The 72089-nt window shown below is 49.6% G+C and overlaps 1 protein-coding gene across 1 annotated transcript; it reads left to right on the forward strand.

Annotated features, from left to right (window-relative positions):
* Positions 1–13385: 13385 nt before the first annotated feature.
* LOC140720099 (NACHT, LRR and PYD domains-containing protein 3-like) lies at positions 13386–49401 on the forward strand. Its single transcript, XM_073034996.1, has 14 exons — positions 13386–13644; positions 14395–14598; positions 15576–15807; positions 17062–17515; positions 21397–21493; positions 23395–23754; positions 24319–24485; positions 26416–26587; positions 26682–26747; positions 28327–30064; positions 48329–48415; positions 48573–48743; positions 48899–49069; positions 49227–49401. Exons 5-14 carry the CDS (start codon positions 21484–21486, stop codon positions 49399–49401), a joined length of 3117 nt encoding a protein of 1038 aa, XP_072891097.1. The 5' UTR covers positions 13386–13644; positions 14395–14598; positions 15576–15807; positions 17062–17515; positions 21397–21483.
* The last annotated feature ends 22688 nt before the right edge of the window (positions 49402–72089 follow it).

Raw genomic sequence — 72089 nt, forward strand, 5'->3', positions numbered from 1 at the left:
TCAGTGGTGGGTAAATTAATGGAAAGTATTCTTAGAGATAGTATTTATAATTATCTGGATAGACAGGATCTGATTAGGAGTAGCCAGCATGGATTTGTGCGTGGAAGGTCATGTTTGACAAACCTTATTGAATTTTTTGAAGTAGTTACGAGGAATGTTGACGAGGGTAAGGCAGTGGATGTAGTCTATATGGACTTCAGCAAGGCCTTTGACAAAGTTCCACATGGAAGGTTAGTTAAGAAGGTTCAGTCGTTAGGTATTAGTGCTGGAGTAATAAAATGGATTCAACAGTGGCTAGATGGGAGATGCCAGAGAGTAGTGGTGGATAATTGTTTATCGGGATGGAGGCCGGTGACTAGCGGGGTGCCTCAGGGATCTGTTTTGGGCCCAATGTTGTTTGTAATATACATAAATGATCTGGATGATGGGGTGGTAAATTGGATTAGTAAGTATGCTGATGATACTAAGGTAGGAGGTGTTGTGGATAATGAGGTGGGTTTTCAAAGCTTGCAGGGAGATTTATGCCGGTTAGAAGAATGGGCTGAACGTTGGCAGATGGAGTTTAATGCTGAGAAGTGTGAGGTTCTACATTTTGGCAGGAATAATCCAAATAGAACATACAGGGTAAATGGTAGGGCATTGAGGAATGCAGTGGAACAGAGAGATCTAGGAATAACAGTGCATAGTTCCCTGAAGGTGGAGTCTCATGTAGATAGGGTGGTGAAGAAGGCTTTTGGAACGCTGGCCTTTATAAATCAGAGCATTGAGTACAGAAGTTGGGATGTAATGTTAAAATTGTACAAGGCATTGGTAAGGCCAAATTTGGAATATTGTGTACAGTTCTGGTCACCGAATTATAGGAAAGATATCAATAAATTAGAGAGAGTGCAGAGACGATTTACTAGGATGTTACCAGGGTTTCAGCACTTAAGTTACAGAGAAAGGTTGAACAAGTTAGGTCTCTATTCATTGGAGCGTAGAAGGTTGAGGGGGGATTTGATCGAGGTATTTAAAATGTTGAGAGGGATAGATAGAGTTGACGTGAATAGGCTGTTTCCATTGAGAGTAGGGGAGATTCAAACGAGAGGACATGATTTGAGAGTTAGGGGGCAAAAGTTTAAGGGAAACACGAGGGGGTATTTCTTTACTCAGAGAGTGATAGCTGTGTGGAATGAGCTTCCTGTAGAAGTAGTAGAGGCCAGATCAGTTGTGTCATTTAAGGTAAAATTGGATAGGTATATGGATAGGAAAGGAGTGGAGGGTTATGGGCTGAGTGCGGGTAGGTGGGACTAGGTGAGATTAAGAGTTCGGCACGGACTAGGAGGGCCGGAATGGCCTGTTTCCGTGCTGTGATTGTTATATGGTTATATGGTTATATTGCCCAGGGACAGGATGCCCGTGTCTACTGGAGTGCCACAGGAATAAGTGCTGGGTCTATTGACCATTTATCAACGGAACTAGGTTATGGAATTCACTACACAACTTGTAATTAATCGAAGCTCGCATATTGCCTCTGCAGAAACAACAACGAAACTCTGTTGAAACCGGGCCAACAGCTTAGAACTTGAATACTATTATCCCCACGTAAAAATACTCTGTGAGACAACTTGTCTAGTTTACAACGCTGGAATACGGGATATACATCTGTCAGTAAAACATAGAAAACCTACAGAACAATACAGGCCTTCGGACCACAACGCTCCGCCGAACATGTACTCCCTTTAAAAATTACCAAGTGATACACATAGCCCTCTATTTTTCTGTGCTCCATGTACCTATCTAGGAGTAGCTTGAATAAACCCTATCATATCTGCCTCCAGAACCATTGCAGACAACCTATTCCATGCACACACACTCTCTGTGAGTAAAAAGAAAACACACCCCTGACCTCTCCTCAATACATACTCCCCAGCACCATAAAACCGTGCCCTTCAAGTCTTCGATTATTTTTTTTTTCGTCCAGATTATGGCTTGGAGGTTCATCAACAGCAATCGTTCTCAACCGCAATTAGGTGGGCTGAAAAGCCTCATTCTGCTCATTATGACTCTAACGATATGGATCAGATGAGGAATGAGGCTCTGTAAACGGACTTCAGTGAGTCAGATGCTGCAGAGCAGGACTACCAGAGTTGCAATCTCGGGATTGATCGCTGTGCCCCGAAGTAATGAGTGCAGAATTTGGAAGATTATTCAGTTTCAACGTTGCTGAGCAGTTAGTGTGGGATGAAGGAATAAGGCTATTTGGATCAATGGGTAGGTGCAATCAATACTAAAGGGACAGTTTGAACCTTCTCTGGAAGTGGACTAATATCCTGGAGGGATAGATTGTTAATGTCGCATAGTGATGTTTAAACGATTGTTGCAGTTTGATAGGAACCAGAGTGCCGGAGCAGTTAGTGGAGAAGTTGTGAAACAGATGCTGATGACCTCAAGCAAGGTCAGGAATCAAACGGTTAAGCATGGTATAAATAGTGTCCTGACCTTCAGAATGGTCGTCGGAAAGCTGAGATACCTGATCAACTTTGTTAGTGACAAATTTTGTCCACTGGAATATAAGAAAGCTAATGCATTTGGAGAGTCAAAATAAATGGTGGATGACCCTAAATATTTTCTTCTTCTATATTTACTCAACAGATAGGTCAGTTTTCGGAGTTTCTGTTGTTTTTGATGTGACAGACCGTGAGGGACTAAAGGGGGATGTGTGGCATTGCTAATCAGGGATATTGTGATGGCAGTGCTCCATCAGGACAGACTGAAGAGCTCTTCTAGTGTGTTGATATGGGTGCAAGTGAGAAATAAGAAAGGTTTTAATGGGGCCAAGTTACTGACCACACAATATTCCAAGAGATTTGGAGGAGTAAATTTGCCAAGAGGTCAAAATTTATACAAACATAACGTCTTTATAGTAGGATTTTAAACTTTCAATATATTCAATCGGAGTTCCCTCCCGAAACAGGACTAGATGAGACATTGTTTGCAAATGTGTTGAAAAAGGTTTAACACATCACAATTTTGAAATCCCGATTAGAGTGCCGATCTGCTATCAGGGAATGAGACTGCAAAATGACAGAATTTTGAGTAGGGGAACACTTGACACCCACTGTCCACAGTGCCATTCCTTTGATTGTCCTCATGCAAAATGATCGATGAGAAACTTGCCGATGCGTGAAATCCACGCTTAAGGCCAAAGGAGGCAATTACTCCAACTACAGAAATCAAAGATCAAATACAAACGTGACAACAGAGATACCTCGAACTTCCGGTAATAATTCCCACTTTAAAATTAGCATTTCCCCCTCTCATCAATTCTGTGACCCTGACCATCACATAAACATGGGGTCCACCCACTTCCCCATGTTCCATGCTCTTCAGCCCTGTCTATCAGATAGCCCCATCTGCTGCACTTCAACACTTACATCTAGCATCTTCCATCTTTTTAATACACCTATCCTCATCTCCTTGTGTTCCCTATCACCCACCGCTTTGCTCATCTTGCACCCCTCTCTCATTGTCTCGCTCTAAATTTTCATATTATTTGTTCCAGTCATGATGACGGATCTTGGCCCGAAACCTCCGCTGCTGGCTACTTGGCAAAGATCCTGCCCGGGCATGCTGAGCTGCGCCAGCATTTCATGCAAATAAACCAGTTCGAGTCCGTGGGTGGAGATTCTAAGTTGGAAAGGTTCCAATTTTTATGTTATGGAAACATAGAAAACCTTCAGCACTATACTGGCACCTCGTCCCACAAAGCTGTGCCAAGCATGTACCTACCTTAGAACTACAGAGGCTTTTCCCATACCCTCTAAATTTCTGAGATCCATGTAGCCATCCAGTACTTTATTAAAATCACCTATCTTTTCCGGCTCCAACATTATCACCTGCAGGTCATTCCACACACTCAACAGTATCTGATAAAAATACTTTCTACTGACATGTCCTCTGTATACGCTAATGCTGCAATCATATTTGTCCTACCAAAATGAACCACCTCAGACTTATCTGGCTTGAACTCAATCTGCCATTTCTCAGCCCAGTTCTGCATACTATCAACGGCCCGTTGTAACCCCTGACAGTCCTCCACACTGTCCAACAACACAGACCACCTTTGTGTCATTAGCAAATGTCCTAACCCATCGCTCCACTTCCTCATCCACGCCATTAACAAAATCCATAAAAAAAAACAGCGGTCCCAGAACTGATCCCTGAGGCACACCACACGGCACAGGTCTCCTCCATTCAGAATATGACCCTTTTAGAGCCACTCGTTGCCTTCTCTGATCAAGCCAGTAAGCTAGTTCTGAATGCACAAAGCACTACCCCCTTGGTTCCGAAGCCTCCTTACTCTCTCAATAAGCCTTGCATGGACATACTAAATGCCTTGCTGAAAACCATACGCACTGCATCGACCGCTGTACCTACGTCAATATGTTTAGTCACACACTTAAATTTTCAAATCAGGCTCGAAACGGACAACCTGCCTTTGCCAAAGCCATCCTGACTTTTCCTAATAATTTTATACCTCCCCTAATGTTCATAAAATCTACATTTCTGCATCTTCTCCATCAACTTACCAACCACTGAGGTAAGACACACTGGCCTATCACATCCTGGGCTCTCCCAACTACCTTTCCTGAATAAGGGAACATCAGAAAAATTTACACTGGTGAATCTGACATCGGTTGTGGGAATGTGATTGTAAGATATTCTAAGTGACAGGACATAAAGCATTTGCATAGTCATGTAATGATTATTGATGGTCAAATGTAAGGAATTTGGCAATGAACATACCCGGAAAGTGAATGAAGGCAAGGTTGTGCTCGTAGTGTACATAGACTTCAGTAATCTCTTTCACAAACTCCCCTTGTAGGCTCCTCGAGAAGATTCAGACACTCAGTGTTCAGAATGAGATAGCTAATTAGATTAGAACGAATTCTAATTTGATTAGAATTTCATAAGCAAAAGTTTAGGTGATAAATCCCCACAGCCTGACAAGTTGTTTTCTCGGAGCCTGCATGATGTAAGTTCAGAAATTACCAGGGCCCTAGCAGAGATAATTAGATCATCCTTAGGGACCGTAAAGATGCCACAGTTTCGGAGAGTACCTAATGTTGCCCCACTGTTTAAAAATGCCTCTAAACATAAACCAGGGAATTGTACAGCAGTCAGACAGACATCAGTTGTGTGAAAGTTATTTGAGGAAATTCTAAGTGACCGGACGTAATGTATATGCATAGACATGTAATGATGAAGGGCTGCTCACTGATTATGGATGGAGTTTTTCACTGAATTTACCAGGAAAGTGAATGAAGGCGAAGTTGTGGATGTTGCCTACACGGACCTCAGTAAGGCTTTTCACAAAGTCCCCTGGGAGGCTGCTCAGAAAGATTCAGTCACTCAGTATTCAGGATGAGATAGTTAATTAGATTAGACATTGGTTTCTGAGAGAATCCAGATTGCATTAGTAGATGATTGCCCAGGGACAGGATGCCCGTGTCTACTGGAGTGCCACAGGAATAGGTGCTGGGTCTATTCACCATTTATCAACGGAACTAGGTTATGAAATTCACTACACAACTTGTAATTAATCGAAGCTCGCATATTGCCTCTGCAGAAACAACAAATAAACTCTGTTGAAACCGGGCCAACAGCTTAGAACTTGAATACTATTATCCCCACGTACCAATACTCTGTGAGACAACTTGTCTAGTTTACAACACTGAAATACGGGATATACATCTGTCAGTAAAACATAGAAAACCTACAGAACAATACAGGCCTTCGGACCACAACGCTCCGCCGAACATGTACTCCCTTTAAAAATTACCAAGTGATACACATAGCCCTCTATTTTTTCTGTGCTCCATGTACCTATCTAGGAGTAGCTTGAAAAAACCCTATCATTTCTGCCTCCAGAACCATTGCAGACAACCTATTCCATGCACACACACTCTCTGTGAGTAAAAAGAAAACACACCCCTGACCTCTCCTCAATACATACTCCCCAGCACCATAAAACCGTGCCCTTCAATTCTTCGATTATTTTTTTTTTGTCCATTTTATGGCTTGGAGGTTCATCAACAGCAATTGTTCTCTACCGCAATTAGGTGGGCTGAAAAGCCTCATTCTGTTCATTATGACTCTAATGATATGGATCAGATGAGGAATGAGGCTCTGTAAACGGACTTCAGTGAGTCAGATGCTGAAGAGCAGGACTACCAGAGTTGCAATCTCCGGAATCATCGCTCTGCCCCGAAGTAATGAGTGCAGAATTTGGAAGATTATTCAGTTTCAACGTGGCTGAGCAGTTAGTGTGGGCTGAAGGAATAAGGCTATTTGGATCAATGGGTAGGTGCAATCAATACGAAAGGGACAGTTTGAACCTTCTCTGGAAGTGGACTAATATCCTGGAGGGATAGATTGTTAATGTCGCATAGTGATGTTTAAACGGTTGTTGCAGTTTGATAGGAACCAGCGTGCCGGAGCAGTTATTGTAGAGGTTGTGAAACAGATGTTGATGAGCTCAAGCAACGTCAGTAATCAAACGGTTAAGCATGGTGTAAACAGTGTCCTGACCTTCAGAATTGTCGTCGGAAAGCTGAGATACCTGATCAACTTTGTTAGTGACAAATTTTGTCCTCTGGAATATAAGAAAGCTAATGCATTTGGAGAGTCAAAATAAATGGTGGAAGACCCTAAATATTTTCTTCTTCTGTATTTACTCACCAGATAGGTCAGTTTTCGGGGTTTCTGTTGTTTTTGATGTGACAGACCGTGAGGGACTAAAGGGGGATGTGTGGCGTTGCTAATCAGGGATATTGTGATGGCAGTGCTCCATCAGGACAGACTGAAGAGCTCTTCTAGTGTGTTGATATGGGTGCAAGTGAGAAATAAGAAACGTTTTAATGGGGCCCAGTTACTGACCACACAATATTCCAAGAGATTTGGAGGAGTAAATTTGCCAAGAGGTCAAAGTTTTTACAAACATAACGTCTTTATAGTAGGATTTTAAACTTTCAATATATTCACTCGGAGTTCCCTCCCGAAACAGGACTAGATGAGACATTGTTTGCAAATGTGTTGAAAAAGGTTTAACACATCACAATTTTGAAATCCCGATTAGAGTGCCGATCTGCTTTCAGGGAATGAGACTGCAAAATGACAGAATTTTGTGTAGGGGAACACTATGCACCCACTGGCCACAGTGCCATTCCTTTGATTGTTCTCATGCAAAATGATCGATGTGAAACCTGCCGATGCGTGAAATCCACGCTTAAGGCCAAAGGAGGCAATTACTCCAACGACAGAAATCAACCATCAAATACAAACATGACAACAGAGATACCTCGAACTTCCGGTAATAATTCCCACTTTAAAATTAGCATTTCCCCCTCTTATCAATTCTGTGACCCTGACCATCACATAACCCTGGGGTCCACCCACTTCCCCATGTTCCATGCTCTTCAGCCCTGTCTATCAGATAGACCCCTCTGCTGCACTTCAACACTTACATCTAGCATCTTGCATCTTTTTAATACACCTACCCTCATCTGCTTGTGTTCCCTATCACCCACCGCTTTGCTCATCTTGCACCCCTCTCTCATTGTCTTGCTCTAAATTTTCATATTATCTGTTCCAGTCATGATGACGGATCTTGGCCCGAAACCTCCGCTGCTGGCTACTTGGCAAAGATCCTGCCCGGGCATGCTGAGCTGCGCCAGCATTTCATGCAAATAAACCAGTTCGAGTCCGTGGGTGGAGATTCTAAGTTGGAAAGGTTCCAATTTTAATGTTATGGAAACATAGAAAACCTTCAGCACTATACTGGCACCTCGTCCCACAAAGCTGTGCCAAGCATGTACCTACCTTAGAATTACAGAGGCTTTTCCCATACCCTCTAAATTTCTGAGATCCATGTAGCCATCCAGTACTTTATTAAAATCACCTATCTTTTCCGGCTCCAACATTATCTCCTGCAGGTCATTCCACACACTCAACAGTATCTGATTAAAATACTTTCTACTGACATGTCCTCTGTATACGCTAATGCTGCGATCATATTTGTCCTACCAAAATGAACCACCTCAGACTTATCTGGCTTGAACTAATTCTGCCATTTCTCAGCCCAGTTCTGCATACTATCAACGGCCCGTTGTAACCCCTGACAGTCCTCCACACTGTCCAACAAGACAGACCACCTTTCTGTCATTAGCAAATGTCCTAACCCATCGCTCCACTTCCTCATCCACGCCATTAACAAAATCCATTAAAAAAAACAGCGGTCCCAGAACTGATCCCTGAGGCACACCACACGGCACAGGTCTCCTCCATTCAGAATATGACCCTTTTAGAGCCACTCGTTGCCTTCTCTGATCAAGCCAGTAAGCTAGTTCTGGATGCACAAAGCACTACCCCCTTGGTTCCGAAGCCTCCTTACTCTCTCAATAAGCCTTGCATGGACATACTAAATGCCTTGCTGAAAACCATACGCACTGCATCGACCGCTGTACCTACGTCAATATGTTTAGTCACACACTTAAATTTTCAAATCAGGCTCGAAAGGGACAACCTGCCTTTGCCAAAGCCATCCTGACTTTTCCTAATAATTTTATACCTCCCCTAATGTTCATAAAATCTACATTTCTGCATTTTCTCCATCAACTTACCAAACGCTGAGGAAAGACACACTGGCCTATCACATCCTGGGCTCTCCCTACTACCTTTCTTGAATAAGGGAACATCAGAAAAATTTACACTGGTGAATCTGACATCGGTTGTGGGAATGTGATTGTAAGATATTCTAAGTGACAGGGCATAAAGCATTTGCATAGTCATGTAATGATTATTGATGGTCAAATGTAAGGAATTTGGCAATGAACTTACCCGGAAAGTGAATGAAGACATGGTTGTGCTCGTAGTGTACATGGACTTCAGTAATCTCTTTCACAAACTCCCCTTGTAGGCTCCTCGAGAAGATTCAGACACTCAGTGTTCAGAATGAGATAGCTAATTAGATTAGAACGAATTCTAATTTGATTAGAATTTCATAAGCAAAAGTTTAGGTGATAAATCCCCACAGCCTGACAAGTTGTTTTCTCGGAGCCTGCACGATGTAAGTTCAGAAATTACCAGGGCCCTAGCAGAGATAATTAGATCATCCTTAGGGAAAGTAAAGATGCCACAGTTTCGGAGAGTACCTAATGTTGCCCCACTCTTTGAAAATGCCTCTAAACATAAACCAGGGAATTGTACAGCAGTCAGACAGACATCAGTTGTGGGAAAGTTATTTGAGGAAATTCTAAGTGACCGGACGTAATGTATCTGCATAGACATGTAATGATGAAGGGCTGTCACTGATTATGGATGGAGTTTTTCTCTGAACATACCAGGAAAGTGAATGAAGGCGAAGTTGTGGATGTTGCCTACATGAACCTCAGTAAGGCTTTTCACAAAGTCCCCAGCGAGGCTGCTCAGGAAGATTCAGTCACTAAGTATTCAGGATGAGATAGTTAATTAGATTAGACATCGGTTTCTGAGAGTTTCCAGAGTGCATTAGTAGATGATTGCCCAGGGACTGGAAGCCTCTTGTCTACTGGCGTGCCACAGGAATAAGTGCTGGGTCTATTGACCATTTATCAACGGAACTAGGTTATGAAATTCACTACACAACTTGTAATTAATCGAACCTCGCATATTGCCTCTGCAGAAACAACAACGTAAGTCTGTTGAAACCGGGCCCACAGCTTAGAACTTGAATACTACTATCCCCACGTACCAATACTCTGTGAGACAACTTGTCTAGTTTACAACACCGAAATATGGGACATACATCTGTCAGAAAAAAACACAGAAAACCTACAGGACAATACAGGCCTTCGGACCACAACGCTCTGCCGAACATGTACTTCCTTTAACGATTACCAAGTGATGCCCTTAGCCCTCTATTTTTCTAAGCTCCATGTACCTATCTAGGAGTCCCTTAATGACTCTAACGATGTGGATCAGATGATGGATGAGGTTCTGTAAACAGACCTCCGTGAGTCAAATGCTGAATAGCAGGACCTCCAGGGATGTGATCACGGGAATGATTATTCAGTTTCTACGTGGCTGAGCAGTTTGTATGGAATGAGGGAATAAGGCTCTTTGGATCATTGGGGAGGTGGAATTTCTACAGAGAGACAGTTTGAACCTTCCCAGGAAGGGGACTAATATCCTGGAGGGATAGTTTGTTAATGCTGCATGGTTTGGTTTAGAACTACATAGGAGTTTCCCATTGCCCACTAAATTTCTTAGATCCATGCAGCATCTTCGGGGCTTCCATGCAGAATAAATAATTTTTCTCTGATTGTCTTGCTCGAACTTTTGATCTTTTTTTTCCAGTCATGCTGATTGTTCTTGCACGAAACTTCAGCTGCTTACTACGTTACATAAATCCTGACCGGTCCTGTTGTGCGGCCCCAGCATTGTTTGCAAAAATATAACCGGTCTAGTCAGTGGGTTGAGATTCTAATTTGGAGAAAGGCCAATTTTAATGTGACAGAAACATAGAGAACCTGCAGCACAATACAGGCCCTTCGGCCCACTAATCTGTGTCAAACATGTCCCTAACTTAGAACTGGCAAAAAAAGCCCAGATAAGCAAAGGTCGAGTGAGAAGCAGTAAGTTAAACCCAAGATGGAGCCACAGAAAACAAGTCTCAACTGAGCTCAGGTGCAGTGATACTGAATTCCCACTAAACACTGTCAATTTAACCCATGCAATCCCAAAAATAAGGACGCCAGGTAATGATGCTTAAAAATATATTACACTCAGAATTACATGCCTCTCATTATACTGGTCCACGGGAAAAACACAAGCCTGGTCTGTTCAGCCCGGTCTGGGCCACCTTGGGAAGATCTCTAATGACTAAAGACACGAAACAGTCAATGATCCGGGGATGCATTACTGATGATGTGTCCCACTGCACACCCGGTTCATTGAACCAACTGGTGTCGGACCACGTTAGTGAAAGGCATGGGCCAGATTAATCTGGCTTCACCATACGAGCGTATCCGCCATAGCACCTCATACCTCACCACCTGAAACTCCGCAGCCTTACCTCTCCCAGCCACTCTGTGAAGTTTGGCCAGGTGGATTCAGAATTGGCTTGCCTGCAGAAGGCAGAGGGTTGTGATGGAGGGAGTACATTCAGATTGGAGGGTTGTGACTAATGGTGTCCCACAAGGATCTGTTCTGGGACCTCTACTTTTTCTGATTTTTATTAACGACCTGGATGTGGGGGTAGAAGTGTGGGTTGGCAAGTTTGCAGAGGACATAAAGGTTGGTGATGTTGTAGATAGTGTAGCGGATTGTCGAAGATTACAGCGAGACATTGATAGGATGAAGAAGTGGGCTGAGAAGTGGCAGATGGAGTTCAACCCGGAGAAGTGTGAGGTGGGACACTTTGGAAGGACAAACTCCAAAGCAGAGTACAAGGTAAATGGCAGGATACTTGGTAGTGTGGAGGAGCAGAGAGTCCTGGGGGTACATGTCCACAGATCCCTGAAAGTTGCTTCACAGGGAGATAGGGTAGTTAAGAAAGCTTATGGGGTGTTAGCTTTCATAAGTCAAGGAATAGTGTTCAATAGACGAGATGTATTGATGCAACTCTTTAAAACTCTAGTTAGGCCACACTTGGAGTACTGTATCCAGTTCTGGTCGCCTCGCTATAGGGAGGATGTGGAAGCATTAGAAAGGGTACAGAGGAGATTTACCAGGATGCTGCCTGGTTTAGAGAGTATGGATTATGATCAGAGATTCAGGGAGATAGGGCTTTACTCTTTGGAGAAAAGGAGGATGCGAGGAGACATGATAGAGGTATACAAGATATTAACAGGAAAAGGTAGAGTGGATAGCCAGCGCCTCTTCCCCAGGGCACAACTGCTCAGTACAAGAGGACCTGGCTTTAAGGTAAGAGGGGGGAAGTTCAAGGGGGATATTAGAGGAAGGTTTTTCACTCAGAGAGTGGTTGGTGCGTGGAATGCACTGCCTGAGTCAGTGGGGGAGGCAGATAAACTAGTGAAGTTTAAGAGACTACTAGACAGGCATATGGAGGAAATTAAAGTGGGGGTTATATGGGAGGCAGGGTTTGAGGGTCGGCACAGCACTGTGGGCCGTACGGCCTGAAATGTGCTGTACTATGCTAAGTTCTATGTTCTATGTAAGTTGATGTCACTTTGCCTCACTTTTATAGACTGTGTCATTGTACTGAATAAGTAAAGATGCAAATTGTTTTTTATTGTCTCCCGCATGACATTTAAGACGAATCTCTGCAATACAGAGGAGGGCACATCTGGACCACAGGATACAAGAGATGAGCACAAGCCGATTCGCAGGTGAAGTGTTGCCTCACTTGGAAGGACTGGTAGGTGCAGAGTTCTGGCCGTTCACAGAGCTGAGTGACAGGAGGGAGATTAGTTCGTTAGGCCGGAACATGAGGAGTGGGGGCAGGTGGGAGAGGAGAGGGGTGAGGGAAGTTTAGGAGAAATGACATGGAAGGGGAAGAAAAGGGAGTAGAGCGGCCAGAGAAAAAGAAGGGGTGAAAAGTCGTTCAAATGAGAGAGGAGTGGTGAGCAACGATTATTTCGAAGGCTTAGAACAAGGCGCTGAGAGAGAGTTAGAGGGGCATGGAGGGGTACGGCGAGGGAGAAGGACAGCACAAGGGTAAAGATGGTTACAGTTACCCTTTCTCCTCCTCCCCTCCCTTAACTCATCAAACATTGCTGCCCTATCTCTGAACTCACGCCCCTCCTTTCTTCACACCTTGTTCACCTACAAAAGTTAACGAGGCTCGATGCTGACTAGCTCGCAGCCGTAGGCCTCGTCTGCATTTCTCCAGCAATTCCGACCCCACTCCTGCATTTGCTGGCCAATTGATAACACCGTTCCCGTACGACATCCTGAACGTGACCGACCCTGCGTTCTGAGAGGGCGGAAACACTCGGGACGGGGTTTGGAGACGGGATAAGGTTGCCAGCTTCTCCTCAGAGCAAACTTCCTCCACGCGCGTGAAAACAGTTTGCATACAGCATGGCGTGAGACGCCCACAACCTCGCCATCCCGTCGCTCAGAGCTCTCTCTCCCATTCCCTTATTCGGATCCATCTTATCCTCAGCGGGCGGCAATTTCGCAATTTCCCACAACTTCACCACCCCATTCCCCTTTCCACCACGATTGAGTGAATCACCCGGGATGGATCAAATCCACAGCCTGGGATTCGCTGAATTAAACAAAGAACCCCTTTGGTTGTGATGGAACGGCAAGGAGGGAAATTGTTTGACCTACGCGGAAGTACAGACAGAAACTACCCGCGTCCGCGAGAGACGGTTAACGCAGCCTTTGATATTCCTGTCTGTGTTTCCTCCATTTGCCCCCAGTCCCCTCTCCTCCCGCTGTCGGACATACCCCGGGCCGCCGAGGGTGCGCGCACCAGAACTGCGGCCATGTACGCTTATTCCAGCTCAATCGGACCAGTGTATCTGTAATGCCCGACGGACACTGTATAAACAAATAGCCTCGGAGGGAGCAGCTTAGACTGAAATCTCTGTACATGGTGAGCACACCGCTCACCCGGGACCGCACTGAACTCCGTCCGGTTTCAACATCGCAGTAAGTGTTGTCTCCGATTCCTCAGAACCACGGAGCGTTCACAGCGGGGTTCGGACCGGGAGGGAATTCAATGGCAGGAAGGAGCTCTGAAATGTTCAAGTTAACGAATTAATTACTGAGCAAACGGATTAGGAGAAGCGACGTCATTACCTTCAATCAAAACATTCTCCTGCTGGTTTCTACTGAGCCAGCACTGTAGAACGTTTCACACCGACAGTGATATCCGAAATGTCCCACGGGGCAGGGTTCCGTCTCTGATCTCTCTCTCTCTCTCTCTCTCTGTTTTCTCTCTCTCTCACTCTCTCTGATCTCTCTGTCTCTCTCTCTCTCTCTCTCTCTCTGTGATCTCTCTCTCTCCCTGTCACACACACACGCACTCACACACACACACACACACACACACTAAAACTAACTACTCAAAACAACAGATAAAACGTGAGATTTTACTGTTTGGATTGTCTCAGTTAAGAATGTGGCAGATCGGCTAATTCCATTTTTTTAAAAAAAGGATATTATAGCCACAAATTATTAGGTGTTGAGATAAATTAGAATACTGGAAACTCACAAAGTCTGATAGCGATTGAGACAAGTCGGCATTCAGATTGCTGACACTGCGGAACTTTCTTTCCTCTGTCAGCGCGTTTTATTGATATCCCCCTGGAACAGTAAGATTTGACTACAATATTCAGCCTGCTTTGCTGACAGTTGAAGGGAGGGGAGGAATGTTGAACCATTTGGATTTGTTTTCAGCAGAAACGCCGCTCCCTGATCCGAGGAATGTCTGCGTGTCGGAATCCGTCCTGCGGACGGGCAGCAGCTTGCACACAGAAAGTCGCGCTGTGAGTCTCACAGAACAGCAGCACCGGCTCCTCGCCCGATTCTCTGCTATGAAGTTGGAAGAAAACGACTTGAAAATATATCCACACGGAGACTGAATATTCTTAGCGAATTAAGGTGAGAATAATTCAGCTTCTGATATTTGTTTCCGATCTTTATTTCAAATCGATGCATGATTTGCGTTTTGCATCGGTGATCAATAACTCATTCGCACCATTTTAACCCTCTTCCGGCGGCGATATCATTTGTGATCCTACACTTCCTTGTCAGCATTACTGAGATTTTCCACAGCTTATGCCACGATTAAAAACAGATCTGAAACCAAGGGTTCCGATTTCAAAGCAAGCGTGTGAAAAATCTGTTTGGACAACACGTTTCCCGCTTCCAAAGCTTGTCATTTCAGATGAATGCATGTTATCTTTCCCTTTCAGACTGTGTTTATTGTGGGTGCTTCCAACTGATCCGCTCGACATCCTGTAGAAGCAAAGATTTTGATTCTGTTCAAGGCCACGGCACACAGTAAACAGCGGGGGTGGGGGCGGTGCTGGGAAAAGGGGGGTGGGCGGGGTGACCGGTTACAGAAAGAGACAGGCGGCAGGCTGCATTACGGAGCGAAAACCATGATTTTATTGTACGGGGCAGAAGGCTGGATGGGCCGAGTGGCCGATTTCTGCGTGGTATATTGACAGTAAAGATCTGACTCCAGAGTTACTGGAAAACTATATAACAATTACGAACCATCACATATATAAAGTACCTGTCGCTGAAATAAAAACAAACATTGAAGGCAGAAGGCGACGCCCTGCATCGGGACAGGTGAGGGATGTTCGAGTTGAAACTCGTCCTGAGCTGGGAAGCCCCGTTCTCACACAGGGTGGAGCTCAGAACCTCCTAGAACCCGAGATGGATCAGATCCTCGGTCTGGGATTGGCTGAATTAAACAAAGAACCTCCGCCTCATTGGTTGTGATGGAACTGCAAGGAGGGAAATTGTTTGACCTACGCGGAAGTTCACACAGAACCTACCTGCGTCCGCGAGAGACGGTTAACGCGGCCTTTGATATTCCTGTCTGTGTTTCCTCTATTTGCCCGCAGTTCCGTCTCCCCCCGCTGTCGGACATACCCCGGGCCGCCGAGGGTGCGCGCACCAGAACTGCGGCCATGTACGCTTATTCCAGCTCAATCGGACCAGTGTATCTGTAATGCCCGACGGACACTGTATAAACAAATAGCCTCGGAGGGAGCAGCTTAGACTGAAATCTCTGTACATGGTGAGCACACCGCTCACCCGGGACCGCACTGAACTCCGTCCGGTTTCAACATCGCAGTAAGTGTTGTCTCCGATTCCTCAGAACCAGGGAGCGTTCACAGCGGGGTTCGGACCGGGAGGGAATTCAATGGCACGAAGGAGCTCTGAAATGTTCAAGTTAACGAATTAATTACTGAGCAAACGGATTAGGAGAAGCGATGTCATTACCTTCAATCAAAACATTGTCCTGTTGGTTTCTACTGAGTCAGTACTGTACAACGTTACACACCGACAGTGATATCCGAAATGTCCCACGGGGCAGAGTTCCGTCTCTGATCTCTCTCTCTCTCTCTCTCTCTCTCTCTCTCCCTCTCATCTCTATCTCTCTCTCCGTCATACACACATTCACACACACACACACACACACACACACACACACATACACTCTCACACACACAGACACACACACACACACATACACTCTCACACACACACAGACACACACACTCACACACACAGACACACAGACCGTCACACACACACACAGACACACACACACACTCACACAGACTCAGACACACACACTCACACACACACAGACACACACACAGTCACACACACATACACACACAGACACACACACACTCACACACACAGACACACACACAGTCACACACACACACAGACTCACACACACACTCACACACAGTCACACACACCGTCACACACACACAGACACACACACACAGTCACACACACACACACACACACATACACTCACACACACACACGCTCACACAGACTCAGACACACACACTCACACACACAGACACACACACAGTCACACACACATACACACACACAGACACACACACACTCACACACACAGACACACACACAGTCACACACACACAGACTCACACACACACACACACACTCACACAGACACACACACACACACACACAGTCAGTCACACACACAGACACACACACAGACTCACGCACACACTCACGCACACACACACAGTCACACACACACAGACTCACACACACACACACACACTCACACAGACACACACACACACACACACAGTCAGTCACACACACAGACACACACACAGACTCACGCACACACTCACGCACACACACACAGTCACACACACACAGACTCACACACACACACACACACACACACACTCACACACACACACACACACACACACTAAAACTAACTACTCAAAACAACAGAGAAAACGTGAGATTTTACTGTTTGGATTGTCTCAGTTAAGAATGCGGCAGATCGGCTAATTACATTATTTTTATTTTTCTTAGTGAGAAAGGATATTAAAGCCACAGATGATTTGGTGTTGAGATGAATTAGAATACTGGAAACTCACAAAGTCTGATAGCGATTGAGACAAGTCGGCATTCAGATTGCTGACACTGGGGAACTTTCTCTCCTCTGTCACCGAGTTTTATTGATATCCCCCTGGAACAGTAAGATTTGACTACAATATTCAGCCTGCTTTGCTGACAGTTGAAGGGAGGGGAGGAATGTTGAACAGTTTGGATTTGTTTTCAGCAGAAACGCCGCTCCCTGATCCGAGGAATGTCTGCGTGTCGGAATCCGTCCTGCGGACGGGCAGCAGCTTGCACACAGAAAGTCGCGCTGTGAGTCTCACAGAACAGCAGCACCGGCTCCTCGCCCGATTCTCTGCTATGAAGTTGGAAGAAAACGACTTGAAAATATATCCACACGGAGACTGAATATTCTTAGTGAACTAAGGTGAGAATAGTTCAGCTTAAGATATTTGTTTCCGATCTTTATTTCAAATCGATCCATGATCTGTGTTTTGCATCGGTGGTCAATAACTCATTCGCTCCATTTTAACCCCCTTCCGGCGGCGATATCATTTGTGATCCTACACTTTCTTGTCAGCATTACTGAGATTTTTCACAGCTTCTGCCACGATTAAAAACAGATCTGAAACCAAGGGTTCCGATTTCAAAGCAAGCGTGTCAAAACTCTGTTAGGACAACACGTTTCCCGTTTCCAAAACTTGTCATTTCAGAAGAATGCATGTTATCTTTCCCTTTGAGACTGTGTTTATTCTGGGTGCTTCCAACGGATCCGCTCGACATACTGTAGAAGCAAAAATTTTGACTCTGTTCAAGGTCACGGCACACAGTGAACAGCGGGGGTGGGGGCGGTGGTGGGAAAAGGGGTTGGGGGGCTGACCGTTTACAGAAAGAGACAGGCGGCAGGCGACATTACGGTGCGAAAGCCATGATTTTATTGTACGGGGCAGAACGATGGATGGGCTGAGTAGCCGATTTCTGGTATATTTCCGGTAAAGATCTGACTCCAGATAGTAAATGTCGAACTCCAGAATTACTGTAACATTGTTTACTGTAGTACAGGAAGGAAGAGAGCGCGTTGGGCTGTAAATGGGGTCGGGCCACCGGGGGCGATCCTCAACGTTGCAGGAAGTGCTGGCCGGTTTGAGGTCCGAGAAACCCAAGGGGTCCCAGGGGAGTAGGGACCCCTGTTTGAGGGGATGGACAGGGAGAGTAAGCCTTCGGGGGACGACCAGCGCAGTGGGCTGGTAGTGGCGGGCGTCCCGGGAGAGGAGGGGTGACTGGTAGCGTGTGCTATAACTGTGGGAAAGAGGGGCATTTCCGGCGGGAAGGTGAACAGTCGGGGGTGTGCTACAGCTGTGGGGAAGGAGGACACTTTCGGAGGGATTGTGAGAGACAAGACATCCCGAGGTGGGCAAGCCCCCGGGCGAATAAGAACGGAGAGGAGTCGGGAAACTTAGGACAGACTCAATGAGGGAACGGACTGGAGTCTCTGGAGGAACACATTGCTAGAAATCAGCCAGGGGACCACCGAAAGCCCAAGCGTGGGCCTACCGATAGAGGGAGTTTACGCAAAAGCCATCCTCGACACAGGATCTCAGGTTACCTTATTGCACCGGCCGTTCTACAACAAATATCTAAAGCACTTGTCAGTAACTCCATTTGAGGCACTGGAGATTTCGGGTGTAAGAGACAGTGATTATCCGTGTACCTGTCAGTGAGATTGGAATTCTCGGAGGGCGATGTGGGAGTGTCTGAAGCCATTGAGACGCCGGTGTTGGTTTGTCCGGACCCGGTGGAAACAGGTGTCGCTCTGCCCTTCTGCTGGGGACTAACTCCCCTCTTGTGAACGGCTCCTGGGAGCCGGTAAGGAGAAGGCGCTGGAGAACTTTCTGGAGACCCTCTCGGTACACCCAGTGTTTCAAGCGGTGTTTCGAGCTGGATCCTGAGTGCAAACGAGTGTCGGTGTGGTGTACGCAAGGGTGGTCTAAAGTGATACGGCCAGGGGAGGTGGCACTAGTGAATGGGACCCCCAGATTCCCCGGAGTGCCGGCGGGCGAAGCCCTGTTAGTAGACGCCCCAGAAGATCTCGAGGGGGAGACACGATTTCCGGCGGGGGTGCTGGTGAGGCCCGAAGTGCAGAGGCCAGCGGTGGTACCTGCGAGACGGATGGCCGTGAGTGTCAGGAACACTACGGCAGGAGAAATCACCTTTAAGAGAGGGATCCCGCTGGCGCATTTGTTCCCGGTGACGGTAATGTCTAATGCCCCTGTGAGGCCCACTAGGGGGATGGATTGGAAAACAGAGGAAAGCTGACCGCTGAGGCCTTTAACTTTGGGGATTCTCCTGTGTCACCGGAGCAGAAACGCAGGCTGGCGGAGAAGACTTTGAAGCTGGAAGATGTTTTTTCTCTTGGCGAATTCGATGTGGGTTGCTCCAAGAGCACTCGCCATATCATCCGAGTGACTGAGGACACCCCGTTCAGAGAGAGGTCACGGCGATTGGCCCCAGCAGATGTGGAAGACGAGCAGCAGCACTTGTGCAAGTTGAAGGAAACTGGAATCATCACTGAGTCCCGAAGCCCCGTATGCGTCCCCAATAGTAGTGGCCCGGAAGAAGATGAGAAGGGTACGCATGTGTGCGGACTATCGGACTTTCAACCGGCGAACTGTCGCTGACCAGTATATCAAATATGGGATATTAATTGCCCAGCAATAAAATCTAAAATTTGGCAATGCCAATCCACCTTCCTTTTTTAACTTCTGTAAATGTCTTTTACCTAACCTAGAATTTTTATTCTGCCAGATATATATGAAGAAATTTTTCAATGAACATTGTCAAAAAAAGATTTCGGAATAAAAATTGGTACCGCTTGAAATATATTTAAGAACATAGGTGAAATAATCACCTTAATAGCATTAATCCGACTTATCAATGATAAAGACAATGGTGAACATTTAGTAAACAAATATTTAATGTGATCAATTAAGGGTAAAAAATTAACCTTAAATAAATCCTTTTTTTGTAATTTTAATCCCTAAGCATATAAAATAAACAGTAACTAATTTAAACGGCAAATTTCTGTAAATTGGAACCTGCCTATTTAGGGGGAACAATTCACTCTTCTTAAAATTCAGTTTATACCCGGAAGAATTACTAAACTGAGCCAACAATGATATAACTGCAGTAATGGATTTCTCAGGATCAAAAATGTATAAGAACAAGTTGTCTGCATATTATGATAACTTACGGATATCCATCCCATGAGTAATGCCAAAAATGTTAAGTGATTCTCTAATAGCAATTGCCAAAGATTCCAGCGCAATATCAAATAATAATGGACTAAGAGGACAACCTTGCCTGGTAATCCGAAATAAGCAAAAACAGTGAGGTGCCGGAGACAATTTTCCACAATATGGACCAGTCACACACAGAATATCTACAGAGTTCAACAAAGACTGATCATGAGTCACCATGGCATTGTGCATGGGAAGTTGTGTTCAACAATACTTTTTTAAAGATTTTTGAAGATGATTGTCAATGCGGGTGGGGGAGTGAGTATTGTACATTGGCAAGCTGCCTCATGACAGCTTGGTCTGGAAGATAACGTCCCATGCGGTACAGAGACAGAGCTAGTTGGGTTCAAAAGTTGCCTTGAAGCTAGCAAGCAAAGAGTGGTGGATGAAGGTTTCTCCTTGGAGTGGAGGCGGGTAACTAGTGGTGTACCGCGAGGCTACAGGTTGGGACATTTGATATTCGTTATTTGATAGCAATGATTAGAATGCAAGTGCACAAGGCTTGACCAGAAATTTCGCCGATGACAGACAATTAGTAGATGGTACTCACGGTGAATATTATCGTAGCTTATAGGGGATCTAAATGGGCAGAGGATGGTAAATAGATTCCAAAACCAACCCGAGCAGCAACGGTTTCATGCAGAGGCTGGTGATTATGTGGCGGGAACTGCCAGAGGAAGTGGATGAGGTAGACACAATTATATAATTCCAGAAGCAGTTGGGATGTGAAGATGGAAGGAAGAGGACAGGAGGAAAACGGGCCCAACTTAGAAAATTAGGACCATCTCAGTGTACACTGTGGTCAGCATTGTCTCTATGGGCTGAAGGGTTAGTATCTGTGGTTTGTTGCTCTGTGCCTCTATCGGAAGAATGCTCTAGATATCACTGGACAGACATACAGACATGGTTTGGGAGTTGATGCGAACTGCAGCTCTAATACAGAGAATGGCTGTACTGTCACATTTGCAAAGTAATCCTCTGACTCACTGTCTGCTTGTTGTGTGTAATTCAGGGCATCACCAGCAGGTGGAGCTGTCCAGCACCGGGGTCAGAGTGTAAACAAGACGACGACAATAAACAACCGTCAGTCAGAATCAGAATGGCTACAGGTATGTTCACCTGGATCTTTATAACTAAACTTCTGTCCTGTTGGTGCACAATAGTTCAGATGAAGAAGCTTACACAGGCGCTAACAGGGCAGAGAAAAAGTTTCATCAAGCAGTGTCATTGATCCCACTGGTAAAGTGATTTGTGTAATCGATCGGTCCAACAGTTCCAGCGAAGGGACCTGACACCAGTAATGGTCGAATGACTCCACTCACCAGGCAAAGCTTCACCTGAGTGAAAGGAGCCGGAGACCCTGAATCAGCAGGTTGAGAGTGAAACACGAACAGGAATGTGACAGCGGTGTTGTTTGTTACGTAAAAGTCTACAGACAGACGGACATACTTTATTGATCCCGAGGGAAATTGGATTTCGTTACAGCCGCACCAACCACGGATAGTGTAGAAATATAGCAATATAAAACCATAAATAATTAAATAATAATAAGTTACTCATGCCAAGTGGAAATAAGTCCTAGACCCGCCTATTGGCTCAGGGTGTCTGACACTCCAAGGGAGGAGTTGTAAAGTTTGATGGCAACAGGCAGGAATGACTTCCTATGACGCTCAGTGTTGCATCTCGGTGGAATGAGTCTCTTGCTGAATGTACTCTTGTGCCTAACCAGTACATTGTGGAGTGGATGGGAGATATTGTACAAGAGGGCATGCAACTTGGACAGCATCCTCCTTTCAAACACCACCGTCAGAGAGTCCAGTTCCACCCCTACAACATCACTGGCCTTACGAATGAGTTTGTTGATTCTGTTGGTATCTGCTATCATCAGCCTGCTGCCCCAGCACACAACAGCAAACATGATAGCACTGGCCACCACAGCCTGGTAGACATTGAATCTTTGGACACTCCCTTACTTTGTTCAAAATACAGTCTTTCTGTTTTTGCACATTTTTTAAAAATCTATTCAATATACATAATTGGTTTAATTGTGTACTTTTTAAAAATTTTAATCATTATTATTTTTTCCCTGCTAGATTACCTATTGCATTGAACTGCTGCTGCTAAGTTAACAAATTTCACGTCACATGCCGGTGATAATAAACCTGATTCTGATTCTGTTTTACATGTGCAAGTTTACCCTTCAAGCTCCCGTGTTCCGGGGCAAACTGTCCCAGCCGAACCAGATAACAAACAACCCCATCCGGTAACGTACTTGTGAATCTCCCCGACACTCTTCCCAGCTGAATCACATCCATCCTGTAGATTGTTAGCAACTGCATCCTTAGCAAATGCAAAGCTCTCTCAGCGAGATTTTGTTTAGCTACTGGAACTGCACGCAAGACTCTCCCTTTGCCAATGACTTGTATAGTTGCTACATGACAATTATTATTCAGGAGACGGGATGGGACCCAGGGGACCAGGCATCATGGGCTTCAAGGTTATGTTCAATTTGTAACCCAGGGGACTGGACGTTGTCCATCTCAAGGCAGAGGTCAGTCTTTGACCCAGGGGACAAGACAGTGTGTGACAAAGCAACCGGAGAACGTTTGATCTGGAAGATCGGACTACGAGTAATCCAGTGGCTTGTCTGTGAGTGATACAGGTGACTGGACAGTTTGTGATCCAGGGAGATTTATGTCTGTGGGAGATAATCCCAGTGATAATTCCCGGTATCTGCTGATGCCGTTCCATTAATAACCGCTGGTTATTGGTGTGTTCAACAAATGCATATCAGTATTACTGTGTCTACCCAGTTCTTTTTCTGGGAGTCGATGTGTCCACTCACTGGCTTTCTGGGATGGTCACCTGGCAGGAAGTGTGGTTCACATTCACCAGCACAGTCCCACTCCAAATCTGGTCAGCCGGAGTCCCGGCCCCATTGCAGACACCCATTGTGAATCCTTGTTCGAGCATAAATCACTCTAAACCGGCAATTCATCACTTACTGCAGGTGGGAAATTAAATCGGGTACAGAAAGTACTCAAGGGGCTTCTACCAGGCAGCTCATCGAGGGAAGATAATCGGGACACGGGAAGCAAGGTTCCAAAGCAGGGTCAGATTGAGAGCAATGTCCCAATGGAATGCGGTCCGGCCGCAGAGGAGGAGGAGCAAATTCAGCCCAGAGACAGTGACGTCAGAGACACCGAGCAGGACCCTGGAACCGGCACAAGTGAGGCGACTGCCTGTCAGCCCAGAGACAGTGACGTCAGAGACACTGAGCAGGACCCTGGAACCGGCACAAGTGAGGCGACTGCCTGTCAGCTCGGAAGCTCATTAAACACGGAATTGTCAAGTGCCCAACAGGGAGTGGGTGAGTGAAACATGAGGGTGATGTGTTCGCAGAATGAGGTGGGAAGTGGGTAAATGTGATTCCTTGTTGGAGGGTTGGTCAGAGAGGGATAAAGTGTGGGCGTGGTGCAGTCGGTGTAGTGTGGCACCGGTTCCCGCACTAGAGGAAATGTCCTACCTGTTCTGAGGATTTCCAGGATGTGTATCGGAGGAAATGCAGCTCTCCAGATAAGAGAGAATTTCCAGGATATGAGTTATGGGAAATGTATTCACCAGGATAGAGTATCTCTGGGAAGCGACAGTCACAACATTTATTACCCATTTTAAACTGAAATCGGTGAGTGGGTGGGACGGTGGGAGAGACAGGTTTCTGGTGAATGGGTTCCTTCTGGGAACGTCTAGCACAGCGCATTGATGGGTCGGTTTTTTAAGGCCAGTGTTGGAGATTAGGGCAAAATACGTGTTTCCAGCTGAAAGCAGGTAAACACTGAGGTTCAAGACATGACTGGTTTGTTAGGGCTGGGTGAGAGCGGTGGAGACAAGCGATATTTGAGTTTGTGACTACATTCACATTTTATATTCGCAGAGCCAGAGTTTACAATCTCCGACCTCCTGGCAGAGGGGGGCGAGTATCGACTGTACCAACTGACAAAGTTCTACAGGGACAGACTCAAACATGCAATTGAAGAAAAAGTTGAAAGACTCGGTTGGATGTTGACAAAGGAGGGACATTTCAGTAGAGAAGAAAATGAGGTGAGTGTATTTAGTGTATTGTCACCGAACTGCTGGTATCAGAGGGAATAGTGATCGATATTAATCTCCTGCACGTTCTATGAGTTCTGCATGGCAATGGAGACTTTGATCTCTGACTTGTCTTCGGTAGATCTGTTTCAGCTGTTCAGGTGGGGAGCACTGGGAACTGCAGGTTCAGAGTCACCTTCTCCTCTCACACCTGCTGTATTTATCAGTGTACCGGACCTCAGTCAGACCATTGTCTTCAGTAGATCTGTTTCAGCTGTTCAGGTGGGGAGCACTGGGAACTGCAGATTCACAGTCACCTTCTCCTCTCACACCTGCTGTATTTATCCGTGTACCGGACCTCAGTCAGACCTTTGTCTTCAGTAGACCTGTTTCAGCTGTTCAGGTGGGGAGCACTGGGAACTGTAGGTTCAGAGTCACCTTCTCCTCTCACACCTGCTGTATTTATCAGTGTACCGGACCTCAGTCAGACCTTTGTCTTCAGTAGATTTGTTTCAGCTGTTCAGGTGGGGAGCACTGGGAACTGCAGGTTCAGAGTCACCTTCTCCTCTCACACCTGCTGTATTTATCAGTGTACCGGACCTCAGTAAGACCTTTGACAAGGTTCCGCATGGAAGGTTAGTTAGGAAGGTTCAATCGTTAGGTATTAGTATTGAAGTAGTAAAATGGATTCAACAGTGGCTGGATGGGAGATGCCAGAGAGTAGTGGTGGATAACTGTTTGTCAGGTTGGAGGCCGTTGACTAGTGGTGTGCCTCAGGGATCTGTACTGGGTCCAATGTTGTTTGCAATATACATTAATGATCTGGATGATGGGGTGGTACATTGGATTACTAAGTATACAGATGATACTAAGATAGGTGGCGTTGTGGAAAATGAAGTAGTTTTCAAATCTTACAGAGAGATTTAGGACAGTTAGAAGAGTGGGCTGAAAGTTTGCAGATTGAGTTTAATGCTGATAAGTTTGAGGTGCTTTATTTTTGTAGGACTAATCAAAATAGGACATACATGGTAAATGGTAGGGCGTTGAAGAGTGCAGTATAACACAGTGAACTAGTAATAATGGTGCATAGTTCCCTGAAGGTGGAATCTCATGTGGATAGGGTGGTGAAGAAAGCTTTTGGTATGCTGGCCTTTTTAAATCAGAGCATTGAGTGCAGGAGTTGGGAAGTAAAAATAAATTGTACAAGGCATTTGTAAGGCCAAATTTGGAGTATTGTGTACAGTTCTGGCCACTGAATTATACATAAAGATGTCAACAAAATATAGAGAGTACAGAGGAGATTTACTAGAATGTTACCTGGGTCTCAGCACCTAAGTACAGAGAAAGGTTGAACAAGTTAAGTCTTTATTCTTTACAGCGTTGAAGTTTCAGGGGGGGGGGCATTTGATAGAGGCATTTAAAATTATGAGGGGATAGATAGGGTTGATATGGATAGGCTTTTTTCCATTGAGAGTAGGCGAGATTCAAACAATGGACATGAGTTGAGAGTTGGGGGCAAAAGTTAAGGGGTAACACGAGGGGGAACTTCTTTACTCAGAGAGTGGTAACTGTGTGGAATGAGCTTACAGTAGAAGTGGCAAAGGCAGGTTCAATATTGTCATTTTAAAAACTGGATATGTATATGGACAGGAAGGGAATGGAGGGCTTTGGGCTGAGTGCAGTTAGGTGGGACTAGGTGAGAGTAAGCGCTCGGCACGGACTGTGTTACTGTGCTGTAATAGTCATATCGTTGTATGACATAAGTGCAAGGGCTGTATATCTGGACAGTTGAACAGGCATTCAGTCTAAAATTAATTTTGCATCTTATCAGGACCGTCGGTCAAATTCACCTCAGCTCATTAATCCAGGATGAATATTAATCTGTGAGATTTGCCATGTCTGTCCATCTACTCCACAATAAATTAATTGTTTGCTTTTATAGAAAGTCACTGAACTGACAGAGAAGGGAAACCGGACAGAGAGCTCCAGACTCTTCCTCAGTTTGGTGATGGGCAAAGGCTCCCGGGCCCGGAGGGCGATGTGGGAATCCTTTGTGATGTGGAGGACTGAGTTACCGAAGCTGGACAGGTTACTGAGGGAAATACAGGAGCTCGGTATGTTAAAACCACGCACTGAACACAAAGGCATATTAAATAGTTGTAATTATTTTAGTTCTGTTTTCATGGACTCTTTTGTTGATTTAAACAGGTCCTGACCCAGAGGAATACATAAACATCGCACAAGGGTTGTCTGAGTTACCCACTGAACTGACAGGTGAGTGATGAAATGCTCAGTTCAAACCACATCTCAAATGTTAGACTGTGACTTGGCAGAATCTGGGAACGAAAATCCACCATCAATCATTCGCCGATCTCTGGTTTCAGGTTACAATTCAGATAATCTCTCGTTGCAGCCTGAACATTGTAAAGTGTATTTTTCCAGCTGTTCCAGCTGTTGATGTATTAATCCAGTCCTTGTGTCTCTGAACCCTCCGCTCCGGGTCCTGACGCTCTGGGAATCCCCACACACCCCAGACAGGCTCCTGACACAATGTATGACCCAGTCCAGGTGACCTTTCTCTCTTCAGACCTTTCAGATTCCGAAGCACCTTCTCCTTCGTAATAGCAGCTGCACTCAATTCTGTCCGCTGATGCTCTTTACAATTTGGAATTCTGCTAGTGACTTCCACAGAGTATGTCTGACATTTCCTTTTGCACCCGTTACTAAATCTACAACTTCATTTTCCAGCGGTCCGATATCAACCCTCTACTTTTTTTACTCTTTATATATCTGGGAAAGAACAAAAGAAACAGTTTGTTATCCTCTCTTATGTTATTGACCATACCCTCACATTTCCTGCACATTCACGTATCCCTTGGAGCATCTATGACATAGTTGCCTCCAACACGACCCAGGCTGTAAATTCCAGGCACACACAACCCTGTGAAAAATCTGCCCACATGTACTCTAAATTTACCCCATTTCACCTTTACCAAATGCCCTCTGGTATGAGCCATCAATCCTAAGTTGAAAGCAAAATACAGGCTCTCGACCCAAAATCTTATCTCTCAATCTTATAAACATCAGGCAGATCTCTATTCCAACTCCAGAATAAACAATCCAAGTTTCTCAAAGCTCTACTTGCCTCACATGCCACCGAATCCAAGCAACATCCTGGTGAACCTGTTCTGCACCGTCTCCAATCATCCCCAGTGCTGGACAATCAGAAGTGAACACAATACTCTAGATACTCCCTAAAACCATAAGTCTTAGGAAGATAATGAAGCCATTCAGCTCAGTGAATTTGCTCCGCAATTCTTCTCAACCCCATTATCCTGCCTTCTCTAAATGCTGACGCTCTTCCGAATCAGGAACATCTCTGAGTAAAGAAACCTCCATTTCCCGCATGTTCTGTTCCTGTTTTGACACCATTCATGTTTGCAGTAGACACCTGTGACTCCCTAGTGTGTAGCTTTGCCAAAATGCACAGTGTCCTGCTCTCCATATTTCCACACCAGGTCAGCAATAACATTGTCTGTTAATGATGCAAACAATGCTTTAAATATAGTGGAATATTGTAACGGGAGTGCAGTCAGGATTGCAATAGGATATCCGGGGAACGTTCACCTTCATCAGTAATTAGCGTCAGAATATCAGGATTGGACATTTTTCTGAGACAATCATTGCTGTTAGTTCCTGTGTCTGTGAACAGAATTTTACTTTCTGTCCTTATATCCATGGAAGCATTGAATTAATTCATGTAATCTCAAACACTGAATATTGGAATGTAGTTATAAAGTTCTTTGTCAGTTGAGCTAGTTAACATTTTGAATATGTTTTTGTTCCCATGAAGATGTTCAACAGAAACACAAGGAGACTCTGCGGGCACAAACTGAAACACTGAGAGTGAACACGATCCTGATGAGGGAGAAGATGAAGGTTTTCCAGCTGATTGATCGATACACAAAGCTCACCGTCATTTCAACTCTTCGAGATCGGAGACTGGTGGAACACGAGCTGCTGGCAAGAGGCAGAGACCACGAGGATTATAGAGAGAAACATCTCCGTGGAGCGTTAGAAAAAATACAGACTGCTCAGTTATTCCACAGCAGTTTTTCCCGGAGTAAATCCAAATCTGGGAGTTCTGCAGCAGTAGCCGGAGTGCCAGGAATCGGGAAAACAACAATGGTACAAAAGATTGTTTATGACTGGGCCGAGGGGAAAATATTCCAACAGTTCCAGTTTGTCTTCAGTTTCAAATTCCGGGATTTAAACTCTATCAACTGCAGAATAAACCTGAGGGAACTGATTCTGGATCAGTATCCTTACTTTGGGAATATCCTGAGAGAGGTCTGGAAGAACCCAGAGGGATTGCTGTTTATATTCGATGGCTTGGATGAATTCAAGCACAGAATCGATTTTGCGGACAGTCGGAGAGATACAGAACCCAAGCACCAGTGCACAGATCCCGAGTGGTGGTGTGAAGTGTCTGCCATAGTGTACAGTTTAATCCAGGGCAAGCTGCTCCCAGGGTGTTCAGTGTTGGTGACCACCCGCCCCACTGTGTTACATTTATTGAAAAAGGCGAAGATCGGTGTCTGGGCTGAAATCCTGGGATTTGTTGGTGAGGAACGGAAGGAATATTTCATCAGGCATTTTGAAGATCAGACGGTGGCAGCAGCTGTTTTCAAACACGTGCAGGAGAACGAGATCCTGTACACCATGAGCTACAACCCCTCCTACTGCTGGATCCTTGCTCTGGCACTGGGCCCCTTCTTCACACAAAGAGTCAGGGACCCGCAGCGAGTTCCCAAGACCATCACTCAACTGTACTCCTACTATATTTACAATATCCTGAAAAACCACGGCCGTGAGATTGAGAGACCCCGTGATGTGTTACTCAGGGTGGGTCAGATGGCCTACAGAGGAGTTTCCGAGAAGAAGATTGTGTTTGCAGACGGAGATTTGATCAAGTTCAATCTGCAGCCTTCGCAGTTCCTGTCCGGGTTCCTGATGGAGCTTTTGGAGAGAGAGGATTCTGCCCGGAGCGTGGTGTACACATTCCCACACCTCACCATCCAGGAGTTTGTAGCTGCAGTCGCACAATTCCTGACTGTACATCCCGAGAATATCCTGAAATTCCTCACTGAAGCCCACAAGACAAAAGATGGGCGATTTGAGGTATTTCTCCGTTTTGTTGCTGGTCTCTCCAACCCAATGACAGCTCGGGGCCTGGAGGAGTTTCTGGGTCCATTTCCTCATCAAACAACCTGCCGGGTGATTGACTGGGTGAAGGAGGAGGTTAAACGCCAGAGTGGAAACAAGAGGAGTGAAGCTGGTAGAAGGAGCCTCCTGAACACATTGCACTACCTGTTTGAGTCTCAGAATCGTGGACTGGCTCAGGCCGCACTGGGATCTCTGAAAACACTTTCATTCAGTGGAACGACACTGACCCCGGTTGACTGCGCGGTCCTGTCTCATGCCATCGGACTCTCTGATACAATAAAAGATCTCAACCTGGAGGAATGCAACATTCAGTGTGAAGGAATCCAGCGGCTGGGACCCGGGCTGCACAAATGCCAGGAGTTGAGGTAACTTGATTTATCACTCACTCAGAACTGTGAAACGGTTCCATTCTGCTGTTTCAAAGTAAACGGATTTGGGTAAAACTGCAGTAAATCAGATTGAGATGAATTGTGACAAATGCCACCCCCTTCATCCCGTGCGATCACCCTTCCCCATCCACCTTCCTCCTGTGGGATCTCTCCTTCCCATCCCCATTCCTCCCGTAGGATCACTTTCCTATCCCCCTTCCTCGAGTGGGATCTCTCTTCCCCATCCCCTTACTCCTGTGGGATCTCTCTTCCCCGTGACCTTTCCTCCTGCAGGATCTCTCTTTCCTATCCCCCTTCCACCTGTGGGAACGCTCTTCCCAATCCCCCCATAACTGTAGTATCTCTTTTCCCCATCCCATTTCCTACTGCGGGATCACTTATCAACATCCAGCTTCCTCCTGTGGGATCTCTCTTCCCCATTCACCTTCCTCCTGAGGGATCTCTTTTCATGATCTCCTTCCTCCTGTGGGATATCTCTTCCCCATTCCTTTCTTCCTGTGGGATCTCTCTTCCCCATCCGCTTCCCCATGTAGAATTCTTTTCCCGATCTTCTTCCTCCCCTTCGATCTCCCTTCCTGATTCAGCTTCCTACTGCGGGATTTCTCTACTATATCCACTTCCTCCTCTGGGATCTCTCTTCCCCATCCTCCTTCCTCCTATAGGATCTCTCTTCCCCATCCCCTTCCTCGTGTAGGATCTCCTTTACCCATCCCCCTTCCTCCTATAGGATCTCTCTTCCCCATCCCTCTTCCTCCTGTTTGACCTCCCTTCACCATCCGCCTTCCTCCTGTGGGATCTCTCTTCCCCATCCCCTTCCTCCTGTGGGATCTCTCTTCCCCATCCCCCTTCCTCCTATAGGATCTCTCTTCCCCATCCCCCTTCCTCCTGTGGGATCTCTCTTCCCCATCCCCTTCCTCCTGTGGGATCTCTCTTCCCCATCCCCCTTCCTCCTGTAGGATCTCTCTTCCCCATCCCCCATCCTCCTGTGGGATCTCTCTTCCCCATCCCTCTTCCTCCTGTTGGATCTCCCTTCACCATCCGCCTTCCTCCTGTGGGATCTCTCTTTTCCATCCCCCTTCGACCTGTGGGAACTCTGTTCCCCATCCCATTTCCTCCTGTGGGATCTCTCTTCCCCATCCCCCTTCCTCCTGTGGGATCTCTCTTCCCGATCCCCTTCCTCGTGTAGGATCTCCTTTACCCATCCCCCTTCCTCCTATAGGAACTCCCTTCCCCATCCCTCTTCCTCCTGTTGGATCTCCCTTCACCATCCGCCTTCCTCCTGTGGGATCTCTCTTCCCCATCCCCCTTCCTCCTGTGGGATCTCTCTTCCCCATCCCCTTCCTCCTGTGGGATCTCTCTTCCCCATCCCCCTTCCTCCTGTAGGATCTCTCTTCCCCATCCCCCTTTCTCCTGTGGGATCTCTCTTCCCCATCCCCCTTCCTCCTGTGGGATCTCTCTTCCCCATCCCCCTTCCTCCTGTAGGATCTCTCTTCCCCATCCCCCTTCCTCCTGTGGGATCTCTCTTCCCCATCCCCCTTCCTCCTATAGGATCTCTCTTTTCCATCCCCCTTCGACCTGTGGGAACTCTGTTCCCCATCCCATTTCCTCCTGTGGGATCTCTCTTCCCCATCCCCCTTCCTCCTGTGGGATCTCTCTTCCCCATCCCCTTCCTCGTGTAGGATCTCCTTTACCCATCCCCCTTCCTCCTATAGGATCTCTCTTCCCCATCCCTCTTCCTCCTGTTGGATCTCCCTTCACCATCCGCCTTCCTCCTGTGGGATCTCTCCTTCCCATTCCCTTTCTCCCGTAGGATCTCTCTTTTCTATCCCCCTTCGACCTGTGGGAACTCTGTTCCCCATCCCACTTCCTCCTGTGGGATCTGTCTTCCCCATCCCACTTCCTTCTGTGGGATTAATCTTCCCCAGCCCACTTCTTCCTGTGGGATCTGTCTTCCCCATCCCACTTCCTTCTGTGGGATTTCTCTTCCCCATCCACCTTCCTCCTGTGTGATCTCTCCTTCCCATCCCCATTCCTCCCGTAGGATCACTCTTTCCTATCCCCCTTCCTCGAGTGGGATCTCTCTTCCCCATCCCCCTTCCTCCTATAGGATCTCTCTTCCCCATCCCCCTTCCTCCTGTAGGATCTCTCTTCCCCATCCCCCTTCCTCCTGTGGGATCTCTCTTCCCCATTCCCTTCCTCCTGTAGGATCTCTCTTTTCCATCCCCCTTCGACCTGTGGGAACTCTGTTCCCCATCCCACTTCCTCCTGTGGGATCTCTCTTCCCCATCCCCCTTCCTCCTGTGGGATCTCTCTTCCCCATCCCCCTTCCTCCTGTGGGATCTCTCTTCCCCATCCCCCTTCCTCCTATAGGATCTCTCTTCCCCATCCCCTTCCTCGTGTAGGATCTCCTTTACCCATCCCCCTTCCTCCTATAGGATCTCTCTTCCCCATCCCTCTTCCTCCTGTTGGATCTCTCTTCACCATCCGCCTTCCTCCTGTGGGATCTCTCCTTCCCATTCCCTTTCTCCCGTAGGATCTCTCTTTTCTATCCCCCTTCGACCTGTGGGAACTCTGTTCCCCATCCCACTTCTTCCTGTGGGATCTGTCTTCCCCAGCCCACTTCTTCCTGTGGGACCTGTCTTCCCCATCCCACTTCCTTCTGTGGGATTTCTCTTCCCCATCCACCTTCCTTCTGTGGGATCTCTCCTTCCCATCCCCATTCCTCCCGTAGGATCACTCTGTCCTATCCCCCTTCCACCTGTGGGAACTCTCTTCCTAATCCCCCCATAACTGTAGTATCTCTTTTCCCCATTCCATTTCCTACTGCGGGATCACTTATCAACATCCAGCTTCCTCCTGTGGGATCTCTCTTCCCCATTCACCTTCCTCCTGAGGGATCTCTTTTCGCGATCTCCTTCCTCCTGTGGGATATCTCTTCCCCATTCCTTTTTTCCTGTGGGATCTCTCTTCCCCATCTGCTTCCCCATGTAGATTTCTTTTCCCGATCTCTTTCCTCCCCTTCGATCTCCCTTCCTACTGCGGGATCTCTCTACTATATCCACTTCCTCCTCTTGGGATCTCTCTTCCCCATCCCTCTTCCTCCTGTGGGATATCGCTTTCCCATCCTCTTCCTCCTGTAGGATCTCTCTTCCCCATCCCCCTTCCTCCTGTAGGATCTCTCTTCCCCATCCCCCTTCCTCCTGTGGGATCTCTCTTTCCCATCCCCTTCCTCCTGTAGGATCTCTCTTCCCCATCCCCCTTCCTCCTGTGGGATCTCTCTTCCCCTTTCTCCTTCCGCCTGTGGGATCTCTCATGCCCATCTCTTTTGTCCTGTGGGATATCTTCCCCATCCGCCTGTGGGATCTCTCTTCCCCATCCCCCATCCTCTTGTGGGATCTCTCTTCCCCATATCCCTTCCTTCTGTGGGAATTCTCTTCCGAATCCGCTTCCTCTGTGGTATCTCTCTTTCCCATCCCCCTACCACCTGTTGGATCTCTCTTCCTGATTCTGCTTCCTCCTGTGGGATCTCTCTTCCACATCCCCCATCCTCCTGTGGGATCTCTCTTCCCCAGCCCCCTTCCTCCTGTGGGACAATAGACAACAGGTGCAGAGGTAGACCATTCGGCCCTTCGAGCCTGCACCGCCATTTTGAGATCATGGCTAATTATCTCCTATCAATACCTGGTTCCTGCCTTGTCCCCATATCTCTTGATTCCCCTATCCATAAGATACCTATCTAGCTCCTTCTTGAAAGCATCCAGAGAATTGGCCTCCACTACCTTCCGAGGCAGTGCATTCCAGAACCCCACAACTCTCTGGGAGAAGTTTTTCCTTAACTCTGTCCTAAATGACCTACCCCTTATTCTCAAACCATGCCCTCTGGTACTGGACTCTCCCAGCATCTGGAACATATTTCCTGCCTCTATCTTGTCCAATCCCTTAATAATCTTATATGTTTCAATCAGATCCCCTCTCAATCTCCTTAATTCCAGTGTGTACAAGCCCAGTCTCTCTAAACTCTCTGCGGCAGACAGTCCAGACATCCCAGGAATCAACCTCGTGAATCTACGCTGCACTTCCTCTACAGCCAGGATGTCCTTCCTTAACCCTGGAGACCAAATCTGTACACAATATTCCAGGTGTGGTCTTACCAGGGCTCTGTACAAATGCAAGAGGATTTCCTTCCTCTTGTACTCAATTCCCTTTGTAATAAAGGCCAACATTCCATTAGCCTTCTTCACTGCCTGCTGTACTTGCTCTTTCACCTTCAGTGACTGATGAACAAGGACTCCTAGATCTCTTTGTATTTCTCCCTTTCCTAACTCTACACCGTTCAGATAGTAATCTGCCTTCCTGTTCTTACTCCCAAAGTGGATAACCTCACACTTATTCACATTAAACGTCATCTGCCAAGTATCTGCCCACTCACACAGCCTATCCAAGTCACCCTGAATTCTCCTAACATCCTCATCACATGTCACACTGCCACCAAACTTAGTATCATCAGCAAATTTGCTGATGTTATTCTCATTGCCTTCATCTAAATCGTTGATGTAAATTGTAAACAGTTGTGGTCCCAATTCCGAGCCCTGTGGCACCTCACTAGTCACCACCTGCAATTCCGAGAAACACCCATTCACCGCTACCCTTTGCTTTCTATCTGCCAACCAGTTTTCTATCCATGTCAAAGTCTTCCCCCCGATGCCCTGAGCTTTGATTTTACCCACCAATCTCCTATGTGGTGATATTTTTTACTGAGTTAAGGATTGTATGTAATTAGTTTTGCTACAACAAGTGTATGGGACATTGGAAAAAAAGTTGAATTTCCCCATGGGGATGAATAAAGTATCTATCTATCTATCTATTAAATGCCTTCTGAAAATCGAGGTACACTACATCTACTGGATCTCACCCGTCTAACTTCCTGGTTACATCCTCAAAAAACTCCAACAGATTAGTCAAGCATGATTTACCCTTGGTAAATCCATGCTGGCTCGGCCCAATCCTATCACTGCTATCCAGATATGCCACTATTTCATCTTTAATAATGGACTCTAGCATCTTCCCCACCACTGATGTCAGGCTGACAGGTCGATACTTCTCTGTTTTCTCCCTCCCTCTTTTCTTAAAAAATGGGATAACATTAGACATTCTCCAATCCTCAGGAACTGATCCTGAATCTAAGGAACATTGGAAAATGATTACCAATGCATCCGCAATTTCCAGGGCCACCTCCTTTAGTACCCTAGGATGCAGACCATCTGGACCTGGGAATTTGTCAGCCTTCAGTCCCATCAGTCTTCTCATCACCGTTTCCTTCCTAATGTCAATCTGTTTCATTTCCTCTGTTACCCTATGTCCTTGGCCCATCCATACATCTGGGAGATTGCTTGTGTCTTCCCTAGTGAAGACAGATCTAAAGTACTTATTAAATTCTTCTGCCATTTCTCTGTTTCCCATAACAATTTCACCCAATTCATTCTTCAAGGGCCCAACATTGTTCTTAACTATCTTCTTTCTCTTCACATATGTAAAAAGCTTTTGCTATCTTCCTTTATATTCCTGGCTAGCTTGCGTTAGTACCTAATTTTTTCTCCCCGTATTGCCTTTTTATTTAAGTTCTGTTGTTACTTAAAAACTTCCCAATCATCTGTCCTCCCACTCACCTTAGCTCTGTCATATTCCTTTTTTTTAATGCTGTGCAATCTCTGACTTCCTTTGTCAACCACTGTGGCCCCTTTCCCCCCTTTGAATCCTTCCTTCTCTGGGGATGAACTGATTTTGCACCTTGTGCATTATTCCCAAGAATACCTGCCATTGCTGTTCCACTGTCTTTTCTGCTAGGCATTCCGTCCAGTCAACTTTGGCCAGCTCCACCCTCATGGCTCCATAGATTCCCCCATTCAACTGCAACACTGACACCTCCGAGCTGCCCTTATCCTTCTCAAACTGTGAATAAAAACATATCATGTTATGGTCACTACCTCCTAATGGCTCCTTTACTTCAAGATCGCTTATCAAACCCTGTTCATTACACAAGACTAAATCCAGAATAGCCTTGTCCCTGGTCGGCTCTCGTACAAGCTGTTCCAAGAAAGGATCCCGTAGGCCCTCTACAAACTCCCTATCCTGGGGTCAAGCACCAAACTGTTTCTCCCAGTTCACCTGCATGTTGAAATTACCCATCCCCCTACCTCCTGTGGGATCTCTCTTCCCCATCCCCCATCCTCCTGTGGGATCTCTCTTTCCCATTCCCCTACCTCCAGTGGAGTCTCTTTTTCCCATTCCCCGTCCTCTTGTGTGATCTCTCTTCCCCATCTCCCTTCCTTCTGTGGGAATTCTCTTCCGAATCCCCTTCCTACTGTGGGATCACTCTTCCCCATCCACTTCCTCCTGCCGGAAATTTCCTCCCCATCCCCCGTCCTCCTGTGGGATCTCTCTTCCCCATCCCCCTTCCTCCTGTGGGACAATAGACAATAGGTGCAGAAGTAGACCATTCGGCCCTTCGAGCCTGCACCGCCATTTTGAGATCATGGCTGATCATCTACTATCAATACCCGGTCCCTGCCTTGTCCCCATATCCCTTGATTCCCCTATCCATATGATAGCTATCTAGCTCCTTCTTGAAAGCATCCAGAGAATTGGCCTCCACTTCCTTCCGAGGCAGTACATTCCAGACACCCACAACTCTCTGGGAGAAATTTTTCCTTAACACTGTCCTAAATGACCTACCCCTTATTCTCAAACCATGCCCTCTGGTACTGGACTCTCCCAGCATCTGGAACATATTTCCTGCCTCTATCTTGTCCAATCCCTTAATAATCTTCTATGTTTCAATCAGATCCCTTCTCAATCTGCTTAATTCCAGCATGTACAAGCCCAGTCTCTCTAACCTCTCTCCGTAAGACCGTCCGGACATCCCAGGAATCAACCTCGTGAATCTACTCTGCACATCCTCTACAGCCAGGATGTCATTCCTTAACCCTGGAGACCAAAACTGTACACAATACTTCAGGTGTGGTCTCACCAGGGATCTGTACAAATGCAAGAAGATTTCCTTGCTCTTGTACTCAATTCCCTTTGTAATAAAGGCCAACATTCCATTAGCCTTCTTCACTGCCTGCTGTACTTGCTCATTCAATTTCAGTGACTGAAGAACAAGGACTCCTAGATCTCTTTGTATTTCTCCCTTACCTAACTCTACACCGTTCAGATAATAATCTGCCTTCCTGTTCTTACTCCCAAAGTGGATAACCTCACACTTATTCACATTAAACGTCATCTGCCAAGTATCTGCCCACTCACCCAGCCTATGCAAGTCACCCTGAATTCTCCTAACATCCTCATCACATGTCACACTGCCACCCAGCTTAGTATCATCAGCAAATTTGCTGATGTTATTCTCAATGCCTTCATCTAAATCGCTGATGTAAATTGTAAACAGCTGTGGTCCCAATACCGAGCCCTGTGGCACCCCACTAGTCACTACCTGCCATTCCGAGAAACACCCATTCACCGCTACCCTTTGCTTTCTATCAGCCAAAAAGTTTTCTATCCATGTCAATGTCTTCCCCCCGATGCCCTGAGCTTTGATTTCACCCACCAATCTCCTATGTGGGACCTTATCAAATGCCTTCTGAAAATCGAGGTACACTACATCCACTGGATCTCACCCGTCTAACTTCCTGGTTACATCCTCGAAAAACTCCAACAGATTAGTCAAGCATGATTTACCCTTGGTAAATCCATGCTGGCTCGTCCCAATCCTATCACTGCTATCTAGATATGCCACTATTTCATCCTTAATAGATAGATACTTTATTCATCCCCATGGGGAAATTCAACTTGTTTTTTCCAATGCAAAACTAATTACATACAATACTTAACTCAGTAAAAAAAAATATGATATGTATCTAAATCACTATCTCAAAAAGCATTAATAATAGCTTTTAAAAAGTTCTTAAGTCCTGGCGGTTGAATTGTAAAGCCTAATGGCATTGGGGAGTATTGACCTCTTCATCCTGTCTGAGGAGCATTGCATCGATAATAATGGACTCTAGCATCTTCCCCAACACTGATGTCAGGCTAACAAGTCGATAGTTCTCTGTTTTCTCCCTCCCTCCTTTCTTAAAAAATGGGATAACATTAGCCATTCTCCAATCCTCAGGAACTGATCCTGAATCTAAGGAACATTGGAAAATGATTACCAATGCATCCGCAATTTCCAGGGCCACTTCCTTTAGTACCCTAGGATGCAGACCATCTGGACCTGGGGATTTGTCAGCCTTCAGTCCCATCAGTCTACTCATCACCGTTTCCTTCCTAATGTCAATCTGTTTCATTTCCTCTGTTACCCTATGTCCTTGGCCCATCCATACATCTGGGAGATTGCTTGTGTCTTCCCTAGTGAAGACAGATCTAAAGTACTCATTAAATTCTTCTGCCATTTCTCTGTTTCCCATAACAATTTCACCCAATTCATTCTTCAAGGGCCCAAAATTGTTCTTAACTATTTTCTTTCTCTTCACATACGTAAAAAGCTTTTGCTATCTTCCTTTATATTCCTGGCTAGCTTGCGTTCATACCTAATTTTATTCTCCCCGTATTGCCTTTTAAGTTAAGTTCTGTTGTTCTTTAAAAACTTCCCAATCATCTGTCCTCCCACTCACCTTAGCTCTGTCATACTTCCTTTTTTTTTAATGCTATGCAATCTCTGACTTCCTTTGTCAACCACTGTGGCCCCTTTCTCCCCTTTGAATCCTTCCTTCTCAGGGGATGAACTGATTTTGCACCTTCTGCATTATTCCCAAGAATACCTGCAGTTGCTGTTCCACTGTCTTTTCTGCTAGGCTATCCGTCCAGTCAACTTTGGCCAGCTCATCCCTCATGGCTCCATAGTTTCCCCGTTCAACTGCAACACTGACACCTCCGAGCTGCCCTTATCCTTCTCAAACTGCAGATAAAAGCACATCATGTTATGGTCACTACCTCCTAATGGCTCCTTTACTTCAGGATAGCTTATCAAATCCTGTTCATTACACAAGACTAAATCCAGAACAGCCTTGTCCCGGGTCGGCTCTCGTACAAGCTGTTCCAAGAATGCATCCCGTAGGCACTCTACAAACCCCCTATCCTGAGGTCCAGCACCAAACTGTTTCTCCCAGTTCACCTGCATGTTGAAATTCCCCATCCTCCTACCTCCTGTGGGATCTCCTTTCCACATCCATTTCCTCCTGTGGGATCTCTCTTCCCCATCCCCCCTCCTTCTATGGGATCTCTCTTCCCCATCCCCCTTCCTCCTGTCAGATCTCTCTTCCTCATCCCCTTCATCCTGTGGGATCTCGCTTCCCCATCCCCCTCCTTTTGTGGGATCTCTCTTCCCCAGCCCCCTTCCTCCTGTGGGATCTCTCTTCCCCATCTCCCATCCTCCTGTGAGATCTCTCTTCCCCATCTCCCATCCTCCTGTGGGATCTCTCTTCCCCATCCCCCTTCCTCCTGTGGGATTTCTCTTTCCCATCCCCCTTCCTCGTGTGGGATCTCTCTTCCCCATCTCCCATCCTCCTGTGGGATCTCTCTTCCCCAGCCCCCTTCCTCCTGTGGGATCTCTCTTCCCCATCTCCCATCCTCCTGTGGGATCTCTCTTCCCCATCTCCCATCCTCCTGTGGGATCTCTCTTCCCCATCCCCCTTCCTCCTGTGGGATTTCTCTTTCCCATCCCCCTTCCTCGTGTGGGATCTCTCTTCCCCATCTCCCATCCTCCTGTGGGATCTCTCTTCCCCATCCCCCTTCCTCCTGTGGGATTTCTCTTTCCCATCCCCCTTCCTCCTGTGGAATCTTTCTTCCCCATCTCCCTTCCTCCTGTGGGATCTCTCTTCCCCATCTCCCATCCTCCTATGGGATCTCTCTTCCCCAGCCCCCTACCTCCAGTGGGATTCTCTTTCCCATTCTCCTTCCTCTTGTGTGATCTCTCTTCCCCATCTCCCATCCTGCTGTAGGATCTCTCTTCCCCATCTCCCATCCTCCTGTGGGATCTCTCTTCCCCATCTCCCATCCTCCTGTGGGATCTCTCTTCCCCAGCCCCATTCCTCCTGTGGGATCTCTCTTCCCCATCACCCATCCTCCTGTGGAATCTCACTTCCCCAGCCCCCTACCTTCCGTGGGATCTCTCTTTCCCATTCTCCTTCCTCTTGTGGGATCTCTCTTCCCCATCTCCCTTCCTTCTGTGGGAATTCTCTTCCGGATCCCCTTCCTCCTGTGGTATCTCTCTTCCCATCCCCCTACCACCTGTTTGATCGCTCTTCCTGATGTGCTTCCCACTGTGGGATCACTCTTCCCCATCCACCTCCTCCTGCTGGAAATTTCCTCCCCATCCCCCGTCCTCCTGTGGGATCTCTATTCCACATCCCCCATCCTCCTGTGGGATCTCTCTTCCCCATCCCCCTTCCTCCTGTGGGACAATAGACAATAGGTGCAGAAGTAGACCATTCGGCCCTTCGAGCCTGCACCGCCATTTTGAGATCATGGCTGATCATCTACTTTCAATACCCGGTTCCTGCCTTGTCCCCATATCCCTTGATTCCCCTATCCATAAGATAGCTATCTAGCTTCTTCTTGAAAGCATCCAGAGAATTGGCCTCCACTTCCTTCCAAGGCAGTACATTCCAGACACCCACAACTCTCTGGGAGAAATTTTTCCTTAACTCTGTCCTAAATGACCTACCCCTTATTCTGAAACCATGCCCTCTGCTACTGGACTCTCCCAGCATCTGGAACATATTTCCTGCCTCTATCTTGTCCAGTCCCTTAAACCTCTATGTTTCAATCAGATCCCTTCTCAATCTCCTTAATTCCAGTGTGTACAAGCCCAGTCTCTCTAACCTCTCTGCGTAAGACAGTCCAGACATCCCAGGAATTAACCTCGTAAATCTACGCTGCACTTCCTCTACAGCCAGGATGTCCTTCCTTAACCCTGGAGACCAAAACTGTACACAATACTCCAGCTGTGGTCTCACCAGGGCTCTGTACAAATGCAAGAGGATTTCCTTGCTCTTGTACTCAATTCCCTTTGTAATAAAGGCCAACATTCCATTAGCCTTCTGCACTGCCTGCTGTACTTGCTCATTCAATTTCAGTGACTGATGAACAAGGACTCCTAGATCTCTTTGTATTTCTCCCTTACCTAACTCGACACCGTTCAGATAATAATCTACCTTCCTGTTCTTACTCCCAAAGTGGACAACCTCACACTTATTCACATTAAACATCATCTGCCAAGTATCTGCCCACTCACCCAGCCTATCCAAGTCACCCTGAATTCTCCTAACATCCTCATCACATGTCACACTGCCACCCAGCTTAGTATCATCAGCAAATTTGCTGATGTTATTCTCAATGCCTTCATCTAAATCGTTGATGTAAATTGTAAAAAGCTGTGGTCCCAATACCGAGCCCTGTGGCACCCCACTAGTCACTACCTGCCATTCCGAGAAACACCCATTCACCGCTACCCTTTGCTTTCTATCTGCCAAAAGGTTTTCTATCCATGTCAATGTCTTCCCCCCGATGCCGTGAGCTTTGATTTTACCCACCAATCTCCTATGTGGGACCTTATCAAATGCCTTCTGAAAATCGAGGTACACTACATCCACTGGATCTCACCCGTCTAACTTCCTGGTTACATCCTCGAAAAACTCCAACAGATTAGTCAAGCATGATTTACCCTTGGTAAATCCATGCTGGCTCGGCCCAATCCTATCACTGCTATCTAGATATGCCACTATTTCATCCTTAATAATGGACACTAGCATCTTCCCCACCACTGATGTCAGGCTGACAGGTCGATAGTTCTCTGTTTTCTCCCTCCCTCTTTTCTTAAAAAATGGGATAACATTAGCCATTCTCCAATCCTCAGGAACTGATCCTGAATCTAAGGAACATTGGAAAATGATTACCAATGCATCCGCAATTTCCAGGGCCACTTCCTTTAGTACCCTAGGATGCAGACCATCTGGGCCTGGGGATTTGTCAGCCTTCAGTCCCATCAGTCTACTCATCACCGTTTCCTTCCTAATGTCAATCTGTTTCATTTCCTCTGTTACCCTATGTCCTTGGCCCATCCATACATCTGGGAGATTGCTTGTGTCTTCCCTAGTGAAGACAGATCTAAAGTACTCATTAAATTCTTCTGCCATTTCTCTGTTTCACATAACAATTTCACCCAATTCATTCTTCAAGGGCCCAACATTGTTCTTAACTATCTTCTTTCTCTTCACATACCTAAAAAAGCTCATGTTATCTTCCTTTATATTCCTGGCGAGCTTGCGTTCGTACCTCATTTTTTCTCCCCGTATTGCCTTTTTAGTTAAGTTCTGTTGTTCCTTAAAAACTTCCCAATCATCCGTCCTTCCACTCACCTTAGCTCTGTCATACTTCCTTTTTTTTAATGTTCTGCAATCTCTGACTTCTTTTGTCAACCACTGTGGCCCCTTTCCCCCCTTTGAATCCTTCCTTCTCAGGGGATGAACTGATTTTGCACCTTGTGCATTATTCCCAAGAATACCTGCAGTTGCTGTTCCACTGTCTTTTCTGCTAGGATATCCGTCCAGTCAACTTTGGCCAGCTCCTCCCTCATGGCTCCATAGTTTCCCCTGTTCATCTGCAACACTGACACCTCCGAGCTGCCCTTATCCTTCACAAACTGCAGATAAAAACATACCATGTTATGGTCACTACCTCCTAATGGCTCCTTTACTTCAAGATCGCTTATCAAACCCTGTTCATTACACAAGACTAAATCCAGGATAGCCTTGTCCCTGGTCGGCTCTCGTACAAGCTGTTCCAAGAATGCATCCCGTAGGCACTCTACAAACTCCCTATCCTGGGGTCCAGCACCAAACTGTTTCTCCCAGTTCACCTGTATGTTGAAATTACCCATCCCCCTTCCTCCTGTGGGATCTCTTTTTCCCCATCCATTTCTTCCTGTGGGATCTCACCTTCCCATTCCCTTCCTCCTGTCGGATCTCTCTTCCCCATCCCCTTCCTCCTGAGGGATCTCTCTTCCCCATCCCCCCTCCTTCTATGGGATCTCTCTTCCTCATCCCCTTCCTCCTGTGGGATCTCTCTTCCCCATCTCCCTTCCTCCTGTGGGATCTCTCTTCCGGATCCTCTTCCTCCTGTGGTATCTCTTTCCCATCCCCCTACCTCCTGTGGGATCTCTCTTCCCCATCCCCCTTCCTCCTGTGGTATCTCTTTTTCCCATCACCATACCTCCTGTTGGATCTCTCTTCCTGATTCTGCTTCCTATTGTGGGATCTCTCTTCCCCATCCAATTCCTCCTGCCGGAAATTTCTTCCCCATCCCCTTCCTCCTGTGGGATCTCTCTTCCCCATCCCCCTTCCTCCAGAGGGATCTCTCTTCCACATCCCCTTCCTCCTGTGGGATCTCCCTGCCCCATCCGACTTCCCCTTGTGGGGTCTCTCCGTTCCATTGCCCTTCCTCCCGTAGGATCTCTTTCCTAACCCCCTCCCTCCTGTAGGATGTTTCTTCCCCATTCTCCTTCCTCCTGTCGGATCTCTCTTCCCCATCCCCTTCCTCCTGTGGGATCTCTCTTCCCCATCCACCTCTTCTTGTGGGATCTCTCTACCCCATCGCCCTTCCTCATGTGGGATCTCTCTTCCCCAGCCCCCTTCCTCCTGAGGGATCTCTTTTTCCCCATCCCCCTTCTGCCAGTCAGATCTCTCTTCCACATCCCCCTCCTCTTGAGGGATCTCTCTTCCCCAACACCCTAACTCCTGTGGGATCTCTCTTCCCCATCCCCTTTCCACCTGTGGGATCTCTCTTCCCCAATCCCCTTCCTCCTGTGGCATCTCTCTTCCCCATCATCCTTCATCCTGTGGGATCTCTCTTCCCTATCCCCCTTTCTTCTGGAGAGATCTATTTTTCCCCATCCATTTCCACCTGTGGGATCTTTCTTCCACATCCCCCTTCCTACTGTGGGATCTCTCTTCCCCATCACCTTTCCACCTGTGGGATCTCTCTACCCCATCCCTCTTCCTCCTGTGGGATCTCACTTACCCATCCCCCTTCCTCCTGTGGGATCTCTCTTCCCCACCCCCTTCCTCCTGTGGGATCTCTCCTCCCCATCCCCCTTCCTCCTGTGGGATCTCTCTTCCCCAGCCCCCTTCCTCCTGTGGGATCTCTCTTCCCCATCATCCTTCATCCTGTGGGATCTCTCTTCCCTATCCCCCTTTCCTCCGGAGGGATCTCTTTTTCCCATCACCCTACCTCCTGTTGGATCTCTCTTCCTGATTCTGCTTCCTATTGTGGGATCTCTCTTCCCCATCCAATTCCTCCTGCCGGAAATTTCTTCCCCATCCCCTTCCTCCTGTGGGATCTCTCTTCCCCATCCCCCTTCCTCCAGAGAGATCACTGTTCCCCAACGTCCTACCTCCTGTGGGATATCTCTTCCCCATCCGCCTTCCTCCTGTGGGATCTCTCTTCCCCATCATCCTTCATCCTGTGGGATCTCTCTTCCCTATCCCCCTTTCTTCTGGAGGGATCACTTTTTCCCCATCCATTTCCACCTGTGGGATCTCTCTTCCACATCCCCCTTCCTACTGTGGGATCTCTCTTCCCCATCACCTTTCCACCTGTGGGATCTCTCTACCCTATCCCTCTTACTCCTGTGGGATCTCACTTACCCATCCCCCTTCCTCCTGTGGGATCTCTCTTCCCCACCCCCTTCCTCCTGTGGGATCTCTCGTCCCCATCCCCCTACCTCCTGTTGCATCTCTCTTCCCCATCATCCTTCATCCTGTGGGATCTCTCTTCCCTATCCCCCTTTCCTCCGGAGGGATCTCTTTTTCCCATCACCCTACCTCCTGTTGGATCTCTCTTCCTGATTCTGCTTCCTATTGTGGGATCTCTCTTCCCCATCCAATTCCTCCTGCCGGAAATTTCTTCCCCATCCCCTTCCTCCTGTGGGATCTCTCTTCACCATCCCCCTTCCTCCAGAGAGATCACTGTTCCCCAACGTCCTACCTCCTGTGGGATATCTCTTCCCCATCCGCCTTCCTGCTGTGGGATCTGTCTTCCCAGTCCCCCTTCCTCCTATGGGATCACTTTTCCCCATCCGCCTTCTGCCTGTCAGATCTCTCTTCCCCATTCTCCTTCCTCCTGTCGGATCTCTCTTCCCAGTCCCCTTCCTCCTGTCGGATCTCTCTTCCACATCCCCCTTCCTCATGTGGGATCTCTCTTCCCCATCCCCCTTCCTCCTGTGGGATCTCTCTTCCCCATTGCCTTCATCCTGTGGGATCTCACTTCCCCATCCCCCTTCCTCCTGTGGCATCTCTCTTCCCCATCCCCCTTCCTCCTGTGGGATCTCACTTACCCATCCCCCTTCCTCCTGTGGGATCTCACTTACCCATCCCCCTTCCTCCTGTGGCATCTCTCTTCCCCATCGTCCTTCATCCTGTGCGATCTCTGTCCCCCATCCCTCTTCCTCCTGTGGGATCTCTCTTCCCTATCCCCCTTTCCTCCGGAGGGATCTCTTTTTCCCCATCCATTTCCACCTGTGGGATCTCTATTCCCCATCCCTCTTCCTCCTGTGGGATCTCTCTTCCCCATCCCCGTCCTCCTGTGGGATCTCTTCCCCACTCCCCTTCCTCCTGTGGGATCTCTCTTCCCCATCCCCCTTTCTACTGCAGGATCTCTTTTCCCCATCTCCCTCCTCCTGTGGGATCTCTCTACCCCAGCCCCCTTCCTCTTGTGGGATCTCTATTCCCCATCCCTCTTCCCCCTGCGGAATATCTATTTCCCATCCTCTTCCTCCTATGGGATCTCTCTTCCCCATCCCCCGACCTCCTGTTGGATCTCTCCTCCCAAGCCCCCTTCCTCCTTTGGGATCTCCCTTCCCCATCCGCCTTGCTCCTATGGGAACTCTCTTTCTCATTCCCCTTCCTCCTGTAGGATCTCTCTTTCCTATCCCCCTTCCACCTGTGGTATTTCTCCTTCCCCATCCTTCCATAACTGTGGTATCTCCCTTCCCCATCCGCCTTGCTCCTATGGGAACTCCCTTTCTCATCCCCCTTTCTCCTGTCGGATGTTTCTTCCCCATTCCCTTTCCTACTGTGTGATATGCCATCCCAGTCCCCTTCCTCCTGTGGGATCTCTTTTCCCCACCCCCCCTTCCTCCTGTGGGATCTCTCATTGCCTTCCCCTTCTCCTGTGGGATCTCTCCTGCTGATTCCGTTTCCGACTGTGGGATCTTTCTTCCCAATCTCTTTCACCCTGTGGGATTGCTTCCCCATCCTCCTTCCTCCTGTTGGATCTCTTCCCCATCCTCCTTCCTCCTGTGGGATCTCTCTTCCCCATCCCCGTCCTCCTGTTGGATCTCTCTTCCCCATCTCCTTCCTCCTATGGGACCTCTTCCCCATCCCCTTCTTCCTCTGGGATCTCTCTTCCCCATCCACCTTCCTCCTGTGGGATCTCTCCTTCCCATTCCCTTTCCTCCCATAGGATCTCTCTTTCCTAACCCCCTCCACCTGTGGGAACTCTCTTCCCCATCCCCCCAACTCCTGCAGCATCTCCTTTCCTCATCCCTTCCTCCCTTAGGGATCACTTTTCCCCATCCCCCTTCCTCCTGTGGGAACTCGTTTCCCCATCCCCGTTCCTCCTGTGGGATCTCTTTTACCCCATCCCCCTTCCTCCTGTGGGATCTCTCTTCCCCATCCCCATTCCTCCTGTGGGATCTCTCTTCCCCATCCCCGTCCTCCTGTTGGATCTCTCTTCCCCATCTCCTTCCTCCTATGGGACCTCTTCCCCATCCCCTTCTTCCTGTGGGATCTCCCTTCCCCATCCACCTTCCTCCTGTGGGATCTCTCCTTCCCAATACCCCCAACTCCTGTGGGATCTCTTTTCCCCATCCCACTTCTTCCTGCCGGATCTCATTTCCTCATCCCCTCCCTCCTGTGGGATATCTTCTCCATCCCTTTCTTCCTTTGGGATCACTCCTCCCCATCCCCTTCTGTAATTCTCTTTTCCCAATCTCCTTTCTCCTGTGGGATCTCTTTTCCTGATTCAGCTTCCTACTGCGGGATCTGTCTTCCCCATCCACTTCCTCCTCTGGGATCTCTCTTCCCCTTTCCTCTTCCTCCTGTGGGATATCTCTTTCCCATCCTCTTCCTCCTGTGGGATCTCTCATCCCCAACCCCCTTCCTACTGTGGGATCTCTCTTCCCCATCCCCTTTCCTCCTGTGGGATCTCTCCTTCCCAATACCCCCAACTCCTGTGGGATCTCTTTTCCCCATCCCACTTCTTCCTGCCGGATCTCATTTCCTCATCCCCTCCCTCCTGTGGGATATCTTCTCCATCCCTTTCTTCCTTTGGGATCACTCCTCCCCATCCCCTTCTGTAATTCTCTTTTCCCAATCTCCTTTCTCCTGTGGGATCTCTTTTCCTGATTCAGCTTCCTACTGCGGGATCTGTCTTCCCCATCCACTTCCTCCTCTGGGATCTCTCTTCCCCTTTCCTCTTCCTCCTGTGGGATATCTCTTTCCCATCCTCTTCCTCCTGTGGGATCTCTCATCCCCATCCCCCTTTCTCCTGTGGGATCTCTCATCCCCAACCCCCTTCCTCCTGTGGGATCTCTCTTCCCCATCCGCCTTCCTCCTGTGGGATCTCTCTTCCCCATCCCCCTTTCTCCTGTGGGATCTCTCTTCCCTGTCCCCCGGTGGGATCTCTCCTTCCCCATCCCCCCATAACTGTGGTATCTCTTTTCCCCATCCCATTTCCTCCTGTGGGATCTCTCTTGCCCATCACACTTCCTCCTGTGGGAACTCTTTCCCCCATCCCTTTCCTCTTGTGTCTTTCCATCCGTTCCCTCAGGTGGGGTCTCTTCCTACATCTCCCATCGACATTTCCCGATTCACAAAGCTTCCTCACTGTGGGGCTATATCACCCCCATCCCTGCCCCTTCTGACACTCTGTGGTCAGTAACACTTTTCTAGGCAACGGAGAACGAGACAGGATATTTGGAGTTCACAGGGTCACAGCAACAGACTAAATGACTGACATTGGGTGAATACCCTGGAGCTGGGCAGTGAGGGACATTGACAGTGATGGGAACTCCGATCAGTGCTTTACGGAAGGGTTTAATGTTTCCTGAAATATCCGCGTGAGAGAATTACCTTCAGACCCACGGTTTGTATCACTTTGTTCATCAATTTGTCTATTTGTGTTTAGACTCGGGAAGAATGACCTGGGAGATTCAGGAGTGAAACTGGTGTTGTCGGCTCTGAGGAACCCGGAGTGTAAAATACAGAAACTGTGGTAAGTACCGGACTGTGGGAGATTGTGTTTACAGTCACTGGGTGTCTGACACTGAACATTAATGTGATCAGTAATAGTGTTACTGATAAACACTGGGGATTTGTACCGTCTCCTGTCTCTCTGTGTCCTTCACCCTCACTCTCTCTCTCATCTCCAGGCTGTGGGATGTCGGTCTCACAGATTCTGGGGCCGAGGATCTCGTCTCTTTTCTCAGTACAAAACCATCCCTGACGGAGCTGGACCTGAAATATTATGAACTGGGATATTCAGGAGCGAAACTGGTGTTTCTGGCTCTAGGGAACACGAAGTGTAAAATACAGAAACTGCGGTAAGTACCAGACTGTGGGAGATTATGCTTGCAGTCACTGGGTGTCTGACACTGAACATTAATGAAATCAGTAATAGTGTTACTGATAAACACTGGGGATCTGTACCTTCTCCTGTCTCTCTGTGTCCTTCACCCTCACTCTCTCTCATCTCCAGGATGAGGAATGTCGGTCTCACAGATTCTGGTGCCGAGGATTTCGCCTCCGCTCTCAGTACAAATCGATCACTGACGGAGCTGTACCTGAGTGTTGATAAACTGCGAGATTCAAGAGTGAAACTGGTGTCTGCAGCTCTGTGGAACCCGGAGTGTAAAATACAGAAACTGCGGTAAGTACCAGACTGTGGGAGATTGTGTTTACAGTCACTGGGTGTCTGACACTGAACATTAATGTGATCAGTAATAGTGTTACTGATAAACACTGGGGATTTGTACCGTCTCCTGTCTCTCTGTGTCCTTCATCCTCACTCTCTCTCTCATCTCCAGGCTGGGGTATGTCGGTCTCACAGATTCAGGGGCCCAGGATCTCGCCTCTGCTCTCAGTACAAAACCAACACTGACGGAGCTGGACCTGAGTGATAATGAACTGGCATATTCAGCAGTGAAACTGGTCTCTGCGGCTCTGGGGAACCCGGAGTGTAAAATACAGAAACTGCGGTAAGTACCGGACTGTGGGAGATTGTGTTTACAGTCACTGGGTGTCTGACACTGAACATTAATGTAATCAGTAATAGTGTTACTGATAAACACTGGGGATTTGTACCCTCTCCTGTCTCTCTGTGTCCTTCACCCTCACTCTCTCTCATCTCCAGGCTGAGGGGTGTCGGTCTCTCAGATTCTGGTGCCGAGGATCTCGTCTCCGCTCTCAGTACAAAACCATCACTGACGGAGCTGAACCTGGGATGGAACTCTCTGACAGACGGATCTGTCCCCGGTCTCCGCCGCCTCATACTGACCCTCCCGAGTCTGAAGTGGATCGAGTGAGTGTTTGTGTTAATGTTCAATGTGATAAAATGTCAGCGGATCCGCGGGTTTTCTGGTGATATTTGTCTGTGAGTGTTGTTGAAACATTAACCCCGGTCCCCTGTTACTGACACTGTTGTGTAATCTGTTTATTCCATCTTCATTCTCCATTCTGTTTCAGGCTGGGGTACAATCAGTTCAGTGAGACCGGGAGGAAGGAACTGAGATCTCTGGAGGAAGTCAGACCCGGACTGACAGTGTGGATCTGTGAACATCTGAATGTGTGAACATCCCCGCCCGCCGGATGGAGCCGATTCCCCGCTTTAACTCCCCCCTCCCCTTTAACTCCCCCCTCCCCTTTAACTCCCCACTCCCCTTTAACTCCACCCTCCCCTTCAACTCCCCCACCCCTTTAACTCCCCCTCCCCTTTAACTCCCCCTCCCCTTTAACTCCCCCACCCCTTTAACTCCCCCTCCCCTTTAACTCCCGCCCTTACCTTTAACGGCCGCGCGCCGGGGCTGATTCCCAACGGTTTTAACGGAACTGGCTCCGGTCTCGAGCTCGGTGATATCGGAAGCGCTCCCGCGGTGACGCATTTCCGCCCGTTGTCCGGCGGCGCCACTTCCGCCGGATGTGCGTGTACGAGACTCTCCCGCGTGACCCCCCCGGGGAATTACCCGGACAGGAGGAGCCCGGGGGGGGGGGGGGGCCGGAGCTCAGTCTGGGACACCGGTGTCCCGGGAGAGAATCCTTTTGCTCCCGTTGCCGAGGACGGTGCATTCGGCAGTCAGGCCGATACAATGATGTTAAAGTGACAAATCCCCCGGCAATGGCCTCGGATCCGCAGCGATCCCGGACACGGCCCTGAAGTGTGATTGGATGCAGAGTGACGGTGAGAGACGGGACTGATTAATCTACCGGTCACCCGTTGTTACCGGTCAGTTAATCGTGAGTGAGTCGGGAACAGTGTGGCGACCCACTTTCTGCGCAGGCGCATAGACTCACAAATAGCCAGCGCGGTGAGCACCTCTGACGTCATTTCCGCTCGGAGAGGGCGGGCACTCGGGATTAAATGCGCAGGCGCATCGGCTCACAAATACCCAGGGATTAAATGCCAGCTCCGCGAAGTTTGAATAAACTAGTCTGGAACAGACTCACCGACTGCGTGTCGTTGTCTCTAACTCTGTACGTAGTACATCACTACAACAGTGTATTTATTCCCGCAAGTCAGCAGCTCACATACTGTTTAATTTACATTTATCATGATGAAATCAATAAACCGCTGTAACTTCCTGCCTTGGTGTCGGACTTGAGTTTGTTTGAGGTTTCCGCTGCCCCCCGCACCCTGTGCACTGTAACAGTGGGTCGGAGCTCCTCACACTGACACAGTAGCGTCTCAGCTCCAGGCTGAGGGAGGTCGGACTGGCAGAGACTGGGTGCCCAGGATCTCGTCTCAAATTAACCCCCTTCCTGGCTAACCGTCCCCCTCCTGTACCCCGCAGACAGTTAATATCGGCTCGAATATCAGACGTGAGTCACTGAGGTCCCGAGTACGAGACGGATGGAGGATGGAATACCGGCGTGAAACACAGAGTGAAGCCCCCTCCACACCATCCCATCACACACTCCCGGGATCAGACACAGAGTGAATCTCCCTCCACACCGACCCATCACACACTCCCGGGGTGAGACACAGAGTGAATCTCCCTCCACACCGTCCCATCACACACTCCCGGGGTCAGACACAGAGTGAATCTCCCTCCACACCATCCCATCACACAATCCCGGGGTCAGACACAGAGTGAATCTCCCTCCACACCGTCCCATCACACAATCCCGGGGTCAGACACAGAGTGAATCTCCCTCCACACCGTCCCATCACACACTCCCGGGGTCAGACACAGAGTGAATCTCCCTCCACACCGTCCCATCACACAATCCCGGCGTCAGACACAGAGTGAATCTCCCTCCGCACCGTCCCATCACACACTCCCGGGGTCAGACACAGAGTGAATCTCCCTCCACACCATCCCATCACACACTCCCGGGGTCAGACACAGAGTGAATCTCCCTCCACACCGTCCGATCACACACTCCCGGGGTCAGACACAGAGTGAATCTCCCTCCACACCGTCCCATTACACACTCCCGGGATCAGACACAGAGTGAATCTCCCTCCTCACCGTTCCATTACACACTCCCGGGGCCAGACACAGAGGGAATCTCCCTCCACACCATCCCATCACACACTCCTGGGGTCCGACACAGAATGAATCTCCCTCCGCACCGTCCCATCACACACTGCCGGGGTCAGACACAGAGTGAATCTCCCTCCACACCGACCCATCACACACTCCCGGGGTGAGACACAGAGTGAATCTCCCTCCACACCGTCCCATCACACACTCCCGGGGTCAGACACAGAGTGAATCTCCCTCCACACCATCCCATCACACAATCCCGGGGTCAGACACAGAGTGAATCTCCCTCCACACCGTCCCATCACACAATCCCGGGGTCAGACACAGAGTGAATCTCCCTCCACACCGTCCCATCACACACTCCCGGGGTCAGACACAGAGTGAATCTCCCTCCACACCGTCCCATCACACAATCCCGGCGTCAGACACAGAGTGAATCTCCCTCCGCACCGTCCCATCACACACTCCCGGGGTCAGACACAGAGTGAATCTCCCTCCACACCATCCCATCACACACTCCCGGGGTCAGACACAGAGTGAATCTCCCTCCACACCGTCCGATCACACACTCCCGGGGTCAGACACAGAGTGAATCTCCCTCCACACCGTCCCATTACACACTCCCGGGATCAGACACAGAGTGAATCTCCCTCCTCACCGTTCCATTACACACTCCCGGGGCCAGACACAGAGGGAATCTCCCTCCACACCATCCCATCACACACTCCTGGGGTCAGACACAGAGTGAATCTCCCTCCACACGGTCTGATCAAACTCACTCACGGGGTTAGAAACAGAGTGAATCTCCCTCCATTATGCCCCAACACACACTCCCGGGGTCAGACACAGAGTATATCCCCCTCCAAACCGTCCCATCACACACACCCGGGGTCAGATACAGAGTGAATCTCCCTCCACACAGTCCGATCACACTTACACCCGGGGTCAGACACAGAGTGAATCTCCCTCCACACCATCCCATCACACACTCCCGGGGTCAGACACATAGTGAATCTCCCTCCACACGGTCCGATCACACTCACTCCCGGGGTTAGACACAGAGTGAATCTCCCTACATACCGCCCCATCAAACACTCCCGGGGTCAGACACAGAGTGAATCTCCCTCCACACCGTTCCTTCACACACACCCGGGGTCAGACACACAGTGAATCTCCCTCCACACGGTCCGATCAAACTCACTCACGGGGTAAGACACAGAGTGAATCTCCCTCCATACCGCCCCATCACACACTCCCGGGGTCAGACGCAGAGTGAGTCTCCCTCCACACCGTCCCATCACACACTCCCGGGGTCAGACACAGAGTGCAGCTCCCTCCACACTATCCCATTACACTTACACCCGGGGTCAGACACAGAGTGAATCTCCCTCCACACTGCCCCATCACACATTCCCAGGGTCAGACACAGAGTGAGTCTCCCTCCACACCGTCCCATCACACACTCCCGGGGTCAGACACAGAGTGAATCTCCCTCCACACTGTCCATTCACACTTACACCCGGGGTCAGACACAGAGTGAATCTCCCTCCGCACCGTCCCATCACACACTGCCGGGGTCAGACACAGAGTGAATCTCCCTCCACACGGTCTGATCACCCTCACTCCCGGGGTTAGACATAGAGTGAATCTTCCTCCATACCACCCCATCAAACACTCCCGGGGTCAGACACAGAGTGAATCTCCCTCCACACCGTTCCGTCACACACACCCGGGGTCAGACACACAGTGAATCTCCCTCCACACGGTCCGATCAAACTCACTCACGGGGTTAGAAACAGAGTGAATCTCCCTCCATTATGCCCCTACACACACTCCCGGGGTCAGACACAGAGTAAATCCCCCTCCACACCGCCCCATCACACACACCCGGGGTCAGATACAGAGTGAATCTCCCTCCACACAGTCCGATCACACTTACACCCGGGGTCAGACACAGAGTGAATCTCCCTCCACACCATCCCATCACACACTCCCGGGGTCAGACACATAGTGAATCTCCCTCCACACGGTCCGATCACACTCACTCCCGGGGTTAGACACAGAGTGAATCTCCCTACATACCGCCCCATCAAACACTCCCGGGGTCAGACACAGAGTGAATCTCCCTCCACACCGTTCCTTCACACACACCCGGGGTCAGACACACAGTGAATCTCCCTCCACACGGTCCGATCAAACTCACTCACGGGGTAAGACACAGAGTGAATCTCCCTCCATACCATCCCATCACACACTCCCGGGGTCAGACACAGAGTGCAGCTCCCTCCACACTATCCCATTACACTTACACCCGGGGTCAGACACAGAGTGAATCTCCCTCCACACTGCCCCATCACACATTCCCAGGGTCAGACACAGAGTGAGTCTCCCTCCACACCGTCCCATCACACACTCCCGGGGTCAGACACAGAGTGAATCTCCCTCCACACCGTTCCTTCACACACACCCGGGGTCAGACACACAGTGAATCTCCCTCCACACGGTCCGATCAAACTCACTCACGGGGTAAGACACAGAGTGAATCTCCCTCCACACCGTCCCATCACACACTCCCGGGGTCAGACACAGAGTGCAGCTCCCTCCACACTATCCCATTACACTTACACCCGGGGTCAGACACAGAGTGAATCTCCCTCCACACTGCCCCATCACACATTCCCAGGGTCAGACACAGAGTGAGTCTCCCTCCACACCGTCCCATCACACACTCCCGGGGTCAGACACAGAGTGAATCTCCCTCCACACTGTCCATTCACACTTACACCCGGGGTCAGACACAGAGTGAATCTCCCTCCGCACCGACCCATCACACACTCCCGGGGTCAGACACAGAGTGAATCTCCCTCCACATCGTCCCATCACAATTACACCCGGGGTCAGACACAGAGTGAATCTCCCTCCACACTGTCCGATTGCACAGTGAGGTATTATGAAACAGCGAATCTCCCTCTCTGCCCACTGTCCTCTCTGACCATTCATTATAGGCTCAGAACTGAGAGATTGATTTGTGGTTCAAGGGGGGAGTCTAACTCCAGAATTCAACTCTCCCCCATTCCATCCACAAATCCCTGTCAACACAGAGAGGGAGGCGTTTGGGGAGAGAGGGGGTGTGACAGAGACGAGGGGGCTGCATGGCTGTGGTAGGTCACGGGGAGGGAGACGATGACGGAGAAGGGGATTGTGGTAGATGTTGAAGGGGTCGAAGGAGACGGAGAGGCGTGCAGGTGAGGGATGTGTCAACTGATGTGAGGAGAACAGCAGCGGAGGTTGGAGTATCCGAGGACGTGTCTCTCCGCTGTAGTCTGAATTACAACCCCCCCCCCCCCCCCCCCGCTTCAAAAGGCGACAATTACACCAGTGCCGGAGAAGAGTAGGGAGAGCTGCCTCAACAACAATCACCCAGTGACACTCACACCTACTGGGATTAACTGCTTTGACAATACACAATAGGTGCAGGAGTAGGCCATTCGGCCCTTCTAACCAGCACCACCATTCACTGTGTTCATGGCTGATCATCCACAATCAGTACCCCATTCCTGCCCTCTCCCCATATCCCTTGACCCCGCTATCTATAAGAGCTCTATCTAACTCACTCTTGAATGCATCCAGAGACTTGGCCTCCACTGCCTTCTGAGGCAGAGCATTCCACATATCCTCCACTCTCTGGGTGAAAAAGATTTTCCGCATCTCCGTTCTAAATGGCCTACCCCTTATTCTTAAACTGTGGCCTCTAGTTCTGGACTCACCCATCAGCGGGAACATGCTTCCTTCCTCCAGTGTGTCCAATCCCTTAATAATCTTATATGTTTCAGTCAGATCCCCTCTCATCCTTCTAAACTCCAGTGTATACAAGCCCAGTCGCTCCAATCTTTCAATATATGACAGTCCCGCCATTCCGGGAATTAACCTTGTGAACCTACGCTGCACTCCCTCAATAGCATGAATGTCCTTCCTCAAATCGGGAGACCGAAACTGCACACAATACTCCAGGTGTGGTCTCACCAGGGCCCTGTACAGCTGCAGAAGGACCTCTTTACTCCTATACTCAATTCCTCTTGTTATAAAGGCCAGCATGCCATTGGCTTTCTTCACTGCCTGCTGTACCTGCATGCTTGCTTTCATTGACTGATGTACAAGAACACCTAGATCTCGCTGTACTTCCCCTTTTCCTAACTTGAATCCATTTAGATAGTAATCTGCCTTCCTGTTCTTGCCACCAAAGTGGATAACCTCACATTTACCCACATTAAACTGCATCCGCCATTCATTTGCCCACTCACCCAACCTGTCCAAGTCACCCTGCATTCTCATAACATCTTCCATACATTTCACACTGCCACCCAGGTTTGTGTCATGACTTGGAGCAAGGTTCTTCTCTCTCTGAGAGTCGACCAACAATCCGGCAAGGGCTGACCGGAGCTGTCGGAGTCTTATCCTCTGGTGGCGAATGGAAACCAGGTGCTGGTGATTGAGAGGAATTGGGAACGATTGAGAATCAAGTGCGGGGATCTGGTTGAGAGGCTGGTCATACCCAGAGTCGACCCCTTCTCCAGCGAGGACGTGGGCCCGCTGTGAATTGGGGAAACTCGACGAAAGGTCTACCGCGGATACGATCTCACTCGCTCTCCCCTGGTCCCTGGGCATTATAACACCGACGCCAGGCTGCTGATGACTGAGACCAGCTCGGCGTTCAGCATCATCCTCCCCTCCGTTCTGATCCACAGGCTCCGGATCCTGGGCCAGCGAACCTCCCTCTGGAACTGGATGATGGAGATCCTCATCACCGTGACTCCCTCAGCACCGGGACAGGCTCCCGGCTCACTGCCACCATCGGGGAAGGGAGTGGAGCCTGAAAACTCGACGATTCAGCAACACCTTCTTCCCCTCCGCCATCAGGTGTTTGGATGCGTCAGAGCACCCCCGACATTTCTGCCGTATTTATTATATATATATATATATATATATTTGTAATTTACATTAACCTTACATCCTTTAAAATAGGAAAGGGGGATATAAAGACAAGAGATATAGAGAGGGAGAGAGAGAAGGAGGGATAGAGGGAGGGGGAGAGATAGGGAAGAGAGAGAGAGACTGAGCAGTTGTTCACTTCAAGGAGGGACGGGGGAGTGAGGGGGGAGAGAGAGAGAAGGAGGGAGGGAGGGAGAGATTCGGGAAGAGAGAGAAAGACTGAGGAGTTGTTCATTTCACTCGGAGGAAGGGAGAGAGAGAAGGAGGGATGGAGAGAGAGGGAGGGGGAGAGATTTTAGGGAAGAGAGAGAGAGTGAGGAGTTGTTCATTTCACTCGGAGGGAGGGGGAGAGAGAGACTGTGAGGAGTTGTTTATTTCACTCTCAGGGAGGGGGAGAGAGAGAGAGTGAGAGAGACTGTGAGGAATTGTTCATTTCACTCGGAGGGAGGGAGAGAGAGAGAGTGTGAGAGACTGTGAGGAGTTGTTTATTTCACTCTGAGGGAGGGGGAGAGAGTGAGAGAGGCTGAGGAGTTGCTCATTTCACTCGGAGAGGGGGGGGAGAGAGAAGGAGGGATGGAGAGAGAGGGAGGGATGGAGAGAGGGAGGGGGAGAGATTTTAGGGAAGAGAGAGAGAGAGTGAGGAGTTGTTCATTTCACTCGGAGGGAGGGGGAGAGAGAGACTGTGAGGAGTTGTTTATTTCACTCTGAGGGAGGGGGAGAGAGTGAGAGAGGCTGAGGAGTTGCTCATTTCACTCGGAGGGGGGGAGAGAGAAGGAGGGATGGAGAGAGAGGGAGGGGGAGAGATTTTAGGGAAGAGAGAGAGAGAGAGAGAGAGAGTGAGGAGTTGTTCATTTCACTCGGAGGGAGGGTGAGAGAGAGACTGTGAGGAGTTCATTTCACTCGGAGGGAGGGGGAGAGAGAGAGACTGTGAGGAGTTGTTCATTTCACTCGGAGGGAGGGGGAGAGAGAGAGAGAGAGAGAGGGAGAGAGAGAGAGAGAGAGAGACTGTGAGGAGTTGTTTATTTCACTCTGAGGGAGGGGGAGAGAGTGAGAGAGGCTGAGGAGTTGCTCATTTCACTCGGAGGGAGGAGGAGAGAGAGACTGTGTGGAGTTGTTCTTTTCACTCGAAGGGAGGGGGCTCGCTTGCTTTGGTGGGTGTCGGGTGTTTGTCCCCGGGGTCGTGGTTTCCCCCGCCCAGAGGGTCTGAATCCCCGGCGATGAGCAGGGCAATGGGAGGGTCCGCCGGTCAAACCGGGAACCGACCGCGGGTGTGTTGGGTGGGGGGTGTGTCGATGGGACACAATTCCCCAGGACAACAAGGCTCAGCATGACTGATACATACTACTCTGTATTTCACTCCTTCTCTAATCTCCTTCTTCCACTCCTTTCCCCCTCCCTTCTCTTTATACCCCCCTCCGTCCATTAACTTTACATCCTTTTTGCTTTACCGGTTGCGCAAAAGAACAAATCTCAGGTCGTGTAAATCACCGATGGTAAATCGGACCGTGAATCCGGCAGAAGAGATGCGACACAGGGGGACGGGACATTCGACACGCCGGCCTCCGTCAGTCGGGACACTGAGTACGGGAGCCGCTGGGGTCACGTTCCAGTTCTAAATGACGTCGGTGAGGCCGCACTGGGAGTCCGGTGTCCGGTTCTGGTCGCCCTGCTGGGGGAAAGATGCCCCCGAGCTGGGAGGAGTCCGGGGGAAGATTTGCGAGGAACTCGGGGGACTGGGATACGGAGAGAGCTCAGGAATGTTGACGATCTGTTCTGTGACTTTTCAGAGATGTATCAAAGTACGAGGGGGACACAGATCAGGCGAATGCGTGCGCTTTATTTCCCCCGGGACTGGGGTATCGAGAGCAACAGCGCACGTGATCGAGGTGAAAGCAGCTGAAGAGGGGAGAGGGAGAGCGAGAGGGTTTGGATAAAAGGGAAAGCGGGGTCGAGAGGGAGTAGAGAATGGGAAGAGAGAGAATGATCGGAAGGGGGAAGAGTTGGGGGAAAGGGAGGCAAGGTAGCGAGAGGAAGGAAAATGAGGATGTAACAGCGGAGGGGAGGAGGATGAGAAAGAGAGAGAGTTCAGAGGAACGAGGGTAAAGAGAAAGCAAGATGGCGAGTGAGAGCGATAGAAGGAGGGAGGTTAGGGACGAGGGGCAGAGAGGATGGGTTAGTGAGAGTCGGAGAGAGAGAGATGGGGAGAACGAGGGTGTTGTCATGTGATTGGAGTCGGACCCACGGGCTGTTGACAGAGATCCCGGATGTTTTCAGGAATATCCGGGCACAGAGGTGCAGGCTTCTCACAGATGAAACGATGGTGAACCTGACTGCAGCGGGAGAGATTAGTGTACCATGTACATCCTTTGCATTCGAACTCTCCAGCGTTCTTCCCGTACACGACCTGAGAGGCCACTTTTCTGTCGAGGGGAAAACCACCTCAAATGACAACTCCAGCAGACAGCCCTGTGTCAGTCCCCAAAGTCACTGACACCCTCCCTCACCACTGACCTGTAGCAGACCCCAACATCTCCCACTTCCCCAACACAGCCCTGTGTCAGTCTCCAAAGTCACTGACACCCTCCCTCACCACTGACCTGTAGCAGACCCCAACATCTCCCACTTCCCCAAAACAGCCCTGTGTCAGTCCCCAAAGTCACTGACACCCTCCCTCACCACTGACCTGTAGCAGACCCCAACATCTCCCACTTCCCCAACACAGCCCTGTGTCAGTCCCCAAAGTCACTGACACCCTCCCTCACCACTGACCTGTAGCAGACCCCAACATCTCCCACTTCCCCAACACAGCCCTGTGTCAGTCCCCAAAGTCACTGACACCCTCCCTCACCACTGACCTGTAGCAGACCCCAACATCTCCCACTTCCCCAAAACAGCCCTGTGTCAGTCTCCAATGTCACTGACACCCTCCCTCACCACTGACCTGTAGCAGACCCCAACATCTCCCACTTCCCCAACACAGCCCTGTGTCAGTCCCCAAAGTCACTGACACCCTCCCTCACCACTGACCTGTAGCAGACCCCAACATCTCCCACTTCCCCAACACCGCCCTGTGTCAGTCCCCAAAGTCACTGACACCCTCCCTCACCACTGACCTGTAGCAGACCCCAACATCTCCCACTCTCCCAACACAGCCGTGTGTCAGCCTCCGGAATACACCCACTGACCCACACTCTCCCTCAGGCTTATGTCAGTCCCCAAACTAATCGCTTACCCCACAGTCCCGTGTCCCATTATGTTCCCACTGACACACCATAGAACAGTACAGGCCCTTCAGCCCTCCATGTTGTGCTGACCCATATAATCCTTAAAGAAAGTACTAAACCCACACTACCCCATAACCCTCCATTTTCCTTTCATCCATGTGCCTGTCCAAGACGTTCTTAAACACCCCTAATGTTTTAGCCTCTATCACCATCCCTGGCAAGTCATTCCAGGCACTCCCAGCCCTCTGTGTAAAAATTTTACCCCCGATGTCTCCCCTAAACTTCCCTCCCTTAATTTTGTGCCTATGCCCTCTGGTGTTTGCTATTGGTGCCCTGGGAAACGGGTACTGGCTATCCATCCTATCTATGCCTCTCATAATCTTGTACACCTCTTTCAAGTCCCCTCTCATTCTTCTACACTCCAAAGAGAAAAGTCCCAGCTCTGCTAACCTTGCTTCATATGACTTGTTCTCCAAACCAGGCAACATCCTGGTAAATCTCCTCTGCACCCCCTCCATAGCTGCGGAGACGTGTTATCCTGTAAGGCATATATGTCAAACTCAAGGCCCGCGGGCCAAATCCGGCCCGCGGTGGGATTATCTTTGGCCCGCGAGATAATATCTAATTGTAGCGGTGTGCTACACGCAGCGCTAAAATAACGACACGGAGTCGGTAAACTGCAGTCAGAGATGAAGTTTATTCCAACTTCACAGTCTTGCTTTAAAGACTCGCTCACCCACAGGATGCCTCTACTGGCACGTACTGAAACCCCCTCAGGCTTTCTCCTTTGTGCCTGCACTCTGGCTAATTGTCAGCCGGTTCGAGTGTGCTAGTAATTGGGTCGCCACATAACACCCCCCCCCCCCAGAACCGGCGATACACCCCCCAATGTCCACAGTCTGGGCCGGGCCCTGTTTGAGAGGTCGGCCTCTGCGCCGCGGTGCCGGAAACTCGACCGGTTGCGCCAAGTCCACATGGGCCGGTTTGAGTCGGTCCACCGTGAAAACCTCCTCTCTCCCCCCAACGTCCAGCACGAACGTGGACCCGTTGTTCCTGATCACCGTAAACGGCCCCTCGTAGGGCCGTTGCAGCGGCGGCCGATGCCCGCCCCGTCGTACAAACACAAACTTACAGTTCTGCAGGTCTTTGGGTACGCAGGTCGGGTGCTGCCCATGCTGCGAAGTGGGTATGGGGGCCAGGTTACCGAGCCTCTCGCGTAGTCTGCCCAGGACTGCCGCGGGTTCTTCCTCTCGCCCCCTCGGGACTGGTATGAACTCCCCGGGAACGACCAGGGGTGCGCCGTACACCAACTCGGCCGACGAAGCGCGCAGATCGTCTTTTGGCGCCGTGCGGATGCCGAGTAGGACCCAGGGAAGCTCGTCCGCCCAGTTAGCTCCTCGCAGGCGGGCCATGAGAGCCGACTTTAGGTGACGGTGGAAACACTCCACTAGTCCGTTCGACTGTGGGTGGTAGGCAGTGGTGTGGTGCAGCTGAGTCCCCAACAGGCTGGCCATCGCTGACCACAGGCTGGAGGTGAACTGGGCGCCTCTGTCGGAGGTAATGTGGGCCGGTACACCAAAGCGGGACACCCAGTTGGCGAGCAGTGCCCGGGCGCAAGATTCGGAGGTGGTGTCGGTGAGCGGGATCGCCTCTGGCCATCTGGTGAACCGGTCCACGATAGTCAGGACACTGGCAGGGGGCGACGATATCCACATGAATGTGGTCGAAACGCCGGTGGGTGGGGTGGAACTGCTGCGGCGGGGCCTTGGTGTGTCGCTGCACCTTGGCCGTCTGGCAGTGCAGGCACGTTCTGGCCCATTCACTGACCTGCTTGCGGAGTCCGTGTCACACGAATCTGCTGGAGACCATCCGGCCTGTAGTGCGGATGGAGGGGTGCGCCAAGTTATGAATGGAGTCCAAAACGCGCCGCCGCCAGGGTGCCGGGACGACGGGGCGGGGCTGGCCGGTGGTGACGTCACAGAGTAGGGTCCTCTCACCTGGGCCTACGGGGAGGTCCTGGAGCTGCAAACCGGAGACTGCAGTCCTGTAACTCGGGATCTCCTCATCTGCCTGCTGCGCTTCTGCCAGCGCCTCAAAGTCTACCCCTTGGGAAAGGGCGTGAATGTTAGGGCGAGAGAGCGCATCCGGCACGACATTGTCCTTATGCCGGACATCCGTCGTGTATTCGGAGATGTAGGACAGATGTCGCTGCTGGCGGGACGACCAGGGGTCGGATGCTTTCGTGAACGCAAAGGTAAGCGGTTTGTGGTCCGTGAACGCGGTGAAGGGCCTACCTTCTAAGAAGTACCTGAAATGCCGGATTGCCAGGTATAGCACCAACACTTCCCGGTCGAAAGCACTGCATTTGAGCTCGGGTGGTCGCAGGTGTTTGCTGAAAAACGCCAGGGGTTGCCAGCGACCCTCGATGAGTTGTTCCAGCACCCCACCGACTGCCGTGTTAGATGCGTCCATTGTGAGGGCGGTAGGGACGTCCGTTCTGGGGTGCACTAGCTTCGCGGCGTTTGCTAAGGCTTCTTTGGTTTTAATGAAAGCGGCGGCGGATTCCTCGTCCCAGGTAATGTCCTTGCCCTTACCTGACATCAGGGCGAACAGGGGGCGCATGATTCGGGCAGCTGAAGGGAGGAAGCGGTGGTTGAAATTTACCATACCCACGAATTCCTGAAGGCCTTTGATTGTGGTGGGTCGGGGGAAATGGCGGACCGCGTCTACCTTAGCGGGCAGAGGGGTTGCCCCATCTTTGGTAATCCTGTGGCCCAGGAAGTCGATGGTGCCGAGCCCGAACTGGCATTTGGCCGGGTTGATTGTCAGGCCGTATTCACTCAGTGGGGCGTAGAGTTGATGGAGGTGGGACAGATGCTCCTGATGACTGCTGCTGGCTATGAGGATGTCGGCCAAATAGATGAAAGCGAAGTCCAGGTCGCGTCCCACCGCGTCCATTAACCGCTGAAACTTCTGTGCGGCATTCATCAGGCCGAACGGCATGCGGAGGTACTCGAAAAGGCCGAACGGGGTGATGAGAGCCGTTTTGGGGACGTCGTCCGGATGCATCGGGATTTGATGGTATCCCCGGACGGGGTCCACCTTGGAGAAGATCCGTGTGCCGTGCAGGTTTGCTGCAAAATCCTGTATTAGCGGCACAGGGTAGCGGTCCAGTGTTGTAGCCTCGTTCAGCCTGCGGTAGTCGCCGCACGGTCTCCAGCCCCCTGTCGCTTTGGGCACCATCTGCAGGGGGGAGGCCCATGGGCTGTCGGACCGCCGGATGATCCCCAATTCCTCCATCCTCTTGAACTCGTCCTTCGCCAGTCGGAGCTTGTCCGGGGGAAGCCTTCGAGCACGGGCGTGGAGGGGTGGTCCTTGGCTCGGGATGTGGTGCTGTACACCGTGTCTGGGCATGGCTGCCGTGAACTGCGGTGCCAGAACCTATGGGAAATCCGCCAGGATACTGGTGAAGTCGTTGTCGGACAGCGTGATGGAGTCTAGGCGTGGGGCCGGCAACTGGGCTTCACCCAGGGAGAACGTTTGAAAGGTCTCGGCGTGGACCAATCTCTTCCCTTGCAGGTTGACCAGTCGGCTATGAACCCGTAAAAAGTCCACGCCCAGGAGTGGTTGGGCTACGGCGGCCAGTGTGAAGTCCCAAGTGAACAGGCTGCAGCCGAACTGTAGCCACACCGTACGGGTGCCGTAGGTCCTTACTGTGCTGCCGTTCGCGGCCCGCAGGGTGGGACCCGGCGCCCTGTTGCGAGTGTCGTAACTCGTCGGAGGTAAGACGCAGATCTCGGCCCCGGTGTCGACCAAAAAGCGGCGTCCCGACCGCTTGTCCTAGACATACAGGAGTCTATCCCGATGGCCAGCCGCCGTAGCCATCAGCGGCGGTTGGCCCTGCCGTTTCCCGGGAACTTGCAGGGCGGGCAACAGAAGCGGGCTTCTGCGCCGCACCGCTGGTGGTAGAAGCACCATTGTTCGTTGGCCTCCTCACCCCTGCCTCTGGGGTTAGCGGGCTCTGCGGCCGGGCCTGGTCTGGTTTGCTGCTGGGTGCGTGGTCTGGTGATCTGTGCGACGGACGCCCCACTCTCCTTCTTGGCTTTCCAGAGCACGTCCGCCCGGTCCGCCACCCTCCGGGGTTCGCTGAAATTCGTGTCGGACAGCAGCAGGCGTATGTCCTCGGGCAGCTGCTCCAGGAATGCCTGCTCAATCATCAGGCAGGGCTTGTGTCCTCCGGTCAGGGAGAGCATCTCGTTCATCAAAGCCGAAGGCGCCTTGTCATCAAACCATCCAGGTGCAGTAAGCTGGCAGCTCGATCGCGCCGTGAGAGTCCGAAAGTCCTTCTGAGCAGGGCTTTGAATTCCGTGTATTTGCCGTCCGCTGGGGGCGACTGTATGAACTCCTCACCCTGGGCGGCTGTTTCCTGGTCGAGGGAGCTCACCACGTAGTAGTAACGTGTGGCATGAGAGGTTATCTGTCGAATGTGGCATTGGGACTCTGCTTGCTGGAACCATCGGTGAGGTCGCAGCGTCCAGAAGCTTGGCAGTTTTAACGAAACCGCATGAACAGTTGCAGCGTCGTTCGTTTTCGGCCCAAACGATATTTGTCGGGGTTACCAATTGCAGCGGTGTGCTACACGCAGCGCTACAATAACGACACGGAGTCAGTGGGCTGCAGTTGCAAAAGAGATTTATTCAAACTTCGCAGCCTCCCTTTAAAGCCTTCCTGATCCCGCCCTCCCCGGTCGGGAATGCTGTAGGGGGCGCGTATTCACAGTCCCGTCCCGGTGCGGGCTGTTCCCCTTGCAGGGGAAGCAGGCCTGGCGACCTCTTTGGGACCGGCCTCAATGCCGGCGCGGGCCGCTTTGTGAGCCGGTTCGAGTGCGCTGGGAACTGGGTCGCCGCAGTACCTCAGTTTTACCTTCGCCGGCTTCACCTTTACCTTGTCGCCTATCCTTAACCAGCCTACCTTTCGTTTCCCTATTCTGTTTTCCCTTATTCGTATCATATTCCTCACACAGTCCTTTTAGTGTCTCCCGCGATTTCAAATTTCCTTCATTATCACATACACTAATCCATCTTCGACCTGCTTTACCAACTGTTTTGGCTCGATCTATTATTTAATTTTTCGGCCTTTTTTTTCACCAATTGGACATTAAACCTTCCATTTTTGTCCGGCACTACGTTTCCAAATTGCTTCCTCTGCCTTCAGACATTTATCTAAGACCCTGCTCCCACCCAAAGGCTAAATTCCACTACCCAATCTCTTATTTAGCCATGCCGATAAGATAACCTCGGCTAATCATTTGCTCTTTCAGGGTCAACTCTGCATAGTCTAAATAATGGCGTGTTATTCCCGGACTTATCTAATGTTTGCCCCATGCTTCTTAACCGAGTGGATCAGCCGCCTCCTTTTCTCACATCCACTTCACATCCTGACCTTCGGGTGTGGGATTTCCCCTCTTAACAACCGGTCTAAGGCTGGAGGCTGATACCTCAGAGTGAGGTTTTACCACCAGATACCCTACTGCCCCTGTTCCCCGTTAATCTTGTGCCGTGTCTCTCTGCATCCACTTTAAGATCCTGACCTTTGCGTGGGGGATTTCCCCTCTAAACCACCGGTCTAAGGCTGGAGGCTGATACCTCAGAGTGAGGTTTTACCACCAGATATCCTACAGACCCTGTTCCCCGTTAATCTTGTACCGTGTCTCTCTGCATCCACTTCAAGATCCTGACCTTCTCGTGGGGGATTTCCCCTCTTAACCACCGGTCTAAAACTGGAGGCTGAGACAGGCGAATGATTATAAGCGTACTCCATTGCGTATTTATAACATCCGGATAGATTGTAGGAGAGAGCCACTTCCCCTGTGTTTGGCCAAACTTCTGTTCTGTCCCGTGCTGGTCAGCTTACCGCGCGACGCACCCCGGCAACCGCACCCCCCGCAAATTAAGGTGCTCACCATCTTCGGGTTACTCCCACTAACCCGCTGCCCAATTCGCGGCGACGCACCCGAAGATAAATGTAATAGATCACAGTTAATTATCCGCTGCCCAAATCTTCAGCACACACAGACTTTAATTCTTACAATACCTCACAACCTTAAATACTCGCAATATCTCGTCGGGTCCTCTGTTACCCCGAATTTTTCTGAACTGTGGTAGTCGGACGATCCTCAGCTCAGGTTTCGGAAGGAGTCGGTCAGAGGTTACCCGCCAGACGAATGGTTCGTCAACGTGGACAATTAATGAGAGAGCTCAAGGTCAATCTTACCTTGTGGGGCCATCCATCACAGGTCACGGCCACCGACGCGACCACTAACGCCGTCTGTCGGGAATACCTCGTCTTGGACTCCTGTCTGGCTCGCCAAATTCTCAAAGGCGGATCGACCCGATGCAGTTACGCAAGGTAACAGGAATTCAATAAAACCATAAAACAAGCGGTATTTCATCAAACTTCACTCTTTATTCATAGCAAGCTCCGTGAGAGTTACAGGCTGATCACCCAAAGCGACAGTCCGGACACTGCCCACCCCCCGAACACAATCCCACACAATTTACAACATTGATCATTACAGGAAATATTATAATAACGCGAGTAAATACAGTTTTAGAATAGTTTCGATCACATGCTAAGATACAATTAGGTGTAATATCATTATTGGACAGTTATAATTATTTCTGCCGAGACCAGCATGGATACAATCTCAGTTCCTCATGCAGACACCTGCGCCTACTCTCCAACATTCTACCACCCCACCCCCGCACTGTCCTTCCACTATTTGGTTATGTTATACCTCAAAAATGCTTTGTGCGACCAGATATAGACAATGTCTGGTCCATCATTTGTTGATGTGTAAGGTTCCCTATTTTTGCTGTACAGCAACTAACATGAGGTACCGAGAAGGTAAATAAACTAATCAAACCCCTTAATCCATTCCCCCATTTACCTATCCCTCTACCTAAGTTTATCGTTCCCTTCATCACTAGAACACTTAAACATCCCCTTGTTATTCACCGTTTTTGCAGTATTGATTATTTTTCCTAATTTACGTTAATTTTGCATCTTCGAGCGTGCTGACGTCACGTTGAAGTTGTACAAGGCGTCGGTGAGTCCGCCCTTGGAGGCCGGTGTTCAGTTCTGGTCGCCCTGCTGAAGGAAAGATGCTACTGAGCTGAAAAGAGTGCAGAGGAATATTTACGAGGTTGTTGCCGGGTCTCGAGGTTCTGAGTTATGGAGAGAAGGCAAGAAGGATGGGACTTTGTTCCTTAGAGCGTGGGTATGAAGCCAGGAGGGGCACAGATAGGGTGAATGTGCACAGTCTTTTTCCCCTGGGTTGGGGAATTGAGAGCCAGCGTGCACAGAATTGAGGTGAGAGTGTGTGGAGAGAACGGAGAGAGGAGAAGCAGAAAGTGGGGTCCGAGGGGGAGAGGAGGGGGCGGAACGGAATAAGTTGGTGAGAAGGGGAGTAAATGGGGGAGAGGGGAGAGCGGGACAGGGAGCGGAGAAGAGTGGACAAGATGGGGAAAATGGTGGGGGAGAATGGGGATGCGAGTAGAGGAGGAAATTGGGGTAGGTAGAAGTGGCAGAGAGGGTGGGAGTGGCAGAGAGGGGAGGTGTGGATCAGAGGGGAAGTGACAGTAGTGGGGGAGAATGGGGATGCGATTAGAGGAGGAAATTGGGGTAGGAAAGAAGGGATGAGGGTGTGAAGGGGTGAAATGATGGGGGAGTACTGGGGTGTAGTCACTTGATTGAAGTCGGCCCGACAGCCTGTTGACAGATACCTCGGATCTCTTCAGCAATATCCGGGTATAATTTTGCCGACTTCTCACAGATGAATCTATGTTTCCTTTTGCAATTGTAATAGTAACTGTACGAGTCACACTTACTGCAGCTGGGCGATCCATAGAACATCTTGTACAGAAGATCAGAGGCCACATTCCTATCAAAGAGGTTTAGATAATTTCAACAGAGACAAAACAGATCCAGCAGACAACAGGAGATCGTCGCCAAACCAATCCCACTAACCTGAACTCTCTCCACAGCCCCGGGGTCCTGGACGTACGAATCCCATTACACCGCTATCCCCTACAGTCCCGAGTCAGTTCCCAGATTACTGCCACTTGCCCACTCTCTCTCGACAACCCTGCATCAGTCAACAAAATAATCCCACTGCCCCACTCCCTTGATCGACCTGTGTCAGTCTGCAAACTAACCTCACTGTCCCACTCTCCTGATTGACCTGTGTCAGTCTGCAAACTAACCCCACTTCCCGACTCTCCTGACCGCCCTGTGTCAGTCTGAAAACCAATCCCACTGACCTACTATCTCTCCACGGCCTCGTGTCACTCTCAAACCACGGACATGTAACAGTCCAAACCTCACCCGTCTCTACATTTTCCAATCCAGTAAGTTCTGTATACATCGCCGACAGAGGTGGAAACAAATTCCTGTAAAATGAAATACCTTCCATTAATATGCATGCAACGCCCTGGGAAATGTTTCACTGCTAATGTAATGGTTTCTCTGTAGCAGCAGTGTGTTTGTGTTATGACGAGAGATAATGGGGGCTTTGGAATATGTGGCGTCCCCTGATGGAAGGGGTTTTCTTTCCTGTGAGACCGAGAGCGAGGGACTCGCGGGCTTTTGTTCGGCAGAAGATGGAGAGAGAAGATGCCAGAGCGGTGTAATCGTAGACTGCAGGCCTGAGCGGACTTGGAATGGTGTCGGGAGTCTATCGCACCCGGGGGAAATCGATGGAGAACGGACGGACGGGAAAACAGTGAGCTCCAAGGAGCGCATTAGACTGTTTCGTTAAAATGGGCCTGACCCCCAGACAAACGCATGCTGGTTGAAACGGATGTTAACATGTAGCCTCTGTCCATGCCTGACAACAGGAAAACGTGAAGAGATGGGGTCACCCAGTGATGCTCCCAGGAATGTGTTATGGGACGTTGTGGAGTGAGGTCCACTCTCTGTCTGACCCTAGGTGTGTGTGAGATGGGACGGCGTGGAGGAGGTTCACTCTGTGTCTATCCCCGGGAGTGTGTGATGGGACGGTGTGGAGGGGGATTCACTGTGTCTCTGAGCCCGGGAATGTTTGATGGGTCGGTGTGGAGGGAGATTGACTCTGTGTCTGACCCCGGGAGTGTGTGATGGGACGGTGTGGAGGGAGATTCACTCTGTGTCTGACCCCGGGAGTGTGTGATGGGACGGTGTGGAGGGAGATTCACTCTTTGTCTGACCCCGGGAGTGTGTGATGGGAAGGTGTAGAGGGAGATTCGCTCTGTGTCTGACCCCGGGAGTGTGTGATGGGACGGTGTGGAGGGAGATTCACTCTGTGTCTGTCCGCAGGGGTGTGTGATGGGACGGTGTGGAGGGAGTTTCACTCTGTGTCTATCCCCAGGGGTGTGTGATGGGACGGTGTGGAATTACTTGATCCAGGTTAGACCCCGGGAGTCACTTACATCTTCCTCGTTTGTTTTTATTTCGAGAAGCCTTGCATCAAATTTTGAACAAACCTCCCTCGCTCCATCATAAGGTTTCTCCAAGGTGGATATGAAAAAAACACCGATCTTCGTTTTTGATCCAGTTCTGAGGACACGTTTGTACTGCAAATCAGGAAAAAAAAAACTAAATCTCCCTCTATACCTGCCATTGCACCGACCTGGATCAGAAAATGTCAACCTCCCTCCACAACGTCCCATCCCGGATTCAGACAGCAGTTGTCGCTGCTTTCTCACCTTCCCATCACGCACTCCTACAGCCAGACTCAGAGTGAACCTTCCTCCATACCGTCCCATCACACAATCCCGGGGGCAGACACAGAGTGAAGGTCCCTCCGCATTGTCCTATCATGCACTCCAGGAGTCAGATACAGACAAAGTGATTCTCCCTCCACACCGGCCCATCACACATTTCCGTCGTCAGACACAGAGTGAAGTTCCCTCCAGCCTGTCCCATCACAGTCTCCCGGGATAAGAGACGGAGTAAAGCTCTCCACCTCCTCCCTCCCCCTCTCTCACCTCCCCCCCCCCCACGTGATGAGAAGCAGGAGAAGAGGGAGATGTTCTTTCACCTCTTCTCCTGGTGAGGTATTGGCACATCTGAGCTTGTCTTTCGGTGATGATTCTCTCCTTCATTTCGAGCTGTTTGAATTGATGGCGGAGATCGGTGTGCGTTTTATTCAGCTCTGAGAGACCGGAGTTGAGGACGGAAATGTTGTTTTCGAGAATGGAGATGTTATCGTTGAGGATTGCAAGATTCTTCAGACAAATCCTTTGGGAGAGATCCAGGCGGAAATTTTCAGATATCCTGGAATCTAGGTTTGAGTTCAACTCATGGACTCGCTGTTGACATTGGCTCTGGGTCCTGTTCATCTCCTGATGTTCTTCCCAAAGTCTCTGATAGTTTCGGTGGGAGGTTATCAGAGACCGACGAGTCTGTGATACTGAGAGTGATAGAAAAGGGTGTCAGTGACACGGTGTGAGGATAGTCGGTGTCACAGTGTGGGGATTGTCGGCGTCAGGTGAGTGGTGTGTCGGTTTCACGGTGTGGGGTATGTCGGTGTCACAGTGTGGGGATTGTTGGTGTCACGCAGAGGGCTGTATCAGTGTCACGAAGAAGGTTGTGTCGTTGTCACAGTAAGGGAAGTGTCGGAGTCAGGGTGAAGGGAGTGTGAATATTACGGTATTGGGTGTGTAAGTGTCACGGTCAGGAGACACTCGGTGTCACCGTGACGGGAGTGTCGGTGTCACAGTGTGGAACCTGCCGTAGTCATGGTGAGGGGCGTGACGCTGTCACTATGAGGCTCGTGTCACTGTTTCGGCGTGGGGTGTGTAAGCGTTACGTTAAGGGGCGCGCTAGTTTAACAGTGCGGGCTTCACAGTGTCACGGCGAGGGAGGTGTGCCGGTGCCAATGTGTTCGCAGTATCGGTGTCAAGCTGAGAGGAATATCGGTGTCACAGTGAACGAAAAGTCATTGTCACGGTATGGAGCGTGTCGGGATCACTGTGTTGAGAGTGTCGGTGTCGAAGTGAGGGGTGCGTTGGTGTCACGGAGGGGTATTTGCCGTTGTTACAGTGATGGGAGTTTCAGTGTCAAGCAGAGGGGTGTCAGTGTTACAGTGAAGGCTGTGTGGTATCACAGTGAGCCTTGTATCAGTACGACAGAGAGGGAGGTGTCGGTGACACAGTGAGGGGGAGATTCCATGTCACCGTGACGGGGCGTTTCCGTGTTACGGTGAGGGACGATGTCGCGGTGTGGGGACTGTCGGTGTCACGGTCAGGGGCGTGACAGCGTCTCTGTAAGGACACTGTCACTCTTACGGTGTGGGGTGTGTAAGTGTCAGGGTGAGTGGAGTATTGGTGTAACTGTGTGGCCTGGACGGTGTCACGGTGTTGCGAGTATCGATGCTACAGTGTGGGGAATGTTGGTGTCATGGAGATTGGAGTGTCGGTTTCACGGTGAGAGGCGTGTCGGTGTCACAGTTAGGTGTGTGCAGCTATTTCGGTAAAGGCAGTGTCAGTGTCACGGTTAGAGTGTCGGTTTCACAGTGAGGGCTGCGTCAGTGCAGCGTCAGTGTATTGTCGTGCACGGTGTGAGTGTACTGACATTGTAACGGTAATGGGTCTCACCGATGTAGAGGAGGCCGCACCGGGCTACGATGAAGTTTACGTCTGTGTCACAGTGAGGGACGTGTCTGTGTCTCGGCGATAGAGTGTCGGTGTCACAGTGAAGTGTGTGTCCGTGTCACGCTGAGCTGTTGCGCTAACATTTCATTCCACTCTGCCTGTTTACGGCCGGACTCCACCAGGAGCCAGTTCGACTTACCATAGATCGACAGCCCGACAACTATCGCGACGAGGGCGAACGTAACCAGGCAGAGGAGGTAAATCTTACGGTAAGGTCTATTTCCGATGTTCTGTTTCGTTTCCTGTTTATTCTGACCTATAGAGAGACCATTCAGCGA

The sequence above is a fragment of the Hemitrygon akajei genome, unplaced genomic scaffold (assembly GCF_048418815.1).
Source record: "Hemitrygon akajei unplaced genomic scaffold, sHemAka1.3 Scf000036, whole genome shotgun sequence".
In the NCBI taxonomy this organism is placed as follows: domain Eukaryota; kingdom Metazoa; phylum Chordata; class Chondrichthyes; order Myliobatiformes; family Dasyatidae; genus Hemitrygon; species Hemitrygon akajei.

Excerpts from the sequence above, each read along its gene's own strand:
- LOC140720099 (XM_073034996.1), top strand. Across the intron at positions 24,486-26,415 it reads TCAGTAGAGAAGAAAATGAG|AAAGTCACTGAACTGACAGA; the intron begins GTGAGTGTATTT and ends TTGCTTTTATAG. Across the intron at positions 48,744-48,898 it reads TGTAAAATACAGAAACTGCG|GATGAGGAATGTCGGTCTCA; the intron begins GTAAGTACCAGA and ends TCTCATCTCCAG.